This window comes from Coregonus lavaretus (genome assembly GCF_964263955.1).
Source record: "Coregonus lavaretus genome assembly, contig: HAP1_SCAFFOLD_358, whole genome shotgun sequence".
In the NCBI taxonomy this organism is placed as follows: domain Eukaryota; kingdom Metazoa; phylum Chordata; class Actinopteri; order Salmoniformes; family Salmonidae; genus Coregonus; species Coregonus lavaretus.
Window position 1 is genome coordinate 1,387 of NW_028166433.1, and position 72,089 is coordinate 73,475.

At 44.2% G+C, this 72,089-nt stretch overlaps 2 protein-coding genes across 2 annotated transcripts; one reads left to right on the forward strand and one right to left on the reverse strand.

Annotated features, from left to right (window-relative positions):
• Positions 1-23,604: 23,604 nt before the first annotated feature.
• Positions 23,605-25,251, forward strand: LOC311114716 (inward rectifier potassium channel 13-like; the record flags this gene model as incomplete). Its single annotated transcript, XM_084189951.1, has 3 exons — positions 23,605-23,805; positions 24,073-24,409; positions 24,677-25,251. The coding sequence occupies 3 exons, from the start codon at positions 23,605-23,607 to the stop codon at positions 25,249-25,251; spliced, it is 1,113 nt and encodes a 370-aa protein (XP_084046077.1).
• Positions 25,252-32,891: 7,640 nt separating this feature from the next.
• On the reverse strand, positions 32,892-53,693 carry LOC311114715 (EF-hand domain-containing protein D2-like). Its single transcript, XM_084189950.1, has 4 exons — positions 53,347-53,693; positions 46,690-46,837; positions 34,368-34,502; positions 32,892-33,822 (listed from the first exon to the last, which is right to left on the reverse strand). Exons 1-4 carry the CDS (start codon positions 53,679-53,681, stop codon positions 33,688-33,690), a joined length of 753 nt encoding a protein of 250 aa, XP_084046076.1. The 5' UTR covers positions 53,682-53,693; the 3' UTR covers positions 32,892-33,687.
• Positions 53,694-72,089: the final 18,396 nt, after the last annotated feature.

Consider the following 72,089-nt stretch of genomic DNA (forward strand, 5'->3'; position numbering starts at 1 on the left):
AAAAATCATACAATGTGATTTTCTGGATTTTTGTTTTACATTCCGTCTCTCACAGTTGAAGTGTACCTATGATAAAAATTAAACCTGCAAAATCGGCAGTGTATCAAATACTTGTTCTCCCCAATGTATATGTATAGAGCATGCGTTCACTTTCACAATAGGTACAGACCTATTCAGGATCTGTATTCATCTCAAGGTTTATAGCCACTTAGCAATGGTTTCCATTACATTGTTATTACATTACAATCCAGAGGCAGCGTTGTTGATGGGGTTGGTGGATAGGCTCTGGCTCCGAGGGTCGTGTTTTCAATCCCAGTGCAAGGCACTTGTTTTTAATTTTTTATTATTATCTTATTATTATGTTTTAACCCCAAACCTTAACCCTTAACCATTAACTTAACAATTCGGAATGAATGTCTAAACTTAACCCTCGAAATGTGGGACTGAAGCTGCCAGTTGAGGACCTGTGAGGCGCCTGTTTCTCATACTAGACACTCTAATGTATTTGTCCTCTTGCTCAGTTGTGCACCGGGGCCTCCCACTCCTCTTTCTATTCTGGTTAGAGCCAGTTTGCGCTGTTCTGTGAAGGGAGTAGTACACAGCGTTGTACAAGACATTTTTTGTTGATTTCAGTTTTCTGAGGGTTAGGAGAATCAATGTCACACCAAACATACACAGAACATGGTTGACATGCTCTCAGAATATAATATATGAATGTTCTAGACACATCCCCTGGAGGTTTTTGTATAGTTCGCAGCTTGTTCCGGGGACGTCCCTAAAGACGTTTTGAGGACGTCGCCTTATGGTCCCAAAGAAACATTATCAAAAAAAACTACAATTACACATCACCCCTTGTTACTGTTGCCTAGTCCATCAAGGCCCTGATTGGTGAACCACTGATCCATTCACAGCTCTTTGTCTATTGACAAGGTTAGGGACGCCCACAGTGCTTTCAACTTACATATTTTACACACCTTGACATACTGTACATGATTATGTTGTGCATGTTTATTTATTCAGTCAATATTATTCAACATGTCCTCAACTGGCATTCCAGTCTTACTGCTACACCACCATGTCTGTGTCAATGACTGATTTCATCTGTATTGCTACACTTTGCACTTCAAAGTACATCTCAGCTCTGTTAAAAGTACACTCAAGAAAACGATTTTATTTATCATATTTGTATTTATCAAGGATCCCCACTCTTCCTGGGGTCCAAACAAGATTCATGCAATTACATCACAAATCAATCTAAATGAAACATTACATCATACAATCACATTTATTTATAATCAATCAATCAAATGTATTTATATAGCCTTTTTTTTTACATCAACAGATGTCACAAAGTGCTATACAGAAACCCAGCCTAAAACCCCAAACAGCAAGCAATGCAGATGTAGAAGCACGGTGGCTAGGAAAACCTCCCTAGAAAGGCAGGAACCTAGGAAGAAACCTAGAGAGGAACCAGGCTCTGAGGGGTGGCTAGTCGTCTTCTGGCTGTGCCGGGTGGAGATTATAAGAGTACATGGCCATTTAGGGCCAGATTGTTCTTCAAGATGTTCAAACATTTATAGATGACCAGCAGGGTCAAATAATAATCAGTGGTTGTAGAGGGTGCAACAGGTCAGTACCTGAGGAGTAAATGTCAGTTACAACACCATTACTCTACCACTACAAATCTACAATCAAAAATGTATAATACCGCAATACAACAATGTTACAACATTACAATGTACGTGTGTGTGGAGTGCGTGTGAAACCGTGTGTGTGCATATGCGTTTGTGTGTGCCTGAATGTGTGTCCCTTCAACGTTGTTCCATAAACTGTAGTTTTATGTTTTTTAAATCAGATTTTACTGCTTGCTTGAGTTACTTGATGTGAAATAGAGTTCCATGCAGTTATGGCTCTATGTAGTACTGTGCGTTTCCCAGAGTCTGCTCTGGACTTGGGGACTGTGATTATGGAGTAACATTACAACAGAGTAATATGCCTATGTAGAAAACCCTAAAATTGCCGAAATAAGTAAATTAAATCAATGATGAGAGAATAGTTAGATGAACTGTTAATTGACACAGACATGGTGGTGTGGCAGGACGTTTGGAATGCCATGAACTAAGAGGTTGTGAGTTAAAATCCCAGGTGAGGACATGTTGAATAATAATGACTGTGTAAATAAACATGCACAATGTAATCATGTACAGTATGTCAAAGTGTGTCAAATATGTAAGTTAAAATATTTTGTGTGTATCGGTGTCCCTAACCTTGCAGACAAAGAGCTGTGAATGGATCAGTGGTTCACCAATCAGGGCCTTGATGGGCTCGGCAACAGTAAGAAGGGGGTGGTGTGTAAAGAAACACTTTTTTATATATATAGTACGTTTCTTTGGAACCATCAGGCGACGTCCTAAACATTTCTTTAGGGACGTCCCCGGAAAAAGCTGGGAACTTGACAAAAACCTCCAGGGGACCATGACAGAACGTCCTATGTTTTCAACGTCATTGGACACATAAATGTTGTTGCAACGTTTCCATGAAACATGTCTAGAACATTAATATTGTATATTTGTAGAACATTGCAACCATGTTCTGCGTTTGTTTGGTGTGACACTGATAGAATATTCTCCTAACTCTCAGAAAACTGGACACTGGAATATTCTTGCAACGTTCCAATGAAACGTGTCTAGAACATTAATATGTAATATTCTGAGTAAGTTATGTTTGGAATTAAGGGAATGGTCTCTTGGCAACAGTCCTTGCACATCACTGGAATATTTCTATGAAAACATTAAGTAATGACTTAATGAGACTTTTAAGGGAACGTACTCTAAAGGTGTGGGGACGTTTGTTGTTAGCTACAGCTATAGGGTGTTTTATGGTCCTACAGTAGCAGTATGTTCTTTAGAGTAAGGATGAGGCATTTAATTCACCCTGTCAGCTAACACCAACCAGGAGAAAAACTGAAAATAAAAAAATTGAAAGCAAGAGTGAGAGAAAGAGAGCAGGAGAGATTTATGTCTGTGTGAACACAGAGCGTGTTACCTAAGAATTCACAGCATACTGTCTTAGCAGTGAGTGTTTTCACTGAAACACAGTCAGGCTTTTATGCAGCAGCTCTGTCACACCATAACGCCAAAATCACCGTACCAAACCACTCTACAAACCACTGAGAAAGCCAGGATTAAAGAAAAGGGTACACTGCTCTCTAGTGGTTACCACTACACAATGCAGCTTCTTCTCCACTGGGATACACTGTTGTGTTGTAGAGTGGGACAGTGGAGGAAAGGAGTTGCACTGGCATAGTTGAACACAGCCCAACCAGACCAGAGAGAAAAAGGGAGAGAGGGGAAGAGGGAGTGACAGACAAGGGGGGTAGAGAAAGAAACGTGGAGAGACTGTTACTGAGAAGAAGAAGAAGAAGAAGAAGAAGAAGAAAAGGTGGGAGGAGGAAGGGGGAGGTAGAGGGGGCAACATTTTGCCCAGAAGCAGGTGAGTGACCCAAGTGTGCCCTCTCTCTCTCTCTCTGTCTCTCTACTTTACCTCTGTCTTCAGACTGAGACTGAATGAGGGTTAGAGTGTCAGTCAGAGCCAACAGCAGGTATAACAACAAACCCACATTACATTATTTCTAAAGACTTCTACTTCTAAAGGGTTAGGAGAATATTCCATCAACGTCCCACCAAACTTACACAGAACATGGTTGCCATGTTCTCAAAATATAAGATATTAATGTTCTAGACACGTTTCATGGGAACGTTGCAGGAACATTTATGTGTATCAGTTGTCAGGATGTCACCTGATGGTCCCAAAGAAACGTTCTCCAAAAAAAAACAGCTTGTTACTCTTGCCAAGCCAATCAAGGCCCTGATTGGTGAACCACTGATCCATTCCTAGCTCTTTTTCTGTTGGCAAGGTTAGGGATACTCACACAGTGATTTTAACATAGTGTTTTCAACTTAAAAATGTGACATAGATGATTACATTGTGCATGTTCATTTACACAGTAACTATTATTCAACATGTCCTCACCTGGGATTTGTCCTCACCTGGAATTTGAACTCACAACCTCTTGGTACATGGTACTCTGATCTTCCTGCTACGCCACCATGTCCATGTCAGGTATTGGTTAATCTGACTATTCTCATCATTAATTTGATTTACTAATTTCAGCAATTTAAGGGCTTTCTGTATAGTTTTCTAATGTTGGTGGGGCATGTTACTGTGTGCTGTGACGCGTACAGAGTATACGAAGAGGCAGGACGCAGACGCAGGAATTAACAAGGTCAAGGTTTACTTAACGAGGAGAAAGAGAAATAACAAAGATAGAGTAAACGACACGAAGCTAAACAATCACACACAACATCATCCAGAACAGTTCAGGGCTAAATAGGGGTGGTGATGAGATGATGAGGTGCAGGTGCGCTGGAGGTGATTAGGGTGCGTTGGGTTTCCATTCCTGTGTTGCCGAGGCGGTGCGCTCAGTCCGGTGGCTCAGTAGACCGGCGAATCAGAGCGCCGGAGGGGAGCAACGGGAGGAGACGTGACATGTGCAGTGGATAGCAGCCGTCTTACAGGATCCTGACCAATTCTGCTATTTTGCGTGTTTTTTTACGCTGATCAGCTTCTGGACATCAGAACAGCGATTACTAACCTCAATTTGGACAAAAATGTATACTTCAAGTAGTTGGCAGCTCTGTACTTTCTGTTTACTCCGGAGCAGGCCCTAATCCCCAGGACTCGAAAGACGAAGCGGCGGCGAAAGAGAGGCAGGTGAGGCAGTATCCTTACCACACTGAGGCTATCCTTACCACACTGAGGCAGTTTTCTTACAACACTGTGTGTGGACTTTTTGAGGATCTGAGGCCCCATGCTAAAGCTTGTCGCACAGTTGCAAAGAGAGCACGACAGCGCCTTTTCCCCCTCAGGAGGCTGATAAGATTTGTCATGGGCCCTCAGATCCTCAAAAGGTTCTACAGCTGCACCATTGAGAGCATCTTGACTGGCTGCATCACCGCCTGGTATGGCAACTGCTTGGCATCCGACCGCAAGGCACTACAGAGGGTGGTGAATACAGCCCAGTACATCACTGGGGCCGAGCTCCCTGCCATCCAGGACCTCTATACCAGGCGGTGTCAGAGGAAGGCCCAAAACATTGTCAAAGACTCCAGCCACCCAAGCCATGGACTGTTCTCTATGCTACCTCACGGCAAGCGGTACCAGTGAACCAAGTCTAGAACCAACAATACCCTGAACAGCTTCTACCCCAAGCCATAAGACTGCTAAACAAGACTGCTAAATAGCTCATCAAATGGCTACCTGGACTAATGTGGGGTATTTTTTCAGTAGACCATACAGAGCCATGGTACAGAGTGGTACCCAAGGTCAGACCATAGGTTAAAAATAATACATATTTCTAGACTATAAAGATTAAAATATAGCTAATAATAAATTATTTATCGCCCTCCAGGTTCCCTTGGAGAGTTCATCAATGAGCTTGACGCCTTGATAAGTTCCTTTCCTGAGGATGGCTCACCCCTCACAGTTCTGGGTGACTTTAACCTCCCTACGTCTACCTTTGACTCATTTCTCTCTGCCTCCTTCTTTCCACTCCTCTCCTCTTTTGACCTCACCCTCTCACCGTCCCCCCCCCTACTCACAAGGCAGGAAAACTAGACTCCCTGCGGACCTGGCATCTTTTCACTCCCTCCTCTCTACATTTTCTTCCTCTGTTTCTGCTGCTAAAGCCACTTTCTACAACTCTGAATTCCAAGCATCTGCCTCTAACCCTAGGGAGCTCTTTGCCACCTTCTCCTCCCTGCTGAATCCCCCCCCCCCCCCACCCCCATCCTCCCTCTCTGTAGATGACTTCGTCAACCATTTTGAAAAGAAGGTTGACGACATCCGATCCTCATTTGTTAAGTCAAATGACACTGCTGGTCCTGCTCACACTGCCCTACCCTATGCTTTGACTTCTTTCTCCCCTCACTCTCCAGATGAAATCTTGCGACTTGTGATGGCCGGCCGCCCAACAACCTGCCCGCTTGACCCTATCCCCTCCTCTCTTCTCCAGACCATTTCCGGAGACCTTCTCCCTTACCTCACCTCGCTCATCAACTCATCCTTGACCGCTGGCTATGTCCCTTCCGTCTTCAAGAGAGACCAGTATCCCTTCTTTCTTTTCTCTGCAAAACTCTTGAGCGTGCCGTCTTTAGCCAACTCTCTTGCTATCTCTCTCAGAATGACCTTCTTGATCCAATCCAGTCAGGTTTCAAGACTGGTCATTCAACTGAGACTGCTCTTCTCTGTGTCACGGAGGCTCTCCGCACTGCTAAAGCTAACTCTCTCTCCTCTGCTCTTGTCCTTCTAGACCTGTCTGCTGCCTTTGATACTGTGAACCATCAGATCCTCCTCTCCACCCTCTCCGAGTTGGGCATCTCCGGCGCGACTCACTCTTGGATTGCGTCCTACCTGACAGGTCGCTCCTACCAAGTGGCGTGGCAAGAATCTGTCTCCGCACCATGTGCTCTCACCACTGGTGTCCCCCAGGGCTCAGTTCTAGGCCCTCTCCTATTCTCGCTATACACCAAGTCACTTGGCTCTGTCATTTCCTCACATGGCCTCTCCTATCATTGCTACGCAGACGACACACAACTAATCTTTTCCTTTCCCCCTTCTGATAACCAGGTGGCAAATTGCATCTCTGCATGTCTGGCAGACATATCAGTGTGGAAGACGGATCACCACCTCAAGCTAAACCTCGGCAAGACGGAGCTGCTCTTTCTCCCGGGGAAGGACTGCCCGTTCCATGATCTCGCCATCACGGTTGACAACTCCATTGTGTCCTCCTCCCAGAGTGCAAAGAGCCTTGGCGTGACCCTGGACAACACCCTGTCGTTCTCCGCTAACATCAAGGCGGTGACCCGATCCTGTAGGTTCTTGCTCTACAACATTCGGAGAGTATGACCCTGCCTTACACAGGAAGCGGCACAGGTCCTAATCCAGGCACTTGTCATCTCCCGTCTGGATTACTGCAACTCGCTGTTGGCTGGGCTCCCTGCCTGTGCCATTAAACCCCTACAACTCATCCAGAATGCTGCAGCCCGTCTGGTGTTCAACCTTCCCAAGTTCTCTCACGTCACCCCGCTCCTCCGCACACTCCACTGGCTTCCAGTTGAAGCTCGCATCTGCTACAAGACCATGGTGCTTGCCTATGGAGCTGTGAGGGGAACGGCACCTCCGTACCTTCAGGCTCTGATCAGTCCCTACACCCAAACGAGGGCATTGCGTTCATCCACCTCTGGCCTGCTGGCCCCCCTACCTCTGCGGAAGCACAGTTCCCACTCAGCCCAGTCAAAACTGTTCGCTGCTCTGGCACCCCAATGGTGGAACAAGCTCCCTCACGACGCCAGGACATCGGAGTCACTCACCACCTTCCGGAGACACTTGAAACCCCACCTCTTTAAGGAATACATGGGATAGGATAAAGTAATCCTTCTACCCCCCCTTACCCCCCCCAAAAAAAAAAAAATATTGTAAAGTGGTTATCCCACTGGCTATAAGGTGAATGCACCAATTTGTAAGTCGCTCTGGATAAGAGCGTCTGCTAAATGATGTAAATTTAAATGTAAAGACAAGCAGTGGTACAGAGGATGAGGCAATAAGACTAAGTGATGTGGAGCGTGGTACCAAGTGGTACACAAGGAGGGAGTCTGAGCCAGTGTCAGAAGATGGCTCTTGATTGATTATACTGTTATGTATGAGGCAATGCATTAGGAATGTCTTAAATGTATATGGTTGAGAATGGGTTATGGATCTGCCATGTTTAAACCATATTTGAGTACCGATTGATATGTTTTGGAATAAACAGAGCAGAGCCAGGAGATGGCTCTGTTATTTTTTACATGAGAAAGTTTGGTTTGGCCACCATTGTATCCAAACTAAATAAATAATGGAGGTGAAGTCAGATTTTGCCACTATCATATATTAAGAGAGTGGGCGGAGCGGTCAAAAGATGAAAGTTTGGAAACAATGGTGGAGAACTGAACTAGGAGGGTTTAAGCTAAAAGGTATGTTAAATGAGCAGGAATGGACATTGTATATAAACTGAGGGCCGAGTGTTGTGAGTTAGTTGCTCTGCAGATCAGCTCGGCTTTTGTTGCTGGGGGAGTGGAAAAGTACAGAGTTTTTGTTGGATTGAGAAATAAGCATGCATGCAATGTTATTGATTGTTGAATATTGTTGATAATTGTAAAATAAGAATAAATCCTGTGGATACCGCTGTGGAGAGCTAAGGTTAGCACTCCAGAGGGCTGAACGGGCAGCTGGCTAGCCAAGAGGTGCCTATGGTTACCGCTCTAACGTGGAATTCATTGTTAGAGGCTGCTCGGGTAGGTGGTGCATCATCCTGTGGTGGTGATGCAATAATTAGACAGGGCCAATCAGGTAAAAAAGTAGGTCATCCTGAGTAGGTGACACCATCAATTGGAAGTAGCCCTGGTCATCCAGAGTAGGTGAACGGTTGTGAAATAGCCACTAGGGCTTCAAAATATAGAGAAAGTGTTAAATAGAGTAGGTCTGTTCATCTCGTGCGGGTGAATGGTTTGCTTGAGCGGCTGTGATTCATTCAATTATGATTAAGTTGTATGTTTCATCTGTCTCATTCAGGTTGCTCAATTGGTCAGCTTGATGAATTTGTTGGGTTCGATTGTTTTGTCTGACTTGTTTTGTACAAGACTGGTTTGTTGGACTTGCTTGGGTTTGCGAAAGCAGCTATTTCATCTTGGTCCACTGGTCTGACTCAATTCGTGTATTCAATCTGTTGAATTCACTCAGTTGTTAATCTGATGTATTTGTTCAATTCGTCTGATTCATTTGTTCATCCTGCTGGTCATTCTGTCTGATTTATTTAAGCACGGGTGGCTGCTCATCTGTGTGACAATAATAAGAAACCCTGCAAATAATAGCCTTTTCTGTGTTGAGGAAGTGTCAGGAAAGGGACTATATTTGAGGTTGCTGGAAGCTTCTATGCCTGGTGGAGAAAGGGCGTGCCCAATCTCGCATTAGGAAGAGAAGAATAGATGGTATGTGGATATTCATTGATAAACTGAGTGTGGGAAATTCACGTTACTAGGAGGGGTAGACATTACAGGACATGTGTACTGGTGTGGTTGTATAACGTCTACATTGAATTTTGGCCAATCTTTTAGGGTATTTTGGAAATTATATTTGGAAATTTAGAAGTGATTTGGATTATGGTAAAATTGATCATGGTAAAATGATAAATGCGATAGGGTTAAAATTCCAAATGTGGGCCCTTTTATAGAAGAAAATATTCCTATAGGTTAAGCGTGTTTGAGAACAACATTGTGTGAATGTGATGTGAGAATGGTATAAATGTGGAAAATGAGTCGCACTCTGAAGTTTGAATGATAAGATATAGAGGTGTGTATGATAATGTTATATAAGTTTGGATAATACGCTTTTGATATAATGATATCTTGGGGTTCCGTACAACACTGCCTGTCATAGAATATTGTGAGATATTAGTTCAGTGAATAGGGACCAGTCTATAAGATTCTGGGAGGATTCAATGACTGAGGGGCAGGGTCTGGGTAGTTAAAAGTTGTTGTTCCACTGGGAGTAGATTATGATAAACGGATTTGTGGCAATAAAGAATCATTAGAAATATGAATGGTTTGGTTGATATGAATATATGAAAATATGATTAATTTTACGTGCGTGTCATCGATGACTGGAGATTGGATAAAGTAATATGTGGAATAATGTATAGGTACGGACTTGCGCACCCAAAACGTAGACGTACGTGAGGGGTGGGAGACAGTATTAGAGGGAGCATAGTTAAGTTCACACAGGACACCAGGTAAGACAGGAGAATTACACCAGATAGGACAGACGGACCCTAGCCCCCCGGCACATAGACTCTTGCAGCATAGATACTGGAGGCTGAGACAGGGGGGGTCGGGGGACATTGTGGCCCCCTGATAGAAGAATTGTATGTTTAAAGTAAATGACTAAAGTATTCCACCCCGATACTGTATAACTGTGTAAACTGTGTTAGAGTTATAAGACAATAAAACCACTAACAGAGAAGAGGGGTAGAAACTGCTGGAGAAAAACATTCCATGGTAAAGGAGACCTAGAAACTGTTAAACTTAAACATTCTATACTGTGGAAAGTCACAGGGCGCCTAAAGTTGGGCGGAGCAAGTTCCTTTGTGTGAACGCATATAAAAAGGCAAATGATGATACAGTGGGGAAAAAAGGATTTAGTCAGCCACCAAATGTGCAAGTTCTCCCACTTCAAAAGATGAGAGAGGCCTGTAATTTTCATCCAAGATGGCGTAGTAGTGCAGTTGTGTTTTTGTCGTATGTCTGTAAATAGCCTGTAAATACCCTATTTTTCTGTATTTTACGTACATATTTCCCTATTAGACTTTTCATCCTTCTACAAAATATACTTTCCTGCAACCCGCCTCACTCAATGTGGAACGGATTCTATTATTGACTTACCTTTATCTAGAATCTAGAATCTCCAGTTGAAACTAGCTAGCCAGCTAACTAGCTACTTGCTATTAGCCACAGCTAGCGGTATTTCACCCAGAACATTGGATTTTTTTTCTGCGGGATTAATTTTAATCACTGGACATTAATCACCGGATATTCGGCCAGTCTGCACAGCGCGTTATCGACCCAGAACATATCAGTTTTTCCGCCGGAATCACTGAATCACTGGACCTTTAACTCCGGATTCATCGCTACCAGCTAGCTACAACAAAACGGACGCTGTGGTCTGGCTAATCATCCTGAGCTAGGCCCATCTCCCGGCTATCTACCTCTCTGTCAACCGGACGGGACCACCTAGTGTTGACACGGAGCCCCGCCGATCCTACACGACTGGTCTGCCGACGAAATCGTCTGATGTGGTTACGACGTTAACCACGAAGATTCCATCTGCTAGCCCCGGCCCGCTAGCACACGCTAGCCGTGGCCTCTTACTCACTAGTGCTTTACCACCGGACCTTATGATAACTCAGCTATACAGCTGATGTCTGCTGGACTGTTCCTTTTTACGGTACTACATCCTGTTTATGTTTAGCCTCAGCCCAAACATGGTTAGTTTATTGTTGTTTCGGTTATTTCTAATTGTACTATTTCACTGTAGACCCCCCAGCCTAGCTAAACCTGCCTTAGATAGCTCCTTTGTCCCTCCCCCTATACACGCGGAGACCGACTCAATTGATGCCTCCAGCGATGCTATCTCTTTCATTGTTACCCAACGCTTAGGTTTACCTCCACTTTACTCATATCCTTCCATATCCTTGTCTGTACATAATGCCCTGAATCTTTTCTATAACACCCGGAAATCTGCCCCCTTTATTCTATGTACCCAACGCACTAGAAGACCAGTTCTTAAAGCCTTTAGCCGTATCCTTATTCTAGTCCTCCTCTGTTCCTCTGGTGATGTAGAGGCTAACCCAGGCCCTGCAGCCCTCAGTATCACTCCTACTCCCCAGGCGCTATCATTTGCTGACTTCTGTAATCGCAAAAGTCTTGGTTTCTTGCACATAAATATCAGAAGTCTACTTCCTAAGTTTGAGTTATTCACTGCGTTAGCACACTCTGCCAACCCTGATGTTCTAGCAGTGTCTGAATCCTGGCTCAGGAAGGCCACCAAAAATTCTGAAATTTCCATCCCCAACTATAACATTTTCCGTCTAGATAGAACTGCCAAAGGGGGTGGAGTTGCAATCTACTGTAGAGATAGCCTGCAGAGCTCTATCATACTATCCAGGTCTGTGCCCAAACAGTTTGAGCTTCTACTTCTAAAAATCCACCTTTCCAGAAATAAGTCTCTCACTGTTGCCGCTTGCTACAGACCCCCCTCAGCCCCCAGCTGTGCCCTGGACACCATATGTGAATTGATTGCCCCCCATTTATCCTCAGAGTTTGTACTGCTTGGTGACCTAAATTGGGATATGCTTAATACCCCAGCCATCCTACAATCCAAGCTAGATGCCCTCAACCTCACGCAAATTATCAACGAACCTACCAGGTACAACCCTAAATCCGTAAACATGGGTACCCTCATAGATATCATCCTGACTAACATACCCTCTAAATACACCTCAGCTGTCTTCAACCAGGATCTCAGCGATCACTGCCTTATTGCCTGCGTCCGTAACGGGTCCGCGGTCAAACGACCACCCCTCATCACTGTCAAACGCTCCCTAAACTTTAGCGAGCAGGCCTTCCTAATTGACCTGGCCCAGGTATCCTGGATGGATATAGATCTCATTCCGTCAGTAGAGGATGCCTGGTTGTTCCTTAAAAGTAATTTCCTCTCAATCTTAAATAAACATGCCCCATTCAAAAAATACAGAACTAAGAACCGATATAGCCCCTGGTTCTCCTCAGACTTGACTGCCCTTGACCAGCACAAAAACATCCTGTGGCGTACAGCATTAGCATCAAATAGCCCCCGCGATATGCAACTTTTCAGGGAAGTTAGGAACCAATATACACAAGCAGTCAGGAAAGCAAAGGCTAACTTTTTCAAACAGAAATTTGCATCCTGTAGCACTAACTCCAAAAAGTTTTGGGACACTGTAAAGTCCATGGAGAATAAGAGCACTTCCTCCCAGCTGCCCACTGCACTGAGGCTAGGAAACACTATCACCACCGATAAATCTACAATAATCGAGAAGTTCAACAAGCATTTTGCTACAGCTGGCCATGCTTTCCATCTGGCTACCACTACCCCGGCCACCAACTCTGCACCCTCTGCTGCAACTTGCCCATTCCCCCCCCCCCGCTTCTCCTTCACACAAATTCAGACAGCTGATGTTTTGAAAGCGCTGCAAAATCTGGACCCCTACAAATCAGCTGGGCTAGACAATCTGGACCCTTTCTTTCTAAAACTAGCCGCCGAAATTGTCGCAACCCCTATTACTAGTCTGTTCAACCTCTCTTTCATAACGTCTGAGATCCCCAGAGATTGGAAAGCTGCCGCGGTCATCCCCCTCTTCAAAGGGGGTGACACTCTAGATCCAAACTGCTACAGACCTATATCCATCCTGCCCTGCCTTTCGAAAGTATTTGAAAGCCAAGTTAACAAACAGATCACCGACCATTTCGAATACCACCGTACCTTCTCCGCTATGCAATCCGGTTTCCGAGCTGGTCATGGGTGCACTTCAGCCACGCTCAAGGTCCTAAACGATATTATAACCGCGATTGATAATAGACAGTACTGTGCAGCCGTCTTCATCGACCTGGCCAAGGCTTTCGACTCTGTCAACCACCGCATTCTTATTGGCAGACTAAATAGCCTTGGTTTCTCAAATGACTGCCTCGCCTGGTTCACCAACTACTTCTCAGATAGAGTTCAGTGTGTCAAATCGGAGGGCCTGTTGTCTGGACCTATGGCAGTCTCTATGGGGGTGCCACAGGGTTCAATTCTTGGGCCGACACTTTTCTCCGTGTATATCAATGATGTCGCTCTTGCTGCTGGTGACTCTCAGATCCACCTCTACGCAGACGACACCATTTTGTATACATCTGGCCCTTCATTGGACACTGTGTTAACAAACCTCCAAACGAGCTTCAATGCCATACAACAATCCTTCAGTAGCCTCCAACTGCTCTTAAACACTAGTAAAACTAAATGCATGCTTTTCAATCGAACGCTGCTGGCACCCGCCCACCCGACTAGAATCACCACTCTCGACGGGTCTGACCTAGAGTATGTGGACAACTACAAATACCTAGGTGTCTGGTTAGACTGTAAACTCAACTTCCAGACTCACATAAAGAATCTCCAATCCAAAGTTAAATCTAGAATCGGCTTCCAATTTCGCAACAAAGCCTCCTTCACTCATGCTGCCAAACATGCCCTCGTAAAACTGACTATCCTACCGATCCTTGACTTCGGCGATGTCATTTACAAAATAGCCTCCAACACTCTACTCAGCTAATTGGATGTAGTCTATCACAGTGCCATCCGTTTTGTCTCCAAAGCCCCATACACTACCCACCACTGTGACCTGTACGCTCTTGTTGGCTGGTCCTCACTACATGTTCGTCGTCAAACCCACTGGCTCCAGGCCATCTATAAATCACTGCTAGGCAAATCCCCGCCTTATCTTAGCTCATTGGTCACCATAGCAGCACCCACCCGTAGTCTGCGCTCCAGCAGGTATATCTCACTGGTCATTCCCAAAGCCAACACCTCCTTTGGCCGCCATTCCTTCCAGTTCTCTGCTGCCAATGACTGGAACGAATTGCAAAAATCTCTGAAGCTGGAGACTCTTATCTCCCTCAATAACTTTGAGCATCAGTTGTCAGAGCACCTTACCGATCACTGCACCTGTACACAGCCCATCTGAAATTAGCCCACCCAACTACCTCATCCCTATATTGTTATTTATTTTGCTCTTTTGCACCCCAGTATCTCTATTTGCACATAATCTCTTGCACATCTAGCATTCCAGTGTTAATACTATTGTAATTATTTTGCACTATAGCCTATTTATTGCCTTACCTCCATAACTTGCTACATTTGCACACACTGTATATATATTTTCTGTTGTATTTTTGACTTTATGTTTTTTACCCCATATGTAACTCTGTGTTGTTTTTATTGCACTGCTTTGCTTTATCTTGGCCAGGTCGCAGTTGTAAATGAGAACCTGTTCTCAACTGGCTTACCTGGTTAAATAAAGGTGAAATAAAAAAAATAAAAAAAATAAAATCATAGGTACACGTCAACTATGACAGACAAAATGAGGAAAAAAAATCCAGAAAGTCACATTGTAGGATTTTTTATGAATTTATTAGCAAATTATGGTGGAAAATAAGTATTTGGTCAATAACAAAAGTTTCTCAATACTTTATTATATACCCTTTGTTGGCAATGACACAGGTCAAACGTTTTCTGTAAGTCTTCACAAGGTTTTCACACACTGTTGCTGGTATTTTGGCCCATTCCTCCATGCAGATCTCCTCTAGAGCAGTGATGTTTTGGGGCTATCGCTGGGCAACACAGACTTTCAACTCCCTCCAAAGATTTTCTATGGGGTTGAGATCTGGAGACTGGCTAGGCCACTCCAGGACCTTGAAATGCTTCTTACGAAGCCACTCCTTCGTTGCCCGGGCGGTGTGTTTGGGATCATTGTCATGCTGAAAGACCCAGCCACGTTTCATCTTCAATGCCCTTACTGATGAAAGGAGGTTTTCACTCAAAATCTCACGATACATGGCCCCATTCATTTTTTCCTTTACACGGATCAGTCGTCCTGGTCCCTTTGCAGAAAAACAGCCCCAAAGCATGATGTTTCCACCCCCATGCTTCACAGTAGGTATGGTGTTCTTTGGATGCAAGTCAGCATTCTTTGTCCTCCAAACACGACGAGTTGAGTTTTTACCAAAAAGTTCTATTTTGGTTTCATCTGACCATATGACATTCTCCCAATCCTCTTCTGGATCATCCAAATGCACTCTAGCAAACTTCAGACGGGCCTGGACATGTACTGGCTTAAGCAGGGGGACACGTCTGCACTGCAGGATTTGAGTCCCTGGCGGCGTAGTGTGTTACTGATGGTAGGCTTCGTTACTTTGGTCCCAGCTCTCTGCAGGTCATTCACTAGGTCCCCCCGTGTGGTTCTGGGATTTTTGCTCACCATTCTTGTGATCATTTTGACCCCACGGGGTGAGATCTTGCGTGGAGCCCCAGATCGAGGGAGATTATCAGTGGTCTTGTATGTCGTCCATTTCCTAATAATTGCTCCCACAGTTGATTTCTTCAAACCAATCTGCTTACCTATTGCAGATTCAGTCTTCCCAGCCTGGTGCAGGTCTACAATTTTGTTTCTGGTGTCCTTTGACAGCTCTTTGGTCTTGGCCATAGTGGAGTTTGGAGTGTGACTGTTTGAGGTTGTGGACAGGGGTCTTTTATACTCATAACAAGTTCAAACAGGTGCCATTAATACAGGTAACGAGTGGAGGACAGAGGAGCCTCTTAAAGAAGAAGTTACAGGTCTGTGAGAGCCAGAAATCTTGCTTGTTTGTAGGTGACCAAATACTTATTTTCCACCATAATGTGCAAATAAATTCATTAAAAATCCTACAATGTGATTTTCTGGATTATTTTTTCTCATTTTGTCTGTCATAGTTGACGTGTACCTATGATGAAAATTACAGGCCTCTCTCATCTTTTTAAGTGGGAGAACTTGCACAATTGGTGGCTGACTAAATACTTTTTTTCCCCACTGTAGGTGTGTTTTCAGCGGGAGAGCTCTCATGAATAAAGAAACTGATTCATTGCAGAAATGGGACTTTGTTTAATTCACTATTAACTAGAGTCTTACAACCTCTGGGAATTATTCAAAGCTTGAGTAACAGTTGAGTTTAACTATTAGAGATAGAAATTCTCGTGACACCCCATCCGACGATACCCCCGGAGAGGGCCAACCAGGCAGGATATAGGCCCATCCACTTTGCAAAGTAATCTATCTTTGAACTTCGAACTTTTGCAACATTTCAAGCTTTAGCAACAGAAATACTTTATGAAAGAGTGAGGGTAGATAGTAATGTGAAGGAAGATTTTGCAACGGAACAATCAATCCCTCTATCCCCCTTCTACTCCCTCTCTCCCCCTTCTACTCCCTCTCTCCCCCTTCTACTCCCCCTCTCCCCCTTCTACTCCCTCTCTCCCCCTTCTCCTCCCTCTCCACCCTTCTTCTCCCTCTCTCCCCCCTTTTACTCCCTCTCTCCCCCTTCTACTCCCTCTCTCTCCCCCTTCTACTCCCTCTCTCTCCCCCTTCTACTCCCTCTCTCTCCCCATTCTCCTCCCTCTCCCCCTTCTACTCCCTCTCTCCCCCTTCTACTCCCTCTCTCCCCTTCTACTCCCTCTCTCCCCCTTCTCCTCCCTCTCCCCCCATTCTCCTCCCTCTCCCCCTTCTTCTCCCTCTCTCCCCCTTCTTCTCCTTCTCTCCCCCTTCTACTCCCTCTCTCCCCCTTCTCCTCCCTCTCTCCCCCTTCTCCTCCCTCTCTCTCCCCCTTCTACTCCCTCTCTCCCCCTTCTACTCCCTCTCTCCCCCCCTTCTACTCCCTCTCTCCCCCTTCTCCTCCCTCTCTCCTCCTTCTACTCCCTCTCTCTCCCCCTTCTCCTCCCTCTCTCCCTCTTATACTCCCTCTCTCCCCCTTCTCCTCCCTCTCTCCCCCCTTTTACTCCCTCTCTCCCCCTTCTACTCCCTCTCTCTCCCCCTTCTACTCTATCTCTCCCCTTCTTTTCCCTCTCTCCCCCTTCTACTCCCTCTCTCCCCTTCTCCTCCCTCTCTCCCCCCTCTACTCCCTCTCTCCTCCTTTTACTCCCTCTCTCCCCCTTCTCCTCCCTCTCTCCCCCTTCTACTCCCTCCCTCCCCCCTTCTCCTCCCTCTCTCCCCCTTCTACTCCCTCTCTCCCCCTTCTCCTCCCTCTCCACCCTTCTTCTCCCTCTCTCCCCCTTCTACTCCCTCTCTCCCCCTTCTCCTCCCTCTCTCCCCCTTTTACTCCCTCTCTCCCCCTTCTACTCCCTCTCTCTCCCCCTTCTACTCCCTCTCTCTCCCCCTTCTACTCCCTCTCTCTCCCCATTCTCCTCCCTCTCCCCCTTCTACTCCCTCTCTCCCCCTTCTCCTCCCTCTCTCCCTCTTATACTCCCTCTCTCCCCCTTCTCCTCCCTCTCTCCCCCCTTTTACTCCCTCTCTCCCTCTTATACTCCCTCTCTCCCCCTTCTCCTCCCTCTCTCCCCCTTTTACTCCCTCTCTCCCCCTTCTACTCCCTCTCTCTCCCCCTTCTACTCCCTCTCTCTCCCCCTTCTACTCCCTCTCTCTCCCCATTCTCCTCCCTCTCCCCCTTCTACTCCCTCTCTCCCCCTTCTACTCCCTCTCTCCCCTTCTACTCCCTCTCTCCCCCTTCTCCTCCCTCTCCCCCCATTCTCCTCCCTCTCCCCCTTCTTCTCCCTCTCTCCCCCTTCTTCTCCTTCTCTCCCCCTTCTACTCCCTCTCTCCCCCTTCTCCTCCCTCTCTCCCCCTTCTCCTCCCTCTCTCTCCCCCTTCTACTCCCTCTCTCCCCCTTCTACTCCTTCTCTCCCCCCCTTCTACTCCCTCTCTCCCCTTCTCCTCCCTCTCTCCTCCTTCTACTCCCTCTCTCTCCCCCTTCTCCTCCCTCTCTCCCTCTTATACTCCCTCTCTCCCCCTTCTCCTCCCTCTCTCCCCCCTTTTACTCCCTCTCTCCCCCTTCTACTCCCTCTCTCTCCCCCTTCTACTCTATCTCTCCCCTTCTTTTCCCTCTCTCCCCCTTCTACTCCCTCTCTCCCCTTCTCCTCCCTCTCTCCCCCCTCTACTCCCTCTCTCCTCCTTTTACTCCCTCTCTCCCCCTTCTCCTCCCTCTCTCCCCCTTCTACTCCCTCCCTCCCCCCTTCTCCTCCCTCTCTCCCCCTTCTACTCCCTCTCTCCCCCTTCTCCTCCCTCTCCACCCTTCTTCTCCCTCTCTCCCCCTTCTACTCCCTCTCTCCCCCTTCTCCTCCCTCTCTCCCCCCTTTTACTCCCTCTCTCCCCCTTCTACTCCCTCTCTCTCCCCCTTCTACTCCCTCTCTCTCCCTCTTATACTCCCTCTCTCTCCCCATTCTCCTCCCTCTCCCCCTTCTACTCCCTCTCTCCCCCTTCTCCTCCCTCTCTCCCTCTTATACTCCCTCTCTCCCCCTTCTCCTCCCTCTCTCCCCCCTTTTACTCCCTCTCTCCCCCTTCTACTCCCTCTCTCTCCCCCTTCTACTCTATCTCTCCCCTTCTTTTCCCTCTCTCCCCTTTCTACTCCCTCTCTCCCCTTCTCCTCCCTCTCTCCCCCCTCTACTCCCTCTCTCCTCCTTCTACTCCCTCTCTCCCCCTTCTCCTCCCTCTCTCCCCCTTCTACTCCCTCCCTCCCCCCTTCTCCTCCCTCTCTCCCCCTTCTACTCCCTCTCTCCCCCTTCTCCTCCCTCTCCACCCTTCTTCTCCCTCTCTCCCCCTTCTACTCCCTCTCTCCCCCTTCTCCTCCCTCTCTCCCCCCTTTTACTCCCTCTCTCCCCCTTCTACTCCCTCTCTCTCCCCCTTCTACTCCCTCTCTCTCCCCATTCTCCTCCCTCTCCCCCTTCTACTCCCTCTCTCCCCCTTCTACTCCCTCTCTCCCCTTCTACTCCCTCTCTCCCCCTTCTCCTCCCTCTCCCCCCATTCTCCTCCCTCTCCCCCTTCTTCTCCCTCTCTCCCCCTTCTTCTCCTTCATTCCCCCTTCTACTCCCTCTCTCCCCCTTCTCCTCCCTCTCTCCCCCTTCTCCTCCCTCTCTCTCCCCCTTCTACTCCCTCTCTCCCCCTTCTACTCCCTCTCTCCCCCCCTTCTACTCCCTCTCTCCCCCTTCTCCTCCCTCTCTCCTCCTTCTACTCCCTCTCTCTCCCCCTTCTCCTCCCTCTCTCCCTCTTATACTCCCTCTCTCCCCCTTCTCCTCCCTCTCTCCCCCTTCTACTCCCTCCCTCCCCCCTTCTCCTCCCTCTCTCCCCCTTCTACTCCCTTTCTCTCCCCCTTCTACTCCCTCTCTCCCACTTATCCTCCAGCTCTCGCCCCCTTCTCCTCCCTCTCTCTCTCCCTTCTCCTCCCTCTCTCCCTTCTCCTCCCTCTCTCTTCCAACTCTTACCCAGGCATCTTTCTTTTTCAATATTTCAGAGGTCACCTGGCCACAGTTGATAGTGTGCATGCAAAGAAGTGAAGGAGCACCAGAGTCAGAGACCCGGCCTGCTGTGACCTTTGAACTCCTGTAATATGGCTTACTACAGCCCAACCAGTAGCAAAGCACTGTGAAGTAGGGTTGCCACATCTGAAATCACATTCTATAGCAACACTATAACATGATGACTCTAGGATAATGTGGTGATAATAATAAATAATAAAACCCTTACTATCTGAGATAAGGTTAGGGGTTAGGTTAAGGTTAAAGGTTACATTATGGTTGGATAAGTTGGATGTCTTATTTGTCAACACCTGCAACATGGCCTATCTTCCATGGCCCTGTTCAAATACTTTCATAATGCTTCATTAAGTAATCACCAGTTAGACATGACTGCACAGGCGAAAGATATCCATCTGTCTAAGTGCAAGAGGTCTTCTAAACACAGGACCCTTATTTCTGGGTAGACAGACAGATAGACAGTAACAACAGACTTTCTCTCCCCCCCTCACCCCCCCTCCCCTCTCTTTCTCTCTCTCTCTCCTTCTCTCTCACACACACACTGACACACACACACACACACACACACACACAAAGACACCCTGTTGTCACACTCCCCCTCCAGAACCTCTCTCTAATCATCATTCCTATACTCATTTACTCCTACCAACCACAGGACTCGGAGAAGCTACAACTGGCTCTGTCAATGAACTGTGACAAGGTGTTGTTCTTTGGGTTTTTCTCCTCCCTCTCTCGCCTTCCGGGAACACTAATTGGCCACATGCAGAGTAATGTGACCATTCGAATCATCCTCGGCAGAGAGCCGGAGCTGCAGATCGGAAGAGCAGAGCGTTGGGCTCAGTCCGGGTCCCACGCCGAAGAGTTCCTGGGGTGACACTTTCTTTTTCCTTCCTTTACCTCGGGAATACCTCAGGATTTACCCCCCATCTTCTCATCCCACGGATTTGGTGGTTCTCCCGCCCCTGGCCTCGCCTCCTGCCCGCCCTCGGATCAGCGCTCGGGTGAAAAGGGCACCATCAGAGGGGTGATCCCTGGCCCTTGTGCTACACTGCGGTGAGTAAATTTACGGACGGACAGGGAGTCAGACGACACCGGCCACTGAGAGGAAGAGAGAGAGGGTAATACAAGACTGTGTGTGAGAGAGACAGAGAGAGAGACAGAGAGGGAGACAGAGCGAGAGACAGAGCGGCAGAGAGAGAGAGACATCGATAGAGAGAAAGTGAGAAAGAGGGAGAGAGAGAGACAGAGAGAGAGACAGACAGAGAGACAGAGAGGGAGACAGAGAGAGAGACAGAGGGTTGAGAAAGGGAGAGAGAGAGAGACATCGATAGAGAGACAGACAGACAGAGAGACAGAGAGGGAGATAGAGACAGACAGACAGACAGACAGAGAGACAGAGAGGGAGACAGAAAGAGAGACAGGGGATTGCATCACTACAGAAAAAGCAGAAAAATCTGTCCCAAAAAAAGTTAGACTTTCAACTTCAAATTGCAAGATTGATTTTGTGCAACATTCTTGAACATTGTGCAAGAAATTGACTAGCCGAATCACCTATACCAGCAAAGCTTAACCAAGACTGTGTCTACTGTCAATCATGTACATGTAAATGAATACATAAACACAGCTTGTACCCTCAGAGACCCTAGACTGAAGAAGTCAAATAACAGGTCAACTTTTTCCAGCTTGAAGTAACAAAATGGGTGTTTCTTTTAATGTTTAACACATGTTAGATATAGGCCTAAGTAGGACAAAGGGAGGTCAACTTGGACAACCTGTCCAATTCTGTTTCATAACCACAGGGAAAGCATTTACAGGATTTAGCTATAATATAATTGAGTCTATAACTGTTTAGCTCCGAGTGGTTAACAGCTTCTCCCCTCTTGTCCTCATTGGATCTCTATGGGGAGGGGGGTAAAGCTGGACATTAGACGGGGAAGTGGAGTTTCCATCCATATGCTATTAAACTTTAACACTTGTCAGATGCAGTAATCAATACCAGTGGAGGCTAGTGGAGGGAGAAATCGGAGGACAAGTAAAACAGCCTCTTCCTACATATACCTATGCCCCCTTAAACTTTGACACCTAATACAAACACTCAATAACATGCTGGTAATGTGTTTTCTACAATTGACGTATCCGCTGGAAAATGGTAAACTCTCCTGCACCCCACTTTGCCGTGATAGAGGGCCTCGGCAGCTATGTAGCCAAGCCATCTCCAACCAACAACCCCAAACTGTCCCAGCAGCCACTGAGCCTCCTCATCCATCCACAGAGAGAGCCCACAGAAAGAGTGCTGTTTGTTAGCATCATCTAATAGCCGCCGCTATCTCACAAACACACTGAGGAGAAAATGGCCACCAGGCCCAACAGACATGGGGGGGATATGGGAGATTCGTAACCACTGTATGTGTGTGTGTGTGTTTGCCTCCCCTGCACGCCGCATGCTCCTCATGTGACAGCCTCTCTGATGGCCTCTCTCAAGATGGCATCCCCCCACCTCAGGACAATGAAGCGCTTCTTACTGCGCTAACACGTAGCCGTGCTTACCCATTACCCTATAGTATTTCTGTAATAACAGTCCCATGCTTGGCCTAGAGAGCAGAAGCGACAGCTAGAAGCTAGCCGCTGCAGCCTGACTTGTTAGCCCATGCCAGTGATTAGTTCTGACTATAACAAATCTGTAATTGAATTAGCCAACATAAGTGCCTCAATATTCCCCATTTTATGACCCACAATTTAAATGTTGATGAATAAAACCCCTCAGAAACATAGAGTTACTCCAGTGAGGTTCCCACGACATTTAGCAACGATTTTGTCTTTTGTGACTGTCCTCGTGTGTAGTCAAGGCTCAGGGCTAGTTTTTACTACCAAGTGTAATTTTAGCCGTATAATACACAGAAAAAAACGATAACACGATTTTCTACTTTGTTAACTGTACAAATATTGAACAGCTTTTGACATTTACATTTATTGAAGAGTGTTTTTGTATCAAAGGAATAGCTTTGTTAGCTGTATATTCCATCTATACTTACAAACAGTACATGGTGCACAATTTACAGGCTAAAGTTATAAACAGGACAGTTTTTTTTTGCAATGCATCCCTTTATGTCCCTCTGGTCCATGATGTGAGTTAGATACAGCATTTAACATACATTTTTGTATTTTTTTCTCAGCTCATCTCTTACAGCCAGCAAATACTGTACATACACAATGCAAACAAGAGACTTCATGGGTTCATAAAAAGCATCTTTAATCTCACAGAATGACTTTTATTTTCATATAAACCTCAAACATCATCACACTCTCTTCTTGGTGAACCTTCATTCATGTCCATGTTCTGACGGAAATATTCTATCATATAGTGTACAGTCAGTACATGAGGAGGGTGTGTGTTACTTATCCAAGTGATCATCCATAAAGCATTGTAACATGTTGCTGAACAAGACTAGAGAACAGATGGGAGAGAGAAGTCCCAGTCTGGTACTGTAGTGATTGTTACTGAGTCTGTTCCTCCCAGATTAAACTCACCACATTCCTGCTCTGCATGTCGCTGTGTTCCACTGACAGATACCCCACTGAGCACTTCTCTAATCACCTGCAACAACATTCTAGACGTTTATGGAAGTTTCTGTCTCTCTCTGTCTGTCCCCCTATGTACATAACCAACTACATAACAATGTCAAAGTGGATTTGTAAAGTCAAAGTTGTCCATGTTTACAAAGTTATTATAAACGGTCCTCTATGATTCTTGGCATGATTGTGCTTGTTTCCAGATACCTTCATCCTGACCTGCCCACTCGCCTGCCCTCGACCCCTCACCTCCCTGTAACCATGACCACCAAAACAACCAATGACCTGGACGGGAACAAGGTCTCCTCTTCCCCTCTCCTGTTGTCCACATCATCCCCGTCCTACCTGTCTTGCCAGCGCCTAGTGACCAAGGACGGTCACTGCGCCCTGCGCTCCTCCCCTCCCTCTCCTGGCCTGTGGCCGTCCTGGGCCTCTGCCTCTGCCTGGCTGCTAGCCCTACAGGTAAAATAAAGGAGTTGACACACACCCTAAATAGTTGAGGTGTAGAGGTGCTGCTGACTAAACAGAAAAGTCAATTTAAAATAAAAAGTTACACACAGACACTCTACGGGCCGGTTATGCCGAAATAGATTAAGACTAGTCCTGGATTTAAACTCTCAATTGAGAATATCCATTGAACTTGATTATTAGACCAGGATTAGCCTTTATCTGTGTCTGGGAAGCCAGCAATAATTGAATGGGTATATACACCCTGGCTCTTCCCTGCAGGACCTGTGGGGGGCAGTGGTGTGCCTGCGCTGGCGCTGGGTCCTCTTGGCCTTCTGCACCTCCTTCGTGGCCCACTGGCTGCTGTTCGCCTGCCTGTGGTACCTACTGGCCCACCTCAATGGAGACCTGGCGGTGGAGGACCACGACGCTCCTCCAGAGGGACACGTGGTGTGTGTCAAATACATCACCAGCTTCACCGCAGCCTTCTCCTTCTCCTTGGAGACCCAGCTGACCATTGGGTACGGCACCATGTTCCCCAGTGGGGACTGTCCCAGCGCTATAGCCCTGCTGGCAGTTCAGATGCTGCTGGGCCTCATGCTGGAAGCCTTCATCACAGGTACTTTATAATGGAGAGGAGCACTTCTCTTTCTCACTTGCTCAGTTTGTTGTTGTACGTTTCAATGCTGAGGACACAGCTGTTTGGTCTTCTTCATCTTGTATTTATTTATTTATTCTTATTCTATTATTTTGCTTTCTTTTTTATATTCGATCTTTGTTTCACCTGGGCTCTTGAGATAAAATAACAACAAAACATACATATTTCGAAGGAAAACGACTGATATCTACATCTTCACTTTTTCTCTCTCCCTTTCCCGCTCTTCAGGTGCGTTTGTGGCTAAGATCGCCCGTCCCCAGAAGCGTGCGGGGGCCATCCAGTTCAGCCCCCAGGCGGTGGTGGGTCAGCACCAAGGCCAGCCCTGCCTCGTGTTCCGGGCCACTAACCTTCTGCGCCGCCCCCTGGTGGACGTGGAGGTCAGTGCCGTGCTGTACGAAGAGAGAGACAACCAGGTCCTGCACCAGACCAACCTGGACTTCCAGCTGGACCGGCTGGGTCCGCGCCCCTGCCCCTTCTTCATCTTCCCCCTCACCTTCTACCACGTCCTGGACCGCCAGAGCCCCCTTTACCCGGCCCTGCGTGAGGGCAGCGCCAGCCACTTTGAGCTAGTGGTGTTTCTCTCCGCCTCCCAGGAGGGCACGGGCGACGCCTGCCAGAAGAGGACGTCCTACCTGCGCCAGGAGATCCAGTTTGAGCGGCGCTTCGTGCCCGCCATGGGGCTGGACAAGCAAGGCAGGTACCAGGTGAGCAGTCAGCACTTTGGCATTGCCCACTGCAATGAGCCTCTGGACAAGGAGTGTGTGGTGCAAATCAACGGGGATGGGAGTGACAGGATGGAGTAAGGGAGGGGAAGGAGGAGGGGAAGAATGAGGGGTGGGAGGAGGGGGACAACGAGGGGTGGGAGGAGGGGGACAACGAGGGGTGGGAGGAGGGGGACAACGGGGGTGGGAGGAGGGGGAGAGGGTAATAGATGAGAGGAGTAAGGGACAGAGAGAAAGGCGGGATGGGTGGGTTCCGGGGTTTAGAATATATATATAAATATATACACACTACTGGTCAAAAGTTTTAGAACACCTACTCATTCAAGGGTTTTTCTTTATTTGTACTATTTTGTTACATTATAGAATAATAGTGAAGACATCAAAACTATGAAATAACACATATGGAATCATGTAGTAACCAAGAAAGTGTTAAACAAATCTAAATATATTTTATATTTGAGATTCTTCAAATAGCCACCCTTTGCTTTGATGACAGCATTGCACACTCTTGGCATTCTCTCAACAAGCTTCATGAGGTAGTCACCTGGAATACATTTCAATTAACAGGTGTGCCTTCTTAAAAGTTAGTTTATGTAATTTATTTCCTTCTTAATGCATTTGAGCCAATCAGTTGTGTTGCGACAAGGTAGGGCGGGTATTCAGAAGATAGCCCTATTTGGTATTAGACCAAGTCCATATTATGGCAAGAACAGCTCAAATAAGCAAAATAAACAACAGTCCATCATTACTTTAAAACATGAAGCTCAGTCAAATCTGGAAAATTTCAAGAACTTTGAAAGTTTCCTTAAGTGCAGTCGCAAAAACCATCAAGAAGTATGATGAAATTGGCTCTCATGAGGACAGCCACAGAAATGGAAGACCCAGAGTTACCTCTGCTGCAGAGGATAACTTCATTAGAGTTACCAGCCTCATAAATTGAAGTCCAAATAAATGCTTCACAGAGTTCAAGTAATAGACATATCTCAACATCAACTGTTCAGAGGAGACTGTGTGAATCAGGCCTTCATGGTCGAATTCCTGCAAAGAAACCACTACTAAAGGACACCAACAAGAAGAAGAGACCTGCTTGGGCCAAGAAACACGAGCAATGTACATTAGACCGGTGGAAATGTGTCCTTTGGTCTGGAGTCCAAATTTGAGATTTTTGGTTCCAACGGCCCTGTCTTTGTGAGATACGGTGTGGGTGAATGGATTATCTCCGCATGTGTATTTCCAACCTAAAGCATGGAGGAGGTGTTATGGTGTGGGGGTGCTTTGCTGGTGACACTCTCTGTGATTTATTTAGAATTCAAGGCACACTTAACCAGCATGGCTACCACAGCATTCTGCAGCGATACGCCATCCCATCTGATTTGGGCTTAGTGGGACTATCATTTGTTTTTCAACAAGACAATGATCCAACACACCTCCAGGCTGTGTAAGGGCTATTTTACCAAGAAGGAGAGTGATGGAGTGCTGCATCAGATGACCTGGCCTCCTTAATCCCCCGATCTCAATCAAATTGAGATGGTTAGGGATGTCGGACCGCAGAGTGAAGGAAAAGCAGCCATGAAGTGCTCAGCATATGTGGGAACTCCTTCAAGACTGTTGGAAAAGCATTCCAGGTGAAGCTGGGTGAGGGAATGCCAAGAGAGTGCAAAGCTGTCATCAAGGCAAAGGGTGGCTATTTTTGGTTACTACATGATTCCATTTGTGTTATATCATAGTTTTGATGTCTTCACTATTATTCTATATATATATGTGTGTGTGTGTGTGTGTGTGTGTGTATGTGTATGTGTATGTGTGTGGGAGGGTAGTAACACAGGGATAGAGATAGGGGCAGAAAGGGAGCGTTAGGGGCAATATGGGAGGGACAGGTTTCTATGGCTCTGCTACCTGGTTAAGCAACCGTCCATACCAAAGGGCATTCATCCAGTGGATTGAAGACCACTAGATTGTAGAACATGTTCTAGCTACCTGAGAGCTCTAGAACCAACAGGCACATTCACTGCCGTGAAGGATGATATTCCACAATCAATAACACTACGCTGCTATGGAATACACTCTGGCTGCGTTTACACAGGCAGCCCAAATCCGATCTTTTGTCCAATTATTGGCAAAATAACTTATCTGATTGGACAAAAGACCAATTTGTGGTAGAATAAATATATATATACAGTACCAGTCAAAAGTTTCGACACACCTACTCATTCAAGGTTATTTCTTTATTTTTACTATTTTCTACATTTACATTTACGTCATTTAGCAGACGCTCTTATCCAGAGCGACTTACAGTTAGTGAATACATTTTTATTTATCTTTTATACTGGCCCCCCGTGGGAATCGAACCCACAACCCTGGCATTGCAAACGCCATGCTCTATCAACTGAGCTACATCCCTGCCGGCCATTCCCTCCCCTACCCTGGACGACGCTGGGCCAATTGTGCGCCGCCCATGAGTCTCCTGGTCGCGGCCAGCTGCGACAGAGCCTGGATTCGAACCAGGATCTCTAGTGGCACAGTTAGCACTGCGATGCAGTGCCTTAGACCACTGCGCCACTCAGGAGACATATTGTAGAATAATAGTGAAGACATCAAAACTATGAAATAACACATATGGAATCATGTAGTAACCCAAAAAGTGTTAAACAAATCAAAATATATTTTATATTTGAGATTCTTCAAATAGCCACCCTTTGCCTTGATGACAGCTTTGCACGCTCTTGGCATTCTCTCAACCAGCTTCACCTGGAATGCTTTTCCAACAGTCTTGAAGGACTTTCCACATATGCTGAGCACTTGTTGGCTGCTTTTCCTTCACTCTGCCGTCTGACTCATCCCAAACCATCTCAATAGGGTTGAGGTTGGGGGATTGTGGAGGTCAGGTCATCTGATGCAGCACTCCATCACTCTCCTTCTTGGTAAAATAGCCCTTACACAGCCTGGAGGTGTGTTGGGTCATTGTCCTGTTGAAAAACAAATAATAGTCCCACTAAGCCCACACCAGATGGGATGGCGTATCGCTGTAGAATGCTGTGGTAGCCATGCTGGTTAAGTGTGCCTTGAATTCTAAATAAATCACAGACAGTGTCACCAGCAAAGCACCCCCACACCATAACACCTCCTCCTTCATGCTTTACGGTGGGAAATACACATGCGGAGATCATCAGTTCATCCACAACGCGTCTCACAAAGACACGCCGGTTGGAACCAAAAATCTCAAATTTGGACTCCAGACCAATGGACAAATTTCCACCGGTCTAATGTCCATTGCTTGTGTTTCTTGGCCCAAGCAGGTCTCTTCTTCTTATTGGTGTCCTTTAGTAGCGGTTTCTTTGCAGCAATTCCACCATGAAGGCCTGATTCACACAGTCCCCTCTGAACAGTTGATGTTGAGATGTGTCTGTTACTTGAACTCTGTGAAGCATTTATTTGGGCTGAAATTTCTGAGGCTGGTAACTGTTATGAACTTATCCTCTGCAGCAGAGGTAACTCTGGGTCTTCCGTTCCTGTGGCAGTCCTCATGAAAGCCAGTTTCATCATAGCGCTAGATGGTTTTTGCGACTGCACTTGAAGAAACATTCAAAGTTCTTGAAATTTTCCGGATTGACTGACCTTCATGTCTTAAAGTAATGATGGACTGTCATTTCTCTTTGCTTATTTGAGCTGTTCTTGCCATAATATGGACTTGATTCAGTGGGGGAAAAAAGTATTTAGTCAAATCAAATCAAATCAAATCAAATTTTATTGGTCACATGCGCCGAATACAACAGGTGCAGACATTACAGTGAAATGCTTACTTACAGCCCTTAACCAACAGTGCATTTATTTTAAACAAAAAAGTAAGAATAAAACAACAACAAAAAAAGTGTTGAGAAAAAAAGAGCAGAAGTAAAATAAAGTGACAGTAGGGAGGCTATATATACAGTAAAATAAAGTGACAGTAGGGAGGCTATATATACAGGGGGGTACCGTTGCAGAGTCAATGTGCGGGGGCACCGGCTAGTTGACGTAGTTGAGGTAATATGTACATGTGGGTAGAGTTAAAGTGACTATGCATAAATACTTACTTAACAGAGTAGCAGCAGCGTAAAAAGGATGGGGTGGGGGGGCAGTGCAAATAGTCCGGGTAGCCATGATTAGCTGTTCAGGAGTCTTATGGCTTGGGGGTAGAAGCTGTTGAGAAGTCTTTTGGACCTAGACTTGGCACTCCGGTACCGCTTGCCGTGCGGTAGCAGAGAGAACAGTCTATGACTAGGGTGGCTGGAGTCTTTGACAATTTTGAGGGCCTTCCTCTGACACCGCCTGGTATAGAGGTCCTGGATGGCAGGGAGCTTTGCCCCAGTGATGTACTGGGCCGTACGCACTACCCTCTGTAGTGCCTTGCGGTCAGAGGCCAAGCAGTTGCCATACCAGGCGGTGATGCAACCAGTCAGGATGCTCTCGATGGTGCAGCTGTAGAATTTTTTGAGGATCTGAGGACACCAATTGTGCAAGTTCTCCCACTTAAAAATATGAGAGAGGCCTGTAATTTTCATCATAGGTACACGTCAACTATGACAGACAAAATGAGGAAAAAAAATCCAGAAAATCACATTGTAGGATTTTTAATGAATTTATTTGCAAATTATGGTGGAAAATAAGTATTTGGTCAATAACAAAAGTTTCTCAATACTTTGTTATATACCCTTTGTTGGCAATGACACAGGTCAAACGTTTTCTGTAAGTCTTCACAAGGTTTTCACACACTGTTGCTGGTATTTTGGCCCATTCCTCCATGCAGATCTCCTCTAGAGCAGTGATGTTTTGGGGCTGTCGCTGGGCAACACGGACTTTCAACTCCCTCCAAAGATTTTCTATGGGGTTGAGATCTGGAGACTGGCTAGGCCACTCCAGGACCTTGAAATGCTTCTTACGAAGCCACTCCTTCGTTGCCCGGGCGGTGTGTTTGGGATCATTGTCATGCTGAAAGACCCAGCCACGTTTCATCTTCAATGCCCTTGCTGATGGAAGGAGGTTTTCACTCAAAATCTCACGATACATGGCCCCATTCATTCTTTCCTTTACACGGATCAGTCATCCTGGACCCTTTGCAGAAAAACAGCCCCAAAGCATGATGTTTCCACCCCCATGCTTCACAGTAGGTATTGTTTTCTTTGGATGCAACTCAGCATTCTTTGTCCTCCAAACACGACAAGTTGAGTTTTTACCCAAAAGTTCTATTTTGGTTTCATCTGACCATATGACATTCTCCCAATCCTCTTCTGGATCATCCAAATGCACTCTAGCAAACTTAAGATGGGCCTGGACATGTACTGGCTTAAGCAGGGGGACACATCTGGCACTGCAGGATTTGAGTCCCTGGCGGCGTAGTGTGTTACTGATGGTAGGCTTTGTTACTTTGGTCCCAGCTCTCTGCAGGTCATTCACTAGGTCCCCCCGTGTGGTTCTGGGATTTTTGCTCACCGTTCTTGTGATCATTTAGACCCCACGGGGTGAGATCTTGCGTGGAGCCCCAGATCGAGGGAGATTATCAGTGGTCTTGTATGTCTTCCATTTCCTAATAATTGCTCCCACAGTTGATTTCTTCAAACCAAGCTGCTTACCTATTGCAGATTCAGTCTTCCCAGCCTGGTGCAGGTCTACAATTTTGTTTCTGGTGTCCTTTGACAGCTCTTTGGTCTTGGCCATAGTGGAGTTTGGAGTGTGACTGTTTGAGGTTGTGGACAGGTTATACTGATAACAAGTTCAAACAGGTGCCATTAATACAGGTAACGAGTGGAGGACAGAGGAGCCTCTTAAAGCAGAAGTTACAGGTCTGTGAGAGCCAGAAATCTTGCTTGTTTGTAGGTGAACAAATACTTATTTTCCACCATAATTTGCAAATAAATTCATAAAAAATCCTACAATGTGATTTTCTGGATTTCTTTTTCTCAATTTGTCTGTCATAGTTGACGTGTACCTATGATGAAAATTACAGGCCTCTCTCATCTTTTTAAGTGGGAGAACTTGCACAATTGGTGGCTGACTAAATACTTTTTTCCCCCACTGTATTTTACCAAATAGAGCTATCTTCTGTATACCCCCCCTACCTTGTCACAACACAACTGATTGGCTCAAACGCATTAAGGAAATAAATTCCACAAATTCACTTTTAAGAAGGCACACCTGTTAATTGAAATGCATTCCAGGTGACTACCTCATGAAGCTTGTTGAGAGAATGCCAAGAGTGTACAAAGCTTTCATCAAGGCAAAGGGTGGCTACTTTGAAGAACCTCAAATATACCATATATTTTGATTTGTTTAACACTTTTTTGGTTACTACATGATTCAATGTGTTATTTCATAGTTTTGATGTCTTCACTATTATTCTACAATGTAGAAAATAGTTTAAAAAATAAAGAAAAAACCTGGAATGAGTAGGTGTGTCCAAACTTTTGACTGGTACTGTATATATATCCGAATTGGGCTGTCTGTGTAAAGCAGCCTCTGTAGTCTAGAGGAGCCTGCTTTGAAAGGTGACAACTCAATGTCTTCAATAATTTTTAACTGAGGTATCTAATATTGAACTGTCAGAAATTTCAGTCATGCCTTAGAAAATATCAATTGATTTAACTGCACATTGATTAGATTACTGCCTTAAATGTTTATGAGAAATCTTCACTGAAATCAGTGTGTCTATTTACACCAAATATTAGCCAAAGATGAAATGTAATACTATGTTATACATTGATTACACATGTTCAATATGTAAAATGCTATGGCTTTAGATTGAGCACTTTAGTGATAGGTTAAACGTTTGGAGAAAGTAAGTAGATCATCTTTATATTTTCCCTTTGAATTTATGTAAAGACAGAAATCACTATTACATCATGCATGTATGCATTTGAGTCAACAGCAATACACAAATATTAAAGAGTAAATGGAAATAATGTTATGGAAAGAAAGCCCTGATTTTCAGAGATTAAATCTTATTGTGACATAATACATGTTCCAATGGCTTGTACAGTGTACATTACATGAAATAAAATAATATTTTCTGAACAATTCAAATACAGAAACATTACTTGTTCATACTTTCTCATACTTCATTTCACAGGATCTCTCACAATAACACATAATATTCTATACATGTTGAATGTGGATGGCAATTGCCTACAGAATGTAATCCTGTATGGCGATAGTATTCCAGCTGGGTGTGTACGTTACTATATCAAGCCAGCCTCTCTTCCATTTTGCCTCCTGTTACTACAGTGCATTCGGAAAGTATTCAGACACCTTGACTTTTTCCATATTTTGTTACGTTACAGCCTCTAAAATTGATTACATTAAACCAATCTCATCAATCTACACACAATACCCCATAATCACAAAGCAAAAACAGGTTTTTAGACATTTTTGCAAATGTATAAAAAATTTAAAACAGAAATACCTTATTTACATAAGTATTCATTATGGGGTATTGTGTGTAGATTGATGAGGACATTTAAAAATAAAATAAACATTTATCCATTTTAGAATAAGGCTGTAATGAAACAAAATGTGGAAAAAGTCAAGGGGTCTGAATACTTTCCGAATGCACTGTACATCAAGTCAGCCTTGCTACCATGCGGCCTCCTGTCTTTCCTTACCGGTACTGTACGACAGCTGTTTAAACTTATCAGACCAGCAAATGATATGACATCACTAGAATACACACATTATTGAGAAACACACAGATTGTGATTACCATTGTTTAATTTATGGAAAAATACAATACATCCATTTCCTTTTAATTTCAGAACACATAAGAAAACATAATGCTACATTGCTACATGATGGTATGTTTCTAGAAATTAAACAAACATGGATTACAGGTCAATATTCAGTATAACAACACCACCTACAATATGCCAATAGCAAAAACGTAGATTCACAGAGTGATTTTTAAAGGTTTCAACAGACAGGTATTTTAACATTCCTTTGCCTTCTACACATAAATTGGTCAATACATTGCTCCACATAACCTTTTCTGTAATGTACATCAAACATTAAACAATTAAATTATTGATGGCAAATAGAAAAATCAATTTTCTTCAAATAGGTATGACCTCACTGTTTTAAAATAAGTGAGAATATTCTGTATAATCATTTTTATTAGAACAATAATAACAACAATCAATCATAATAGTCATATCATAACAATAACCTTAATATCAATCTTTCATTATTCAATAAAATATTATTATTTGTGTATTCAGGGAAGCTATGGAACTGCTTTAAATCCTCCTTTTCTGTGCAAGTGAGTATGCGTGTGATCATGCATGTTTTAGTGTGTGTCTGTGTTTTAGTGTGTGTCTGTGTTTTAGTGTGTGTGTGTGTTTTAGTGTGTGTGTGTGTGTGTTTTAGTGTGTGCGTGTGTTTTAGTGTGTGCGTGTGTTTTAGTGTGTGTGTGTGTGTTTTAGTGTGTGTGTGTGTGTGTGTGTGTGTTTTAGTGTGTGTGTGTGTGTGTTTTAGTGTGTGTGTGTGTGTACTGTATTAGGAGCAGAAGGCAGACTGCAGCTCTTTGAAGGCAGCCCGCCTCTGTTTCATATCCAGCGCCTGTCTCTTCTGTTCCTCCTGCTCCTCTCGGATCTCAGCCTCAAACTTACTGCCCACCTTCAGAGCCTGCACCTGCACCATACAACACACTATTAGATCTACAGTACAGCAAGGGATTATACAGTGCATTTGGAAAGTATTCAGACCTTTGACTTCTTCCACATTTTGTTACATTACAGCCTTATTCTAAAATTGATTAAATTAATTGTTTTCCTCATCAATCTACATACAATACCCCATAATGACAAAGAGAAATCATGTTTTTCAACATTTTTGCATATGCATACTGAGTAAAGGGTCTGAATACTTATGTAAATAAGATATCAGTTCTTTTATTATTAATACATTTGCAAAAATTTCTAAAAACCTGTTTTTGCTTTGTCATTAGCTGAGTGCTTGTGACCCGTATACTGTGACCTGTATTTCCTCAAGTCTTCACAACTATACATCTGGGACACTTAACACACATCACACACCCTCCCCTTGTCCAATCACCCTGGTTCGTCATGGGCATTGATTCTATAACGTTGACACATAACCAACCCTTTTCACACACACACACACACACACACACACACACATACTCTCTCTCTCCTCTTCCTCTATCCCATTCCTACCTTAGCCTCGAAGAAGTCCCGTGCCCCCATGACTCCCTCTGTGGAGACGTCTATCTCAGACAGTCTGGCCAGAGCCATCAGACCACTCTCCTCCTGCAGCTCGCCTGCTGCTGCTCGCCTGAAGATCAGCAGGAACTGGAGGAGAGAGGAAAACATCAGGGTGGGTGAGAGAGGCTCAGACAGAACTACACATATCTATACTTTTTAGGTCAGTAGATTGTAGAATATATACAGTGAGGGAAAAAAGTATTTGATCCCCTGCTGATTTTGTACGTTTGCCCACTGACAAAGACATGATCAGTCTATCATTTTAATGGTAGGTTTATTTGAACAGTGAGAGACAGAATAACAACAACAAAATCCAGAAAAACGCATGTCAAAAATTTTAGAAATTGATTTGCATTTTAATGTTTCCACCTCCACGTTTGACGGTGGGGATGGTGTTCTTGGGGTCATAGGCAGCATTCCTCCTTCTCCAAACACGGTGAGTTGAGTTGATGCCAAAGGGCTCGATTTTGGTCTCATCTGACCACAACACTTTCACCCAGTTCTCCTCTGAATCATTCAGATGTTCATTGGCATACTTCAGACGGGCCTGTATTTGTGCTTTCTTGAGCAGGGGGACCTTGCGGGCGCTGCAGGATTTCAGTCCTTCACGGCTTAGTGTGTTACCAATTGTTTTCTTGGTGTATATGGTCCCAGCTGCCTTGAGATCATTGACAAGATCCTCCCGTGTAGTTCTGGGCTGATTCCTCACCGTTCTCATGATCATTGCAACTCCACGAGGTGAGATCTTGCATGGAGCCCCAGGCCGAGGGAGATTGACAGTTCTTTTGTGTTTCTTCCATTTGCGAATAATCGCACCAACTGTTGTCACCTTCTCACCAAGCTGCTTGGCGATGGTCTTGTAGCCCATTCCAGCCTTGTGTAGGTCTACAATCTTGTCCCTGACATCCTTGGAGAGCTCTTTGGTCTTGGCCATGGTGGAGTGTTTGGAATCTGATTGATTGATTGCTTCTGTGGACAGGTGTCTTTTAAACAGGTAACAAGCTGAGATTAGGAGCACTCCCTTTAAGAGTGTGCTCCTAATCTCAGCTCGTTACCTGTATAAAAGACACCTGTGAGCCAGAAATCTTTCTGATTGAGAGGGGGTCAAATACTTATTTCCCTCATTAAAATGCAAATCAATTTATAACATTTTTGACATGCGTTTTTCTGGATTTTTGTTTGGTTTTTCTGTCTCTCACTGTTCAAATAAACCTACCATTAAAATTATAGACTGATCATTTCTTTGTCAGTGGGCAAACGTACAAAATCAGCAGGGGATCAAATACTTTTTTCCCTCACTGTACTCCCTTATTACAGTGCCCTGCACATTGTGAAATAAACAGAAGATGTTATTGTAGGTCATAGTTTATTTTTGTTGCTCTAAAAACAGCTACGAAGTGATTTTTTGCCAAATATAGGGTCCTACATTTAATGTACTGCCACAACAATTGTATGTCATAACTTGCAATCCCTACAAAGCTTCACAACACCAATAATTACCTAACAGTCTAATATCATAACATCATATAGAAGTGATAACGGTTCCTTCTAATATCATAACATCATATAGAAGTGATAACGGTTCCTTCTAATATCATAACATCATATAGAAGTGATAACGGTTCCTTCTATTAAAATAACATCATATAATTTAGAAGTGATAACGGTTCCTTCTAATATCATAACATCACATAGAAGTGATAATGGATCCTTCTAATATCATAACATCATATAGAAGTGATAATGGTTCCTTCTAATAACATAACATCATATAGAAGTGATAACTGTTCCTTCTAATATCATAACATCATATAGAAGTGATAACTGTTCCTTCTAATATCATAACATCATATAGAAGTGATAACTGTTCCTTCTAATATCATAACATCATATAGAAGTGATAACGGTTCCTTCTAATATCATAACATCATATAGAAGTGATAATGGTTCCTTCTAATAACATAACATCATATAGAAGTGATAACGGTTCCTTCTAATATCATAACATCATATAGAAGTGATAATGGTTCCTTCTAATATCATAACATCATATAGAAGTGATAACGATTCCTTCTAATATCATAACATCACATAGAAGTGATAATGGATCCTTCTAATATCATAACATCTTATAGAAGTGATAATGGTTCCTTCTAATAACATAACATCATATAGAAGTGATAACTGTTCCTTCTAATATCATAACATCATATAGAAGTGATAACTGTTCCTTCTAATATCATAACATCATATAGAAGTGATAACTGTTCCTTCTAATATCATAACATCATATAGAAGTGATAATGGTTCCTTCTAATAACAATAACATCATATAGAAGTGATAACGGTTCCTTCTAATAACATAACATCATATAGAAGTGATAATGGTTCCTTCTAATATCATAACATCATATAGAAGTGATAACGGTTCCTTCTAATATCATAACATCATATAGAAGTGATAACTGTTCCTTCTAATATCATAACATCATATAGAAGTGATAACTGTTTATTCTAATATCATAACATCATATAGAAGTGATAATGGTTCCTTCTAATAACATAACATCATATAGAAGTGATAACGGTTCCTTCTAATAACATAACATCATATAGAAGTGATAATGGTTCCTTCTAATATCATAACATCATATAGAAGTGATAACTGTTCCTTCTAATATCATAACATCATATAGAAGTGATAACGGTTCCTTCTAATAACATAACATCATATAGAAGTGATAATGGTTCCTTCTAATAACATAACATCATATAGAAGTGATAACGGTTCCTTCTAATAACATAACATCATATAGAAGTGATAATGGTTCCTTCTAATATCATAACATCATATAGAAGTGATAACTGTTCCTTCTAATATCATAACATCATATAGAAGTGATAACGGTTCCTTCTAATAACATAACATCATATAGAAGTGATAATGGTTCCTTCTAATATCATAACATCATATAGAAGTGATAATGGTTCCTTCTAATAACATAACATCATATAGAAGTGATAACGGTTCCTTCTAATATCATAACATCATATAGAAGTGATAATGGTTCCTTCTAATATCATAACATCATATAGAAGTGATAACGATTCCTTCTAATATCATAACATCACATAGAAGTGATAATGGATCCTTCTAATATCATAACATCATATAGAAGTGATAATGGTTCCTTCTAATAACATAACATCATATAGAAGTGATAACTGTTCCTTCTAATATCATAACATCATATAGAAGTGATAACTGTTCCTTCTAATATCATAACATCATATAGAAGTGATAACTGTTCCTTCTAATATCATAACATCATATAGAAGTGATAATGGTTCCTTCTAATAACAATAACATCATATAGAAGTGATAACGGTTCCTTCTAATAACATAACATCATATAGAAGTGATAATGGTTCCTTCTAATATCATAACATCATATAGAAGTGATAACGGTTCCTTCTAATATCATAACATCATATAGAAGTGATAACTGTTCCTTCTAATATCATAACATCATATAGAAGTGATAACTGTTTATTCTAATATCATAACATCATATAGAAGTGATAATGGTTCCTTCTAATAACAATAACATCATATAGAAGTGATAATGGTTCCTTCTAATAACATAACATCATATAGAAGTGATAACGGTTCCTTCTAATAACATAACATCATATAGAAGTGATAATGGTTCCTTCTAATATCATAACATCATATAGAAGTGATAACTGTTCCTTCTAATATCATAACATCATATAGAAGTGATAACGGTTCCTTCTAATAACATAACATCATATAGAAGTGATAATGGTTCCTTCTAATAACATAACATCATATAGAAGTGATAACGGTTCCTTCTAATAACATAACATCATATAGAAGTGATAATGGTTCCTTCTAATATCATAACATCATATAGAAGTGATAACGGTTCCTTCTAATATCATAACATCATATAGAAGTGATAACGGTTCCTTCTAATATCATAACATCATATAGAAGTGATAACGGTTCCTTCTAATAACATAACATCATATAGAAGTGATAACGGTTCCTTCTAATATCATAACATCATATAGAAGTGATAACGGTTCCTTCTAATATCATAACATTTTACATTTACATTTACGTCATTTAGCTGATGCTTTTATCCAGAGCGACTTACAGTTAGTGCATATATTATTATTTTCATACTGGCCCCCCGTGGGAAACGAACCCACAACCCTGGCGTTGCAAACGCCATGCTCCATCAACTGAGCTACCTCCCTGCCTGCCATTCCCTTCCCATACCCTGGACGACGCTGGGCCAATTGTGCGCCGCCCCATTGGTCTCCCGGTTGCGGCCGGCTACAGCAGAGCCTGGATAACATCATATAGACGTGATAACAACTGTTCATGTCTGTGGGTTTAGTGTCAGAACTGTCCTCCTATGAGAAGTGATTTCTGTATGCGACCTTGGTGTAGCGACCTGATATCAATCAACCAAATTTTATAAAGCCCTTTTTACGTCAGCAGTTGTCACAAAGTACTATACTGATACCCAGCCTAAAACCACAAAGCGCAAGCAATTCAGATGCAGAAGCAGAGTGGCTAGGGAAAACTCCCTAGAAAGGCAGGAACCTAGGAAGACACCTAGAGAGGAACCAGGCTCAGAGGGGTGATAGAATTCTCCATCTAGCCTGACCACCAGTGGTCCTAGGGGGACTGTGCTGTGTAATGGGATATGTCTGTGTGGAACCCTGCTACTCCAATCAGGAGAATGAGAGGCAAAGAGAAGCAAGCATTTGGCTTTAGTCAATACCTCAGAGCTGAAACACAACAGAGTCTTTGTATCTCTGTTCAGCTGCCCCTATCACCTGTTATACCCTGTGAGTGTGTGAGAGAGAACGAGAGAGGGGGTAGGAAAGATGCAGAGAGAGAGACCCAAGAGAGAAAGAGAGAGCTCAAAGACATTGCTCCTGCATTTTCCAGCATGTTTTTACAAAAAATATAGATTTAGAGTTAGATAAACTTAGATTTTTTTGGCAGGGACATATACAGGATGCTACCCTCCACAACATAACCTTCATTCCAAACCAAAACTCCAAACCTACAACTTGATTTTGGACGGAATTACCTGGAAGGCTTTCTACTACCAAGGATTACTATTCCCAAACTATACAGCAAATGCTCTGGCAAACAAACAGAAACCTGAAAACACCATCCAACCTGCAACTGAGTGAGTAATGTTTAGTCTGAAACAATTTTTTACTTTCAAAAACCAAGAAGAAAAATACATTACAATGATATATTTTACTTTATAAGGACTGAATGCTAAGGCTACCAAGCTTGCTAGTACAAAGAGATACAACTTCAATTAGTACTGATGTGTGAAGTGAGAGGTGTCAAAGCCCTTGAGCCCAACAATGGCAGGAGAGTCGCACAGTCTACCCCAACCAAATGGAAAGGCCTTAGAAGCACCCTCCCGCTGTTCAGAGGTAATTAAAAGACAGTACCCCCTGTATGTAAAGAATGATAAGACACGAAGAGTACAAAATGAAGCTCCCTATGGGAAATCAGGAGACACTTTTTGCTGACTTTTATAAAAATGGAACATAAGCAACCTTATCTTCCACACAGACCATCCCCAGGCATGGCACAGTGCTATACTAGCACACTACCCCTCTGTTAAGAGGGGGGGGGGGTGTTAGCGATGGGTGGAAACTCAGGATACTAGACAATGAGGACTCTGAGTCAGCTAATATAAATCTCTATAAATCTGGAACAGTATTGGTCCAGGGCAACACCAAACAGTTCCAGCTGGACTTTTACCTAATCAAAGAAATAGCTCAGCAGGAGAAGCTCTCCCTTGAGAAAGATACCCCCACCCCGAGCGGGTCAGACCAGACCTTTTCAATAAATAACCCCACAGACGAGCAACCCCAAGCAGAAAGTCAACTTCCCAGCACAGAGTACTACTCCCTCATTGAAATGAAGGATACATTCACCCAGCTGGAGGTAAGGCAGGTGGTGCTGGAACAGCAGGTGATTACACTCCAGTCAGCGCAGACCCAGACAACAGTTCAGCACAACAACACCCCCTTAACTAGACCTGAAGAGCTGGAGGTGGAGAGAGACTTATCTGCACTCTGGACTGTGGTGAGACAACATCAACAGGAGAAAGAGCAGGAGCAGGAGAAGAACAGAGCACTACAGGAGAGGATCAGAGTGCTGGAGGAGAAGGTGAGAACGATGTCGGGTGACAGAGAACAACTCATTAGCGAGCTGGCCACCCCCGCAGAGAAGCCAGCAGAACAGCCCACCTCAGATTCTGACCAAAGTCTCGACACAGCAGCAGAACAGTACACCCTAGACCCTGACCATAGCCTCGACATCACAGCCTGACAAACAAATGAAGAACCCCAAGCCCTGGGGACCCCAACACCTCTGAGCAACCCCCCTGTCAGACACCCTGATAGTCCTCATGACGACCCCCCCACACCCACTGAAGACATACACAAGCCACAGATTGTATTCCTTATGGACTCAAACGGGAAATACATAAAATAAAATAAACTTTTCCCCAAACACACAGTGTCTAAACTCTGGTGTCCAAACACCCAGCGCGCCCTAGACCTTCTGTCTGAGGACCAACTAGGATCACCCAGCCACATAATAATACACACAGGCACAAACGACCTGAGAACACAGCAGGAAAGGGTGGCCACAGTACTCAAGGGAGTGATAGAAAAAGCTTATTCTACTTTCCCCAACGCACAAGTGGCTATCTCAACCCTGCTACCACGAAAATATTTCAACCCTACTACCATACAGCAGGTAAACGCAAGTATTTCCCGTGACTGTGCCTCAAAACCAAATGTCTACCTGGCCCACCACTCCACCCTGGACGTGAACAGCCTTTACGACCAGGTCCACCTATACAAGGCAGCAGTGCCCACCTTCGCCCGGACCCTAAAGGGGGCCTCAACATGAAAGTCACACATACGCCCAGGCTGTGAGCAGGCAAACAGGCCCAACCCCCACTCTTACACTAGCCCAAGACAATGGCATGTACCAGATGCTCAGCAGGCTCTGCTCACAATTTCTGGCCTGAGGCCAAACCACACGACCAACAACATTAGACACTTTATGGAACACAAAGCCTTCACTATTTCATCCTGGAATATCCAAGGCCTGAGGCCATCTGCCTTTGGCCTAAAGAGCAGGAACCTGGACTTCACCAAAGAAATCGGAAATAAAGACATTGTCATCCTACAAGAAACATGGTATAGAGGAGACGGACCCACTGGTTGCCCTCTAGGTTAAAGAGAGCTGGTAGTCCCATCCACCAAACTACCAGGTGTGAAACAGGGAAGGGACTCAGGGGGCATGCTAATTTGGTATAGAGCAGACCTAACTCACTCTATTAAATTAATCAAAACAGGAACATTTTACATTTGGCTAGAAATTCAAAAGGAAATTATCTCAACAGAGAAAAATGTCCTCCTGTGTGCTACCTATATCCCCCCACTAGAATCCCCATACTTTAATGAAGACAGCTTCTCCATCCTGGAGGGGGAAATCAATCATTTCCAGACCCAGGGACATGTACTAGTCTGTGGCGACCTAAATGCCAGAACTGGACAAGAACCTGACACCCTCAGCACACAGGGGGACAAACACCTACCTGGAGGTGACAGCATTCCCTCCCCAATATGCCCCCCTAGGCACAACTACGACAACATAACCAACATTAACGGGTCACAACTCCTGCAGCTCTGTCGCACACTGGGTATGTACATAGTCAATGGTAGGCTTCGAGGGGACTCCTATGGTAGGTACACCTATAGCTCATCTCTTGGCAGTAGTACTGTAGACTACTTTATCACTGACCTCAACGCAGAGTCTCTCAGAGCATTCACAGTCAGCCCACTGACACCCCTATCAGACCACAGCAAAATCACAGTCTACTTCAGGGTTCTTCAATTCCGGACCTGGAGGGCCAAAACACCTCTGTTTTTCATCCTCTCCTTCTAATCAGGGGCTAATTCAGACCTGGGACACCAGGTGAGTGCAATTAACTACCAGGTAGAAATAAAAAACAGAATTGTTTCGGCCCTCCAGGACCGGAATTGAAGAACCCTGGTCTACTTGAACAGAGCAATACTCAATCATGAGGCGTCAAAGCCAAAGGAACTGAATAATATTAAGAAATGCTATAGATGGAAGGAAAGTAGTGTCGAAACCTACCAAAAAACAATTAGGCAACAACAAATTCAATCCCTTTTAGACAACTTCCTGGACAAAATGTTCCACTAACCTCTCAGCTTCCCTATCAAATCTAAAAATATCTAACAGAAAACCGAAGAAAAGTAACAACAGTGACAAATGGTTTGATGAAGAATGCAAAAACCTAAGAAAGAAATTGAGAAACCTATCCAACCAAAAACATACAGTGGGGAGAACAAGTATTTGATACACTGAAAATCACATTGTATGATTTGTAAGTAATTAATTTGCATTTTGTTGCATGACATAAGTATTTGATACATCAGAAAAGCAGAACTTAATATTTGGTACAGAAACCTTTGTTTGCAATTACAGAGATCATACGTTTCCTGTAGGTCTTGACCAGGTTTGCACACACTGCAGCAGGGATTTTGGCCCACTCCTCCATACAGACTTTCTCCAGATCCTTCAGGTTTCGGGGCTGTCGCTGGGCAATACGGACTTTAAGCTCCCTCCAAAGATTTTCTATTGGATTCAGGTCTGGAGACTGGCTAGGCCACTCCAGGACCTTGAGATCCTTCTTATGGAGCCACTCCTTAGTTGCCCTGGCTGTGTGTTTCGGGTCGTTTTCATGCTGGAAGACCCAGCCACGACCCATCTTCAATGCTCTTACTGAGGGAAGGAGGTTGTTGGCCAAGATCTCGCCCCATCCATCCTCCCCTCAATATGGTGCAGTTGTCCTGTCCCCTTTGCAGAAAAGCATCCCCAAAGAATGATGTTTCCACTTCCATGCTTCACGGTTGGGATGGTGTTCTTGGGGTTGTACTCATCCTTCTTCTTCCTCCAAACACGGCGAGTGGAGTTTAGACCAAAAAACTATATTTTTGTCTCATCAGACCACATGACCTTCTCCCATTCCTCCTCTGGATCATCCAGATGGTCATTGGCAAACTTCAGATGGGCCTGGACATGCGCTGGCTTGAGCAGGGGGACCTTGCGTGCACTGCAGGATTTTAATCCATGACGGCGTAGTGTGTTACTAATGGTTTTCTTTGAGACTGTGGACCCAGCTCTCTTCAGGTCATTGACCAGGTCCTGCCGTGTAGTTCTGGGCTGATCCCTCACCTTCCTCATGATCATTGAAGCCCCACGAGGTGAGATCTTGCAGGTGTCTTTTATACAGGTAACGAGTTCAAACAGGTGCAGTTAATACAGGTAATGAGTGGAGAACAGGAGGGCTTCTTAAAGAAAAACGAACAGGTCTGTGAGAGCCGGAATTCTTACTGGTTGGTAGGTGATCAAATACTTATGTCATGCAATAAAATGCAAATTAATTACTTAAAAATCATACAATGTGATTTCCTGGATTTTTATTTTAGATTCCGTCTCTCACAGTTGAAGTGTACCTATGATAAAAATTACAGACCTCTACATGCTTTGTAAGTAGGAAAACCTGCAAAATCGGCAGTGTATCAAATACTTGTTCTCCCCACTGTACATAATATGACATTTGAAATGTCTTTATTCTTTTGGAATTTCTGAGTGTAATGTTTACTGTTAATATAAAAAAATTATTTCACTTTTGTTTACTCTCTACTTCACTTGCTTTGGCAATGTTAACATACGTTTCCCATGCCAATAAAAGCCCTTAAATTGAAATTGAATTGAGAGGGAGGGGAATATGAGGGAGAAGGGAGAGGGAGGGGGTAGGAAAGAGAAGGAGAGAGAGAGGGAAGTAGGAAAGATAAGGAGGGAGAGAGGGAAGTAGGAAAGATAAGGAGGGAGAGGGAGAGGAGTAAGAAGGGCGAGGGAGGGGGTAGGAAAGAGAAGGAGAGAGAGAGGGAAGTAGGAAAGATAAGGAGGGAGAGGGAGAGGAGTAACAAGGGCGAGGGAGGGGGTAGGAAAGAGAAAAAGAGAGAGGGAGGGGAGTAAGAGGGATACGGGGAGATAGCCTCAGCCCCCTCCCATGAAATAAGTCATGCAGAAGTGTGCTCTACCTGTTGTAATCAGCTTCTTTCGCTCTAAATTCAATGCAATTCAAAGGGCTTTATTGGCATGGGAAACATATGTTTACATTGCTAAAGCAAGTGAAATAGACAATAAATAAAAGGGAAATAAACAAGGGAAATACATTTTTAAAAAATTAACAGTAAACATTATACACACAAAAGTTGTTAAATAATATAGACATTTCAAATGTTATATTATTAGCAATGTTGTAACAATGTGCAAATAGTTGAAGTATGAAAGGGAAAATAAATAAACAGATAAATATAGGTTGTATTTACAATGGTGTTTGTGCTCCACTGGTTGCCCTTTTCCTCCCTCTCTCTCTCTCTCTCTCTCTCTCTCTCTCTCTCTCCACATTTTGTTGTGTTACAGCCTGAATTCAAAATGGATTTTGACAATACCCCATAATGACAAAGTGAAAACATGTTTTAAGAAATGTTTGCACATTTATTGAAAATGAAATGCAGAAATATCTCATTTACAGTATTCACACCCCTGAGTCAATATTTTGTAGAAGCACCTTTGTTTTTGTTTTTTGGCAGTGATTACAGCTGTGAGTCTTTATGGGTAAGTCTTTAAAAGCTTTCCACACTTGGATTGTGCAACATTAACACATTATTCTTTCCAAAATTCTTCAAGCTCTGTCAAATTGGTTGTTGATCATTGCTAGACACCATTTTCAGGTCTTGCCATAGATTTTCTTGTAGATTTAAGTCAAAACTGTAACTCGGCCACTCAGGAACATTCACTGTCTTCTTGGTAAGCAACTCCAGTGTAGATATGGCCTTATGTTTTAGGTTATTGTCCGCTGAAAGGTGAATTAATCTCCCAGTGTCTGGTGAAAAGCAGACTGAACCAGGTTTTCCTCTAGGATTTTGCCTGTGCTTAGCTCCATTCCATTTATTTTTTGTCCTGAAAAACTCCCCAGTCCTTAACGATTACAGGCATACCCATAACATGATGCAGCCACCACTATACTTGAAAATATGGAGAGTGGTACTCAGTCATGTGTTGTATTGTATTTGCCCCAAACATAACACTTTGTATTCAGGACAAAAAGTTTATTGTTCTGCCACATTTTTTTGCAGTATTACTTTAGTGCCTTGTTTCAAACAGGATGCCTGTTTTGGTATATTTTTATTGAGTACAGGCTTCCTTCTTTTCACTCTGTCAATTAGGTTAGTATTGTGGAGTAACTACAATGTTGTTGATACATCCTCAGTTTTCTCCTATCACAGCCATTCAACTCTGTAACTGTTTTAAAGTCACCATTGGCCTCATGGTGAAATCCCTGAGTGGTATCCTTCCTCTCCGGCAACTGAGTTAGGAAGGACGCCTGTACCTTTGCAGTGACTGGGTGTATTGATACACCATCCAAAGTGTAATTAAAAACTTCATCATGCTCAAAGGGATATTCAATGTCTGCTTTTTTTTTTTTTTACCCATCTACCAATAGGTGCCCTTCTTTGCGAGACATTGGAAAACCTCCCTGGTCTTTGTGGTTGAATCTGTGTTTGAAATTCACTGTTCAAATGAGGGACCTTACAGATAATTGTATGTGTGGGGTACAGAGATGAGGTAGTCATTCAAAAATCATGTTAAACATTATTATTACACACAGAGTGAGTCCATGCAACTTATTATGTGACTTATTAAGCAAATTTTTACTCCTGAACTTATTTATGCTTGCCATAACAAAGGGGTTGAATACTTATTGACTCAAGACATTTGAGATTTTCATTTTTAATTCATTTGTAAACATTTCAAAAACATAATTCCACTTTCACATTATCGGGTATTTTGTGTAGGCCAGTGACAAAAAAATCTAAATGTAATCAATTTTAAATTCAGGTTGTAACACAACAAAATGTGGAAAAAGTCAAGGAGAGTGAATAGTTTCTGAAGGCACTGTATGTGTTACTGCAGTTAAAACATACACACTGTAATTAACAGGCCTTGTGAGGCATTGACTCACTCAGGCACACACACACACACACAGGGAAATTGACATGGACGTAGACAGTACAGTACACACACCTCTCTGTAGCTCAGCTTGCCATCAAAGTCCTCGTCCACCTCCTTGATCATGTTCTTGAGGCCCAGGTGGGTCTGAGGCGCTCCCAGCTTCTCCATCATCAGCTTCAACTCCATCAGGTCTATGAAGCCGTCCTTACCACCGTCAAAACTACAGAGAGAGGAGGGTAGCTCAATGAACTTCCATTATAACATCACAACTCTATGAAGCCCTCCTTAACACTGTCAAATCTACATACAGGTGTGTCTACATATAGCTATTGAGAGACGAAGGTACACAGACATTACACTACCTCACATTAAATTATCAGGAGAGGAAACATTTAAAGTCTGTCATAAAGGTCAAAAGCTATGGCCATAGATAGTTATATAGCCAACAACTAGAGGTGTTTCTCATGGTCAGGTCAAATGCTCAGCAAAACCTCATGGCTCTAGTAAGATATGTGCCAAACCTTTCTAAGTTCAGCCTAGACTGGCTGAAAGGCCCAATGTGGTGAAAGGCATCTATACCCTGATTCTGACCAGACTGCCACATCTAGACATAGAGATACAGGTCCTAAGCCTGCCAATGACATTAAACACACACACACACACACACAGGAGAGACAGACATGTTATGATAAAGGTATGATGTTGGGAATAGTGATCCAGGTGGTTGACACTAACCGGACAGTCCCCTGACAGCTGTCTGCGCTTGACTGACACACACAAACACCAACTTTCCCTAATAAATCACAGTAAACACACCACACAATAATTTGTCATCAGACACACAACAGATTAATCAAGGGTGTTGGGGGTCCTAGATAAACAGATCAAGGGAGTAATTGAAAAACAGAGAGAGACATGACTGAGTGAGATTGAGATAGAGTAGCAGTGTGTGTGTGTGTGTGTGTGTGTGTGTGTGTGTGTGTGTGTGTGTGTGTGTGTGTGTGTGTTTGTGAGATGGCATGCAAGGAGTCTGTCTGTCTATCTGACACAACAGTATTTATAGATCCTGTCACACAGCTGTTCGAGTGGCACTGGATCTGGGTGTGAGTGAGGAAACACACACACTCTCTCTCACACAGACACACACACACTCACACACACACACACAAGTGCTCCTATCTGCCAACACCTGAATGGTAGGAGTGTAATCTGGTCAGACCAGAGACCAAAGAGAGAGAGAGGTCATTGTTTCAGTCCAACTCTTCAAAGGCCTTAGGAACTAAACCCCCTCCCTTCAAAACAACCTGATTTAGGACTATTAACTTCCTAACATTCAGCCTAAAGATATCATCATCTCAGTAGCACAAAGGACCACTGATTTGAACCCCACCCCACACACATCACTTCAAAGGGAAACATTGCTTTACTAACGCTAAACATCCATCCCAAAATAAATCCTTGGTACGAATACAACCACTAATGAAACACGTTTTGTCCTGTTGAATATCAATCTACATCCACCCAATACTGTAACGCACCCAATACCTTCATTCCTGTTTGTGTCCCTGTCAAGCCTGCTGAATTACTTTTCACCATATTCATGCCCCTCACCCACACACACACACATTACACACACACACATAACACACACACACACACACACACACACACACACACACACACACACACAACACATTTCCTGCCATCTGTGTTCTAGGACAGCTGGTTCCGTTTGGCCCTCCACAGCTGACCAGTATGACAACTGTTCACAGCAACTGATGACCCCAGAGCAGCTTAGCAACTGTCACCTGTACGTACAGGACTCACTTCACAGCTTAGTGACAGGTCCTAGTCCAGCTCCTCAGCGGGGTAAGTCAGTATCTCACAACAACAACATGTTATGCTGAAAGAACAGAAAACCTGCCTGGTCAGAGGCACTTGAGTACTATGATCAGTAAAATACTACTCTGGGCTACTATTCCAGCCCCAGCATTCTACCACAATCTACCGACCGAAAGTCTGCCGAAAGCTTTGACGTAAAATAGATAAGACTGAAAGGCTGTTTGGCTATCGAAAAACTCAAAAGTGAGACGTTGCAAGAAAACAACAGTATTGTGGAATGTCTTCCTTTGTCAGGGAGTGGTGCCACAGCCCATAGTCAGGCCTTATTGTCCCACAGCTAACTTCCTGCAGTATGGTAATTATAGATACCAAGGCTTTTGGCATGGACACTGTATTTTTGGATCTCTCTCTCTCTCTCTCTCTCTCCCTCCCTCTCTCTCAACAGGAGTGTAATTCAGGTCACTCCTGCTGCTATAGGGCGTTCTAGTGTCTGAGTGAAGATGGAGCAGATAAGGGCCGGCTGATAGCGCCTACATCCTCATCTGTAATGCATCCCTCAGAAATCACAGTGACTAACACGTTACCAGAGGCTGTTTTTAGATCAGTGACTCAATCAAAAGTCAGAATTGTGACTACACTCTTAGAAAAAAGGGTTCCAAAAGGGTTATTCTGTTGTCCCCATAGGAGAACCATTTTTGGTTCCAAGTATAACTATTTTGGGTTCCATGTAGAACCCTCTGTGTAAAGGGTTTTACATGGAACTCAAAAGGGTACTACCTGGAACCAAAAGGGTTCTACCTGGAACCAAAAAGGTTATTCAAAGGGTTCTCTTATGGGGACAGCCGAATAACACTTTTAGGTTCTATATAGCACCTTTTTTTCTAAGAGTGTAGTGTTGATGATGAGTTCGAGTTATGCAGAGTTAAAAGGCAGGGACGGGTTAAGGCCTCTGGAATGCAGAGAAAGTGGGTGAGTGAGTGGGGCAGGATCAGGGAAGAGAGAGAGGGTGAGGAGGGATAGACCAAAAGATGATAGGGTGAGGCAGAGTGTAAAGGGGTGAGAGAAGGGGCAGAATTTAGGATGGAATGGCCCCAGCCCTGCCCTCAATCTAGCCTACCCACACTTAGAACATTCCAAAGTGCCCCCTCCCTGGCCCTCACCCCAGCTAGGCTCTGCCACCACGACCGCATCCAAGAACACTTTAGGACACAGACAGACTGGCCACTGCCCCCGCTGAGCATGTGTCTCACCCACATCTAGGTTACCCGCCAGTGCCTAGGTCAGAGGGTCAAGTACCCTGCATGCAAAGCTAAGGAGAGCAGGGGGAGATGAAACAGGGGTTGGGTAGATAAAGGAAGCAGTGTCCACTCAGAAAATAATGAGTCAGGCAAAGACAGCACACCTGACCTCTCCGCTTCAGCCAATGAAAAGCCTACAGAGAGAAGATAGGATAAACTAAGGACATGGAGGTTTTACAGCACTTCAACTCACTGTGATCTAATTAATAATCAAGGTCTGAGCATTGCACAGAAACCAAACTCTAAAGCTTTGACAGTCTATACTTATGACACTTACGACACGGGTGGGTAATGCAGCTACACGTGTCTATCATGGGTGGGTAATGCAGCTACACGTGTCTATAATGCCTCAACATGTGTCTATCCTGGGTGGGTAATGCTGCAACACGTGTCTATCACGGATGGGTAATGCCTCAACATGTGTCTATCCTGGGTGGGTAATGCTGCAACACGTGTCTATCACGGGCTGGACATATGTCTAGGAAGTGCCCCAGTGATGGCTATAGGAGAGATGGATAAAACCTGCCCCGGGCAGGACAGCTTGAGAGCAAGCCATAGAGATAGAGAATGAAGAGCGAGAGAGAGGGGTGGGGGGGGTCTTCATGGAAGAAAACAGAGGCGAAGGAGATAGAGGACACATTCAACCAACACAAGAGAATCTGGGGCAGTGTGTGTGTGGGTGTGTGTGTGAGAGAGAGAGAGAGAGAGAGAGAGAGAGAGAGAGAGAGAGAGAGAGAGAGAGAGAGAGAGAGAGAGAGGGGGGGGGGGCACGTTTACTAAATGTTTCTTCATGAGTGCATCTAAGTGCATGTTTGTCAATGAGAGGCGTGTTCAAGTAAGTTCACTATATCAACCCAACGTCCTCCTAAGGAAAGAGGGTGATATCAAGCCCCCCTCCTCTCTCCCTCTCTCTGTGACCCATTTTCCCCTCTACTTACTGAGTCTTCCTTTCCAACTGTGCTGAGAGCTAAATTAGGTCAAACTCAAATGTAAAACTCAAGTTTAAATACATAGTCCTGGAAAAACTGCAGTGTCACTGCATCTACCCAACAATCATTATCCTTCTCTACACTGTTTTCACATGCACCTGTAGCTACAAAGCTTTAGATGAACAGATGAACTGGAACAAAAGTATTAAAATGTCCTCATGTTCAATGTCTCCAACAGAAATGTAAGTAGTCTCCCCTATAGCTCTGAAGTAGTCTCCCCTATAGCTCTGAAGTAGTCTCCCCTATAGCTCTGAAGTAGTCTCCCCAATAGCTCTGAAGTAGGCTCCCCAATAGCTCTGAAGTAGGCTCCCCTATAGCTCTGAGGTAGTCTCCCCTATAGCTCTGAAGTAGTCTCCCCTATAGCTCTGAAGTAGTCTCCCCTATAGCTCTGAAGTAGGCTCCCCTATAGCTCTGAAGTAGGCTCCCCTATAGCTCTGAAGTAGGCTCCCCTATAGCTCTGAAGTAGGCTCCCCTATAGCTCTGAAGTAGTCTCCCCAATAGCTCTGAAGTAGTCTCCCCTATAGCTCTGAAGTAGGCTCCCCTATAGCTCTGAAGTAGGCTCCCCTATAGCTCTGAAGTAGGCTCCCCTATAGCTCTGAAGTAGGCTCCCCTATAGCTCTGAAGTAGTCTCCCCTATAGCTCTGAAGTAGTCTCCCCAATAGCTCTGAAGTAGTCTCCCCTATAGCTCTGAAGTAGGCTCCCCTATAGCTCTGAAGTAGGCTCCCCTATAGCTCTGAAGTAGGCTCCCCTATAGCTCTGAAGTAGTCTCCCGAATAGCTCTGAAGTAGTCTCCCCAATAGCTCTGAGCAAATACAGTACCTGGACACTACTAGTCTCACACACAGACGCTGTCCAGTCTCAATCTCCCCTCTCTCTCTCCCTCGCCAGAGAAACACTGTATACAGTAGGGTCTCCTCTCGTCAGTGGACACCCCTCACACACACACACACACACACACACACACACACACACACACACACAAAGATGCCATTGTCGCACAGGAGAGGGGGTGTCACTGGGGACACAGTGTTTGAGAAGAGCAGCCCTTGTCCCTCCAGTGAAAAAAAGACAGTAGCACAATGGGGGACTGTACAGTTCCATTGGCCCAGGAGAAAACATTATTCTGGCCTGGTACAGAGGATGTCAGTAAAGCCCAGTATAGCCCCACATCCCCCCCCCCGCTGGGTCCATGAATTTCCTAAAGGGTTGGTGCTGCAGAGACCGGAGTGACAAAGCAGGCTCTAGCTACACACACACACACACACACACACACACACACACACACACACACACACACACACACACACACACACACACCAGGTTTGTACAGTACGTAGTCTATGAGAGGATTAAATGAGAGGTAGAGAAAAGAGGGGGGGGGGGGGGGTTCGCCCTATACAATAACAATAACACTAGGCTAGCAACCTAGAGATTAATTATTGTCATGTAAGCTATATGGGAGATGAATTATTAATATTTATTCATGACAGAAATGGAAAGTGTTGAAGGCTAGATGAATACCATTCAGTCTGAAGTTCCACAACAATTTAACTCCACAAGCAGTAGACAGAGGTCACTAAGCTCAGTTCACCTTGTCAATTGTGTGGTCAGGTAGTTGTCTCCGACATAATATATAGGCTTCATCTCTTAAAACATGCATAGTGGAGTCCAGGGAACAAAAAATAACACTTTTAGGCTTTTGCTTATTATGAAAAGGCTATTTATGTTAGATGAATAATATTTTTATACAAACAACATGCATAGCTCAACTACCATTACACACTGTAACTACATTTCTAGGACATACCAGTTTTACAATTCAACCGAAAGTGGCGGGAGTCAAATGTTACAATTGACACAGTAGGCGGGATGAAATGTAACAGGCTGAGGAGTTAAATGTAACACTGTCTTCAATGGTAAAAAATGAAGGACAATTTAAAAATGATGATTATGATTTGAAACTGATATTTCGATGATAATACACTAAATTGACAACAAATATTTCCATTTGATCTTTCAGGCATGTCATATTGACCAAAAACGGAGTAACCAAAATTAAGATATTTTATATAAGATATTTTTAGCATTCAAAAGTCTGAATTTGACTTTTTTTGTAATTTTTCTAAGGTATTATCTGCTAATCTTGATATAAAGAAGTGACATTTTATATAATTATGTGAATGTGTCTAATTTACGATTTTAGGTACTGTGTTACAACGAACACCCCCCCCCCCCCCCCCCCCCACAAAATAAAATAACAATTATTATTTAGATACATGGAGAATGGTTCCACAAGTCTATTATTTAAAAAATAGTATAATGTGTATAATTACACATTTGTGTCAATAAAACAACAAATAATTGATGGATTTAAACTAAACGTATTAGGCATTATCACATTTTATAACATCTTTCTAAATTGTTTCTAATTTGAGTTATTAAACTGTTACAGTACAACTGACCCGGTGTTACTTTGTTCCCCTGCCACCCCTACAGACATAACTAAGGACACCTCTTTATCAAGTCAAGTCACAAAATAGGCTATAACCATTGCCACAAGAATGATATTAGAATGATATTCAAATAAAAATAAAGCCTACCGTTTGAAAATGTTCTCCATGTCTTTGATCTGTTTGCGGGAGAACTCTTTGAATTCCGTGTAAGGGTTGAACACCTTGGCTTGCTTGGGCGCCGCGTTCCCATCGTTGATGTCCAGTCTCCGGGTGAGTTTCGCCGTGAGTTCCGATGTGGCATCATTGACAACGACCACCACCTCTTTTTCCTGCGGCTCAGGGACAGGGTCGCTCGGTTTCACCGGGGTCTCCTCTGGTGCACACGGGTTGAATAGGGGAACCTGCTCTGCGGCCATCCTGGGCTGCAGTTTCCTCGCCAATTCGTCCGATGCCATGGTGCGTAGGAGACTCTTTGACTTCATGCGATGGAAGCGTGTGCCTAGCACTCAGGATGGAAGTCAGCTGTATCTGTCAGCTCGGAGTTTCAAGAGGGGGCGGAGCACAACGGAGCATCAGCATCAAAACATCCATTGAGCTATTTTACAACATCTGAAACTAAGTACAGGCAAGCCCAATCAAATGGGAGCATAAAACGGGGCAAGTAAAGGTGCAACACGAGCAGTCAAGGTGTTGTTCAATTAATTGCTTGATGGAGATGTTTTTAGATTGGAGCTAGTATTTGAGAGACATTATTGGTACGTTTGCTTGGTAATCCTTTGTATCGAGCCTATTTATTATAGCTGTGACGCAGGTACCAAAATGTAGCCTCCATCAAAAAGGAACTAAGGCAAAATTATCTGCGTTGGCCGGGAATCGAACCCGGGTCAACTGCTTGGAAGGCAGCTATGCTCACCACTATTCACCAACGCTCGACACTGATAAGAAGAACCCATTCTATCTTCAGAGACGCACTTGATCTAGCTAAATTAGTCTGCTGATATGAATGTAACTTCGTAGTTGACACTATAGTTTACATGCTGAATTACTCAAATAGCACGAGTCCCATTACTGAAATAGCGGAGATATAGTGTCAGTCAAACAAGTGTGGGCTGGCTTGCCAAACAAAACAGTAGCCACATTAATAGCGAGGACCGGCTAAACTAGTGACGGCAGAGAGAAACGGCTAAACCTCAGCCTGCCAAGAAATACTTATAATCTACCTACAGTGGGGGGAAAAAGTATTTAGTCAGCCACCAATTGTGCAAGTTCTCCCACTTAAAAAGATGAGAGAGGCCTGTAATTTTCATCATAGGTACACGTCAACTATGACAGACAAAATGAGGAAAAAAAATCCTGAAAATCACATTGTAGGATTTTTAATGAATTTATTTACAAATTATGGTGGAAAATAAGTATTTGGTCAATAACAAAAGTTTCTCAATACTTTGTTATATACCCTTTGTTGGCAATGACACAGGTCAAACGTTTTCTGTAAGTCTTCACAAGGTTTTCACACACTGTTGCTGGTATTTTGGCCCATTCCTCCATGCAGATCTCCTCTAGAGCAGTGATGTTTTGGGGCTGTCGCTGGGCAACACGGACTTTCAACTCCCTCCAAAGATTTTCTATGGGGTTGAGATCTGGAGACTGGCTAGGCCACTCCAGGACCTTGAAATGCTTCTTACGAAGCCACTCCTTCGTTGCCCGGGCGGTGTGTTTGGGATCATTGTCATGCTGAAAGACCCAGCCACGTTTCATCTTCAATGCCCTTGCTGATGGAAGGAGGTTTTCACTAAAAATCTCACGATACATGGCCCCATTCATTCTTTCCTTTACACGGATCAGTCGTCCTGGTCCCTTTGCAGAAAAACAGCCCCAAAGCATGATGTTTCCACCCCATGCTTTACAGTAGGTATGGTGTTCTTTGGATGCAACTCAGCATTCTTTGTCCTCCAAACACGACGAGTTGAGTTTTTACCAAAAAGTTATATTTTGGTTTCATCTGACCATATGACATTCTCCCAATCCTCTTCTGGATCATCCAAATGCACTCTAGCAAACTTCAGACGGGCCTAGACATGTACTGGCTTAAGCAGGGGGACACGTCTGGCACTGCAGGATTTGAGTCCCTGGCGGCGTAGTGTGTTACTGATGGTAGGCTTTGTTACTTTGGTCTCAGCTTTCTGCAGGTCATTCACTAGGTCCCCCCGTATGGTTCTGGGATTTTTGCTCACCGTTCTTGTGATCATTTTGACCCCACGGGGTGAGATCTTGCGTGGAGCCCCAGATCGAGGGAGATTATCAGTGGTCTTGTATGTCTTCCATTTCCTAATAATTGCTCCCACAGTTGATTTCTTCAAACCAAGCTGCTTACCTATTGCAGATTCAGTCTTCCCAGCCTGGTGCAGGTCTACAATTTTGTTTCTGGTGTCCTTTGACAGCTCTTTGGTCTTGGCCATAGTGGAGTTTGGAGTGTGACTGTTTGAGGTTGTGGACAGGTGTCTTTTATACTGATAACAAGTTCAAACAGGTGCCATTAATACAGGTAACGAGTGGAGGACAGAGGAGCCTCTTAAAGAAGAAGTTACAGGTCTGTGAGAGCCAGAAATCTTGCTTGTTTGTAGGTGACCAAATACTTATTTTCCACCATAATTTGCAAATAAATTCATAAAAAATCCTACAATGTGATTTTCTGGAGAAAAAAAATCTCAATTTGTCTGTCATAGTTGACGTGTACCTATGATGAAAATTACAGGCCTCTCTCATCTTTTTAAGTGGGAGAACTTACACAATTGGTGGCTGACTAAATACTTTTTTTCCCCACTGTAAATGCAGTGGCGGCTCCTGAAAAAATTCTCAGGGGGGGCAATTTTTCTGATGATTTAGGTGACCTACACACATTTTAAAAAAGATATGTCCAGCAACAACATGAAGACAGGGGCAGCATATAAGTCAATACTGATATACACATTACTTGCTTCAAAAAGGCCTCATGGTTGAATTGGAAATATGTGCACCTGAGCATAATTCACAACAAGCAAGCAGGAGCTTTTGATAGAGGCTACTGAAAACATTGATGCAAGTTATTGGTAATAAGACATTTTTATAGACTTCCATATTCTGCCCTCTTGTATAGATTTGTGAAAATGAACAGTGATAGACATTTTGCCTGAAAACAGAATTTGAAAATAATTTCTAGAAAAGGTAAACACAGCTATCTGTATGGCTTTGTAAAAATGAACAACCATATTCTGGCCAATTGTATAGATTTGTAAATATGATGATGTCTCCTTTCATGCATACATTTTCAAATAAAGCTCTGTTTTGAGAAAGATCGAATGATATTGTTTAATCTTACCTTATGGCCTGCACACTGCTTGTGAAGCTGTCGAGGGCACGTTTGATGAAGACAGCATCGATGTCCTTCTTCTGTAGCTTCTGGTACAGAATGTCGACGTGGGGCATGATTTTGTGAAAAAGCCCCAGGAAAATTTTTTTATCTTCTTGCTATCTATGTACCTCAGCACAAGCACCAGCTGTGTCTGTGTAGAAACGTCCGTGGTCTCGTCAGCTTGGATAGCTACGAAGTTCGCCGACTTCACCTCCTCCACAATATGTTCCGTCATGACCGCTAGCATACACTCCAGTAGCTCGTTTTGAATGGTCTTTGATGTGCCCTTGAAAACTTTAGCATTTTTAAGATGGTCATCAAACACCTCATCTAATTGTGCCACAAAGTTGACAAGTCCAAGAAAAATACCAGGGTTGGTGGAGCCCTCAGTTTCATCTTTGCCTCGCAAAGCTAACTCAAACACTCCGCAAAACTTCACACACTGGATTAGCCGGCTGAGGATGTGGCGGTTCTTGCTAACCTCATCGTTGTGGCGGCGGACAGCTAGCCTGTATCCCTCATCCAGTTGAGTGGCAATGTTCACTCTCCCCAAAGCAGACAATCTCAAACAGCTATCCATGTGGGTCTTTGACAGCTCATGTTTCTTAATCTTTTCTGAAAGATGGTGCATGTCCGTTACACCAGTCGCTGTCCAAGCGGTGCTGTCTGCCGTGCCGCCTTCAGGGTGAAAGAGTAAGCAGGGGTAGCAGAAGACTGCATTAGCTACATCGCAGCCTGCTAGCCAGGTTTTTCGTTCGTACCAATTTTTGGAAAATCCTCGGGTGTAGGACTTTCCCCCTTTAGTAGAAACCTGTTGAATTATTAAATTTGGTCTGGGAGGTCCTAATTGTTTCGTTGCCAATTTATCTTGATTTGTTCGCAGACAAAAATGAACTTCTTTCAAAGAGACAATCGAGTTGCACTGAACGCTAGCAATCTTGACAGTAGTACGTGAATTGATTGACGCTGCTACCCGCTCTTTTCTTAGTTATGTTCATGGTTATGTTACGTATGACAAAAGCGCGTAAGTGCAAGCCCTCCCGGAACCCATAGAGATTGTATTGAAAGCTCTGATATTTGAAAAAAAAAAGATTTTACATGAGAGTCTGAGAGACTTCTGGGGCGATTTTCAACCTGACTGAAATCGCCCCAAAACGGGCGGGGACATTTGAAGCACGACTTTAGCCTGATTGGACATTTAGTGGCAGATCAGACGTCTAGATTAGAACACTGAAAACTACTGTTGCCGTGATATAATTGATTAGAAAAAAAATCCCTTCCTTTTCCCGTTTGGCAGTGCGTCGCCCATATCGCCCTAATGAACACACCGCCCCTGCCTAAATGAAGAAAGGTCATCATCTGCTTCCATGTTCCGTGCAAAACAAACCAACATGCATGACAGGAACAAGGCGCCCGTTGCCTCCCGCCTATGTACTGGAGTCATAGCTTAAAAATTGACCATTAGATCTATAAAGACGGGTTACTGCAGAACACCCCGAATTACTGGCTGCAGTTGCACGCTTCTCGTTTCTAGAATGCAGGTTGCTTGACAGAAACAAGACAGTGTCAGCTGCAACGTTGATAAATGAATGTGTGACATGCTGACCAGACCGACCGCGTTGCGTACGCGAGCGTTGCAAAATAAATGTACAGATACATGTTATTCAATCACTGCACCCACACTGCTCGCGCACGGCAACGAGAGTCTGTGTAGCCAGGCGCTAAAATAGAACTTGGTTCTATTTGTGACGCTCGACGCGCTGCAAGTCCCGCCTCTCCCATCTCCTCATTGGTTTTTAGGAGCATATACCCACGTGGGGGATCGAAAGATGAACAGAGGTCCACACTCCAGTCCAGTTGGTGATGGTAATGCACCTTAAGGTTAGTTGCCAACTGCCACATAACGTCCAAAGAAGAAGAAGAAGAAGCCTGACGGAGGAGAGAACTAGAAACTCACTATGTTCACCCTTTAATATGTGGATTAATTGTCCGAGTAGAGGACCTTGTGCGTTTCAGATAAATAACAACCCAATGTTTATATCCCAGGACAAATTAGCTAGCAACAGCAAGCTAGCTAGCTAAATTGCCATACATGTTTCATGGTTTTCGACCTGTCCCGAAGTTAATATAGTTGGTTCAGAGTTCGTTTTGATATTTCAACCTGCGTGTCCTGATCGCGTCTGGTGTGGGTGGACAAAATCAACATGCGCGCGATGGCGTGCGTGCCTGGTGCGGACTCACTGGACTGGATTAGTGAGCAGAGACAAGCAGATGCCACAATATGCTCTCTCACTCTCAACAATGGTCAATGCATTACTCCAGGGTTCCCCAACTGGCGGCCCGCAGGCGGTTTTAATTGGCATCCCAAGTTTTCTGAGCAATAGATACATAAATAATAATAATTTCCTTTTGGTGTGGGATTTTCATTGTTGGACATAAAAGACTGTAAAAACACCAGCAAATCAGCTCCAAGTGAATTTAATTTAAGAAATCTGTTCTCAAGTATTCCAACGCATAATAGAGAGACACACATGATAGTATACAAATGTAAGCAAGGTTTGAAATTATTATGTTTTAGTCATTATATCTGTTTGGGCTTCTTGCGGTCAATTTGCATTATACAAATGTTTTGTATTATGTTCAGGCCCCCCAACCATCCGCTCCAGATAAAATCGGTCCGTGGCTGAATCTATACTGAACAAAAATATAAACGCAACATGTAAAGTGTTGGTCCCATGTTTCATGAGCTGAAATAAAAGATCCCAGAAATGTTCCATACCCACAAGAAGCTTATTTCTCTCCTATGTTGCGCACAAATGTGTTTACATCCCTGTGAGTGACCATTTCTCCTTTGCCAAGATAATCCATCCACCTGACAGGTGTGGCATATCAAGAAGCTGATTAAACAGCATGATCATTACACAGGTGCACCTTGTGCTCTGGACAATAAAAAGCCACTCTAAAATGTGCAGTTTTGTCACATAACACAATGCCACAGATGTCTCAAGTTTTGAGGGAGCATGCAATTGGCATGCTGACTGCAGGAATGTCCACCAGAGCTGTTGCCAGAGAATTGAATGTTAATTTCTCTATCATAAGCCGCCTCCAACGTCATTTTACACGACCGCAGACCATGTGTATGGCATTGTGTGGGCGAGCGGTTTGCTGATGTCAACGTTGTGAACAGAGTGCCCCATGGTGGCAGTGGGGTTATGGTATGGGCAGGCATAAGCTACGGACAACGAAAATAATTGCATTTTATAGATGGCGATTTGAATGCACAGAGATACCGTGACGAGATCCTGAGGCCTATTGTTGTGCCATTCATCCGCTGCCATCACCTCATCATGTTTCAGCATGATAATGCACTGCCCCATGTCGCAAGGATCTGTACACAATTCCTGGAAGCTGAAAATGTCACAGTTAATCCATGGCCTGCATACTCACCAGACATGTCACCCATTGAGCATGTTTGGGATGCACTGGATCGATGTGTACGACAGCGTGTTCCAGTTACCGCCAATATCCAGCAACTTCGCACAGCCATTGAAGAGGAGTGGGACAACGTTCCACAGGCCACAATCAACAGCCTTATCAACTCTATGCGAAGGAGATGTGTTGCGTTGCATGAGGCAAATGGTGGTCACACCAGATACTGACTGGTATTCTGATCCACGCCCCTAACTTTTTTTAAAGGTATCCGTGACCAACAGATGCATATCTGTCTTTCCAGTAATGTGAAATGCATAGATTAGGGCCTAATTTATTTATTTAAATGACTGATTTCCTTATATGAACTGTAACTCTGTTTTTTGTTCACTATAAATGGAGTGTCACGGATTTACGTACAGAATACGAAATGCTCTGAGACCAGGTTGTGACTATGTACATAGGGCAGCAGTCTCTAAGGTGCAGGGTTGAGCACCAGGTGGTAGCCAGCAAGTAACAGTGACTAAAGTTCAGGGCAGAGTACTGGTTGGAGGCTGGCTAGTGGTGACTATTTAACAGTCTGATGGCCTGGAGATAGAAACTGTTTTTCAGTCTCTCGGTCCCAGTTTTGATGCACCTGTACTGTCTCCGCCTTCTAGATGGTATTGGGGTGAACAGGCTGTGGCTCGGGTGGCTGAGGTCCTTGATGATCTTCTTGGCCTTCCTGTGACACCGGGTGCTGTAGATGTCCTGGAGGGCCTCCGGTGATGCGTTGGGCTGACCGCACCACCCTCTGGAGAACCCTGCGGTTACAGACTGTGCAGTTACGATACGCTTACCTATTACTTTCAATTTTTGTCCACCAGCTTTAAACAGCTGTAAAAACGGAAAAAAAATCTACCGACTGTAATGGTACAGTGATGCCCTACACATGTTTTCTCACATAAACTGAAATCTAGCGAACAGTGTAGAATTAGCAACCAGGAAATGACAGAGTGATTTCTACATTGGCCACGTTCCACTAGATAACACAGCCACAAATCAAAACAGCTTTCCCATTTTGACAGCAGATGCCGCTCCAGTTAGAAAAATCAATGGGCGAATATCTCAACCAAGCACAACACTGGCAGGTAATACTGTGAAACACTACCATTCCACTATCACTGCAGATACTGTATACTTTGGACATTTCCCAGAGCTGCCAACTCTCACGCATTGGCCGTGAGACACACGTATTTGACCCTCTTCTCACGCTCTCAGGGTATTGAAAACTACTGCTTTTATTTTTGTAATTAGTCCATTAGCGCGTTAACTTTTCAACTGTGCCCCAAATCATTTTGAAATCGGAGCGGAGCACCTGCAATTTAAGATCACGAGCGGAACCTCTATCATTGTCCTGTCTTGCCACAGCACTGTGAACCGCGGCACATTCAAGCATATGATTTGTCTAGTTATGTGAGGGATCAAGGGGATTGGATGAATGTTTAAAGAAACGCCCCTCAAGATTAGTGTGGCGCTCAGTGTTGCCACGTTCGCAGTTTTCCTGCAATTGGGCTACTTTGAAAACGATGTCGCGGGTAAAAATGTATTGGTCGCGGGTTTTGGGGCTATTTCTAATTGCACCGCGGCCGCCATGGCATTTCTCTTTAATATATATATATATATATATCATTGTGACCTGTTCCTAACTGTCAGGCAGTGAGACAGGCTGTTGCTGAGTGATTGAGTGGTGGGGAGGACCGCAGGGGTGTGTGTGTTGATAGAGCGCAACAGTTATTGGCTGAGTCACGTCAACGAGAGCACTATGCGCGCACGTTGTGACAACTTTTTACCAGTTGATGTTAAGATTGTCATTATGGAGACACCTATTTCCAAACCAAATAAGGAGACAAAGCACTAGAGCGCATTACATAAATCCGCTCGGAGGTGGTTTAAACTGCATTCTAATGTTGACTGCTTAAAGAAAACGTATCAAGCCAAGTGCTTTATGCATTCTCAGTTCTTGGGTCTCGGGGGCTGCCCGAGTGGAAATTTGAAATTGAAGTTATGGAACCCTCGCGTGGTTCTTTTTATGGGGAAAGTCCTCAATGAAGCTGATATTAGGCTAAATGTGGAGAATTATACATTTGCCTCTGTTGGCCATCAAGTAGCCTATTAATGTATATGCCATTGTAGGCTACCATTTGATACAATAAATACGTTGGAATTACGATATCAATGGAGTCATTGCAAATCAAGTTGTGCCACTTGTGTAGCCTACCTGGAGCTGGCAAACCAATTTAATAAATGGCCTATAACTTCAGTTTATTGTCGTTGTAGCCTCGTGTTATTATGAACGCATTAGCCTGAGGGTAACAGTAGTCAAATTAGGCTACAGGTAAAACACATTTTAAAAAATAATCACTGGCTGTTGTTGACAAGCATATTCAGTTCATATACATATCATTAATATTTAATTAAGTGATTGAAATTATGACCCCATCCTCAGTAGCCTATTCCAGCAGGCTATTGGGGAAACAAGCACTTCTTATTGCGAAATGGCCTAACTATTCAAATCAAATTGTATTTGCCACATGCGCCGAATACAACAGGTGTAGACCTTACAGTGAAATGCTTACTTATAAGCCCTTAACCAACAATGCCGTTTTTAAGTAAAAAAAGATAAGTAAAAAATAAAAAATAGCAAATAATTAAAGAGCAGCAGTAAAATAAAATAACAGTAGGGAGGCTATATACAGGGGGTACCGGTACAGAGTCAATGTGCGGGGGCACCGGTTAGTCGAGGTAATTGAGGTAATATGTACATGTGGGTAGAGTTAAAGTGACTATGCATAGATAATAAACACAGTAGCAGACGGGGTGGGGTGGGGTGGGGGTGGCAATGCAAATAGTCCGGGTAGCCATGATTAGCTGTTCAGGAGTCTTGTAGCTTGGGGGTAGAAGCTGTTAAGAAGCCTTTTGGACCTAGACTTGGCGCTCCGGTACCGCTTGCCGTGTGGTAGCAGAGAGAACAGTCTATGACTAGGGTGGCTGGAGTATTTGACAATTTTTAGGGCCTTCCTCTGACACCGCCTGGTATAGAGGTCCTGGATGGCAGGAAGCTTGGCCCCAGTGATGTACTGGGCCGTACGCACTACCCTCTGTAGTGCCTTGCGGTCGGAGGCCGAGCAGTTGCCATACCAGACAGTGATGCAACCAGTCAGGATGCTCTCGATGATGCAGCTGTAGAACTTTTTGAGGATCTAAGGACCCCATGCCAAATTCTCCTGAGGGGGAATAGGCTTTGTCATGCCCTATTCACGACTGTTTTGTTGTGTTTGGACCATGATAGTTTGTTGGTGATGTGGACACCAAAGAACGTGAAGCTCTCAACCTGTTCCACTAAAGACCCGTCGATGAGAATGGGGGTGTGCTCAGTCCTCTTTTTTCCCCTGTAGTCCACAATCATCTCCTTTGTCTTGATCACATTGAGGGAGAGGTTGTTATCCTGGCACCACACGGCCAGGTCTCTGACCTCCTCCCTATAGGCTGTCTCATCGTTGTCGGTGATCAGGCCTACCGCTGTTGTGTCGTCTGCAAACTTTATGATGGTGTTGGAGTCGTGCCTGGCCATGCAGGCATGGGTGAACAGGGAGTACAGGAGGGGTCTGAGCCCGCAACCCTGAGGGGCCCCCCGTGTTGAGGATCAGCGTGGCAGATGTCTTGTTACCTACCCTTACCACCTGGGGGCGGCCTGTCAGGAAGTCCAGGATCCAGTTGCAGAGGGAGGTGTTTAGTCCCAGGGTCCTTAGCTTAGTGATGAGCTTTGAGGGCACTATGGTGTTGAACGCTGAGCTGTAGTCAATGAATAGCATTCACACATAGGTGTTCCTCTTGTCCAGGTGGGAAAGGGCAGTGTGGAGTGCAATAGAGATTGCATCATCTGTGGATCTGTTGGGGCGGTATGCAAATTGGAGTGGGTCTATGGTTTCTGGGATAATGGTGTTGATGTGAGCCATGACCAGCCTTTCAAAGCACTTCATGGCTACAGACTTGGGTGCTACGGGTCGGTAGTCATATAGGCAGGTTATCTTAGTGTTCTTGGGCACAGGGGACTATGGTGGTCTGCTTGAAACATTACATTAGTGAACAGCGCCGGAAGAAGATGGCTGCCGTTTTACAGCCCTCCAACCAATTGTACTATTATGTGTGTTTTTCCGCGTTATTTGTAATTTATTTTGTACATAATGTTTATGCCATCGTCTCTTATAACCAAAGAGAGCTTCTGGATATCAGGACAGCGATTACTCACCTCGCGTTGGACGAACACTTTTTTTTCAACGAGGCGTTCGCGAAGGATATTCTACAGACTCCAGACAAGGCCCAGATCCCCGTCATTCGCGTGAGGAAGAGACGGAGATACCGTGGACGTAGGTCGGGGTGCCTTGTAAAGATCCGACGGCGAACGAGTAAACTGCCTCTCCCATCAATCCTATTAGCCAACGTTCAAGCTTTGGATAATAAAATGGACGATTTAAGATTACGGTTATCCTACCAACGGGACATTAAAAACTGTAATATCTTATGTTTCACGGAGTCGTGGCTGAATGACAACAATGACAACATTCAGCTAGCAGGCTATACGCTACATCGGCAGGACAGAACGGCAGACTCGGGTAAGACGAGGGGTGGCGGTCTCTGTATTTTTGTAAACAACAGCTGGTGCACAAAATCAAATACTAAGGAAGTCTCAAGGTTTTGCTCGCCTGAGGTAGAGTATCTTATGATAAGCTGTAGACCACACTATTTACCAAGAGAGTTTTCATCTATACTTTTCATAGCTGTCTATTTACCACCACAAACCAATGCTGGCATTAAGATTGCACTGAATGAGTTGTACAAGGCCATTAATCAACAGGAAAACGCTCATCCAGATGCAGCGCTCCTAGTAGCAGGGGACTTTAATGCAGGGAAACTTAAATCCGTTCTACCTCATTTCTACCAGCATGTTAAATGTGCAACCAGAGGGGAAAAAACTCTAGACCACCTTTACTCCACACACAGAGACGCATACAAAGCTCTCCCTCGCCCTCCATTTGGCAAATCTGACCATAACTCTATCCTCCTGATTCCTGCTTATAAGCAAAAACTGAAGCAGGAAGCACCAGTGACTCGGCTAATAAAAAAGTGGTCAGATGTCGCAGATGCTAAGCTACAGGACTGTTTTGCTAGCACAGACTGGAACATGTTCAGGGATTCTTCAGACAGCATTGAGGAGTACACCACATCAGTCACTGGCTTCATCAATAAGTGCATCGATGATGTCGTCCCCACAGTGACCGTACGTACATACCCCAACCAGAAGCCATGGATTACAGGAAACATCCGCACTGAGCTAAAGGGTAGAGCTGCCGCTTTCAAGGAACGGGACTCTAACCCGGACGCTTATAAGAAATCCCGCTATGACCTCCGACGAACCATCAAACAGGCAAAGAGTCAATACAGGTCTAAGATTGAATCATACTACACTGGCTCTGACGCTCGTCGGATGTGGCAGGGCTTGAAAACTATTACAGACTACAAAGGGAAGCACAGCCGCGAGCTGCCCAGTGACACAAGCCTACCAGACGAGCTAAACCACTTCTATGCTCGCTTCGAGGCAAGCAACACTGAAGCATGCATGAGAGCACCAGCTGTTCCGGACGACTATGTGATCACGCTCTCCGTAGCCGATGTGAGTAAGACTTTTAAGCAGGTCAACATTCACAAGGCCGCAGGGCCAGACGGATTACCAGGACGTGTACTCCGAGCATGTGCTGACCAACTGGCAAGTGTCTTCACTGACATTTTCAACATGTCCCTGACTGAGTCTGTAATACCAACATGTTTCAAGCAGACCACCATAGTCCCCGTGCCCAAGAACTCTAAGATAACCTGCCTAAATGACTACCGACCCGTGGCACTGACGTCTGTAGCCATGAAGTGCTTTGAAAGACTGGTCATGGCTCACATCAACAGCATAATCCCAGAAACCCTAGACCCACTCCAATTTGCATACCGCCCCAACAGATCCACAGATGATGCAATCTCTATCGCACTCCACACTGCCCTTTCCCACCTGGACAAGAGGAACACCTACGTGAGAATGCTATTCATTGACTACAGCTCAGCATTCAACACCATAGTGCCCTCAAAGCTCATCACTAAGCTAAGGATCCTGGGACTAAACACCTCCCTCTGCAACTGGATCCTGGACTTCCTGACGGGCCGCCCCCAGGTGGTAAGGGTAGGTAACAACACATCTGCCACACTGATCCTCAACACGGGGGCCCCTCAGGGGTGCGTGCTCAGTCCCCTCCTGTACTCTCTGTTCACCCATGACTGCATGGCCAGGCACGACTCCAACACCATCATTAAGTTTGCCGACGACACAACAGTGGTAGGCCTGATCACCGACAACGATGAGACAGCCTATAGGGAGGAGGTCAGAGATCTGGCCGTGTGGTGCCAGGACAACAACCTCTCCCTCAACGTGACCAAGACAAAGGAGATGATTGTGGACTACAGGAAAAAAAAGAGGACTGAGCACGCCCCCATTCTCATCGACGGGGCTGTAGTGGAACAGGTTGAGAGCTTCAAGTTCCTTGGTGTCCACATCACCAACGAACTATCATGGTCCAAACACACCAAGACAGTCGTGAAGAGGGCACGACAAAGCCTATTCCCCCTCAGGAGACTAAAAAGATTTGGCATGGGTCCTCAGATCCTCAAAAAATTCTACAGCTGCACCATCGAGAGCATCCTGACTGGTTGCATCACCGCCTGGTATGGCAACTGCTTGGCCTCTGACCGCAAGGCACTACAGAGGGTAGTGCGTACGGCCCAGTACATCACTGGGGCAAAGCTCCCTGCCATCCAGGACCTCTATACCAGGCGGTGTCAGAGGAAGGCCCTCAAAATTGTCAAAGACTCCAGTCACCCTAGTCATAGACTGTTCTCTCTGCTACCGCACGGCAAGCGGTACCGGAGTGCCAAGTCTAGGTCCAAAAGACTTCTCAACAGCTTCTACCCCCAAGCCATAAGACTCCTGAACAGCTAATCATGGCTACCCGGACTATTTGCACTGCCCCCCCACCCCATCCTTTTTACGCTGCTGCTACTCTGTTAAGTATTTATGCATAGTCACTTTAACTCTACCCACATGTACATATTACCTCAACTAGCCGGTGCCCCCGCACATTGACTATGCAACGGTACCCCCCTGTATATATAGCCTCCCTACTGTCACTTTATTCTATTGTATATATAGCCTCCCTACTGTCACTTTATTTTTTACTTCTGCTCTTTTTTTTTTTCTCAACACTTTATTGTTGTTGTTTTATTCTTACTTTTTTTGTTTAAAATAAATGCACTGTTGGTTAAGGGCTGTAAGTAAGCATTTCACTGTAATGTCTGCACCTGTTGTATTCGGCGCATGTGACCAATAAAATTTGATTTGATTTGATTTACATTTTAGTCATTTAGCAGACGCTCTTATACAGAGCGACTTACAGTTAGTGAATACATTTTTTTTTTTTTACTGGCCCCCCCGTGGGAATCGAACCCACAACCCTGGCGTTGCAAACGACATGCTCTATCAACTGAGCTACATCCCTGCCGGCCATTCCCTCCCCTACCCTGGACAACGCTGGGCCAATTGTGCGCCGCCCATGAGTCTCCCGGTCGCGGCCGGCTGCGACAGAGCGTGGATTCGAACCAGGATCTCAAGTGGCACAGTTAGCACTGCGATGCAGTGCCTTAGACCACTGCGCCACTCAGGAGCCCAAACTTGTTGGTATTACAGACTCAGTCAGGGACATGTTGAAAATGTCTGTGAAGACACTTGCCAGTTGATCAGCGCATGCTTGGAGTACACGTCCTGGTAATCCGTCTGGCCCTGCGGCCTTGTGAATGTTGACTTGCTTAAAAGTCTTACTCACATCAGCTACAGAGAGCGTGATCACATAGTCATCCGGAACAGCTGATGCTCTCATGCATGCTTCAGTGTTGCTTGCCTCAAAGCGAGCATAGAAGTGATTTAGCACGTGTGGTAGGCTTGTGTCACTGGGCAGCTCGCGGCTGTGCTTCCCTTTGTAGTCTGTAATAGTTTTCAAGCCCTGCCACATCCGACGAGCGTCAGCGCCGGTGTAGTACGATTCAATCTTAGTCCTGTATTGACTCTTTGCCTGTTTGATGGTTCGTCGGAGGGCATAGCGGGATTTCTTATAAGCGTCCGGGTTGGAGTCCCGCTCCTTGAAAGCGGCAGCTCTACCCTTTAGCTCAGTGCGGATGTTGCCTGTAATCCATGGCTTCTGGTTGGGGTATGTACAGTAAGGGAAAAAAGTATTTGATCCCCTGCTGATTTTGTACGTTTGCCTACTGACAAAGAAATGATCCATCTATAATTTTAATGGTAGGTTTATTTGAACAGTGAGAGACAGAATAACAACAAAAAAATCCAGAAAAACGCATGTCAAAAATGTTATAAAGTGATTTGCATTTTAATGAGGGAAATAAGTATTTGACCCCTCTCAATCAGAAAGATTTCTAGCTCCCAGGTGTCTATTATACAGGTAACGAGCTGAGATTAGGAGCACACTCTTAAAGGGAGTGCTCCTAATCTCAGTTTGTTACCTGTATAAAAGACACCTGTCCACAGAAGCAATCAATCAATCAGATTCCAAACTCTCCACCATGGCCAAGACCAAAGAGCTCTCCAAGGATGTCAGGGACAAGATTGTAGACCTACACAAGGCTGGAATGGGCTACAAGACCATCGCCAAGCAGCTTGGTGAGAAGGTGACAACAGTTGGTGTGATTATTCGCAAATGGAAGAAACACAAAATAACTGTCAATCTCCCTCGGCCTGGGGCTCCATGCAAGATCTCACCTCGTGGAGTTGCAATGATCATGAGAACGGTGAGGAATCAGCCCAGAATTACACAAGAGGATCTTGTCAATGATCTCAAGGCAGCTGGGACCATAGTCACCAAGAAAACAATTGGTAACACACTACGCCGTGAAGGACTGAAATCCTGCAGCGCCCGCAAGGTCCCCCTGCTCAAGAAAGCACATATACAGGCCCGTCTGAAGTTTGCCAATGAACATCTGAATGATTCAGAGGAGAACTGGGTGAAAGTGTTGTGGTCAGATGAGACCAAAATCGAGCTCTTTGGCATCAACTCAACTCGCCGTGTTTGGAGGAGGAGGAATGCTGCCTATGACCCCAAAAACACCATCCCCACCGTCAAACATGGAGGTGGAAACATTATGCTTTGGGGGTGTTTTTCTGCTAAGGGGACAGGACAACTTCACCGCATCAAAGGGACGATGGACGGGCCATGTACCGTCAAATCTTGGGTGAAAACCTCCTTCCCTCAGCCAGGGCATTGAAAAAGGGTCGTAATGGGTATTCCAGCATGACAATGACCCAAAACACACGGCCAAGGCAACAAAGGAGTGGCTCAAGAAGAAGCACATTAAGGTCCTGGAATGGCCTAGTCAGTCTCCAGACCTTAATCCCATAGAAAATCTGTGGAGGGAGCTGAAGGTTTGAGTTGCCAAACGTCAGCCTCGAAACCTTAATGACTTGGAGAAGATCTGCAAAGAGGAGTGGGACAAAATCCCTCCTGAGATGTGTGCAAACCTGGTGGCCAACTACAAGAAACGTCTGACCTCTGTGATTGCCAACAAGGGTTTTGCCACCAAGTACTAAGTCATGTTTTGCAGAGGGGTCAAATACTTGTTTCCCTCATTAAAATGCAAATCAATTTATAACATTTTTGACATGCGTTTTTCTGGATTATTTTGTTGTTATTCTGTCTCTCACTGTTCAAATAAACCTACCATTAAAAGTATAGACTGATCATGTCTTTGTCAGTGGGCAAATGTACAAAATCAGCAGGGGATCAAATACTTTTTTCCCTCACTGTACGTACGGTCACTGTGGGGACGACGTCATCTATGCACTTTTTGATGAAGCCGGTGACTGATGTGGTGTACTCCTCAATGCTATCGGAAAAATCCCGGAACATATTCCAGACTGGGCTAGCAAATCAGTCCTGTAGCTTAGCATCGGTGTCATCTGACCAGTTCCTTATTAACCGAGTCACTGGTGCTTCCTGCTTTAGTTTTTGCTTATAAGCAGGAATCAGGAGGATAGAGTTATGGTCAGATTTGCCAAATGGAGGGCGAGGGAGAGCTTTGTATGCGTCTCTGTGTGTGGAGTAAAGGTGGTCTAGAGTTTTTTTTCCTCTGGTTGCACATTTAACATGCTGGTAGAAATTAGGTAGAACGGATTTAAGTTTCCCTGCATTAAAGTCCCCGGCCACTAGGAGCGCTGCCTCTGGATGAGCGTTCTCCTGTTTACTTATGGCCTTTTACAGCTCATTGAGTGCAATCTTAGTGCCAGCATCGGTTTGTGGTGGTAAATAGACAGCTACGAAAAATATAGATGAAAACTCTCTTGAATAAATTTGTCTGTTAATTTGAACTAAGCAAGCTGCTAAAGTTTACATCTTGCCTATAAGCTGCTAAAGTTTACATCTTGCCTACATCTTGTCTAGGCTACTGTAGACTATCTGAAATTAGATGTAGGCCTATCAGGGGCTATAGGCTACCTACTTTTATCGAAGCAAACTATGGCAAAATGTAATCAGAAACATAAACCCAGATTTTAGTCTGTAGTCTATGCCTATTGAAATAACAAATAAATCTCTCAAATGGGCCATTTTAACGGTTTGTAGTCTGTGAGAGCAAAAAATTACAAGATTATGTTATAATACTCTTATTGCATCAAATGGTTGTTTTCTGCAATAGAATAGGGTTCTTAGAACTCTCATGTGTCTGTGTTAACACTGACAGTAGATTTACGATGCCTTTGGTGATAAAACCTACAGCATGCATTCCATAGAATGAGTTGGTGTTTGTGTAATGAGGTACCAGGGAGAGATGGCTCGGGTAAGGATAATGATGAGAGGAACCTTGTTTTAGGGGCCAAACTCTGGTTTCTGTACAATAAAAACAGTCTTCATAGCAAATGCTATCTGGCTGGGGGACACTCCTTTCTCATATATCAAGTCTCACCTTGTGATCCATTCCATACATCTGTTATTTGACTAAGAGGGTGTATCTTTGTATTCTTTGTGTCGGTGCTCTCATACCAACAGTCAAGACTGCCTCGCTTATTACCTTTTTGATACGTTTTTAATAAAGTAATATCCTGATTGGTGATTCACCCTGTCTCTCCTCATTATTGATTAAAATTTCCACTACAAGACTTAACATCTGGCACATAATAACAGCACAATTGCCAGAAAATAGCCTAACATAATTTTTTTAAATGTTCATCCAAGTGTTTCTTGCTCAGAGATTTCGAGATCCTCTGTCCAACTTTCATCACTCAAACTCTCCTGTCGGATTTATCTATAGTTATGCACATGCATAAAGGGGATTTATTTACAATTATAAACCTTGTTCGAGCCCTGAATGCTGATTGCCTGAAAGCCGTGGTATATCAGACCATATACCATGGGTATGACAAAACATTACTTTTTACTGTTCTAATTACGTTGGTTACCCGTTTATAATAGCAATAAGGCACCCCGGGGGTTTGTGGTATATGGCCAATATCCCACAGCTAACAGCTGTATCCAGGCACTTTGCATTGCGTGCTTAAGAACTGCCCTTAGCCGTGGTATATTGGCCATATACCATACCCCCTTGTGCCTTATTGCTTAATCATAGCAGTCAAGTGAGTTAAATCGACATCCATTGATGGAAAATAACCTGCTAACGTTACTATGATATTCCTTCTTAAATGGCTCGATAATGTTAATAAAAAAATGTTTTATTGTATAGATATGGCAACTCTTCTCTTGCTGTGGAAAAAAAAATGGGGCTAGTATTCTGGCCTTTTGGGCGGGTTTTGAGTCGTCGTTAGGCTAGAAATTTGAACTTGACCTGGCAACCCTGGTGGAGCTGAATGGAGAGACTGAAGGTTCTTCGCTGATTTTATAAAACTGTAAAAAGAGCAGCATGGTAGCGCTGTTTT

Coding starts and splice junctions, on each gene's coding strand:
- LOC311114715 (XM_084189950.1), bottom strand. CDS start 53,681: ATGAAGTCAAAGAGTCTCCTACGCACCATGGCATCGGACGAATTGGCG. Junction 46,838..53,346: donor ATGGAGAACATTTTCAAACG/GTAGGCTTTATT, acceptor CTCTCTCTGTAG/TTTTGACGGTGGTAAGGACG. Junction 33,823..34,367: donor GGGACTTCTTCGAGGCTAAG/GTAGGAATGGGA, acceptor TGTATGGTGCAG/GTGCAGGCTCTGAAGGTGGG.